This window comes from Rhodamnia argentea, chromosome 3 (assembly GCF_020921035.1).
Source record: "Rhodamnia argentea isolate NSW1041297 chromosome 3, ASM2092103v1, whole genome shotgun sequence".
Taxonomy (NCBI): Eukaryota; Viridiplantae; Streptophyta; class Magnoliopsida; order Myrtales; family Myrtaceae; genus Rhodamnia; species Rhodamnia argentea.
Window position 1 is genome coordinate 13,594,149 of NC_063152.1, and position 70,552 is coordinate 13,664,700.

General features: G+C 40.1%; 4 protein-coding genes, 1 long non-coding RNA gene and 9 other non-coding genes across 19 annotated transcripts; 12 read left to right on the forward strand and 2 right to left on the reverse strand.

The window, feature by feature from the left end:
- Nucleotides 1-15,794: 15,794 nt before the first annotated feature.
- On the forward strand, nt 15,795-18,765 carry LOC115730897 (60S ribosomal protein L32-1-like). Its single transcript, XM_030661518.2, has 4 exons — nt 15,795-15,916; nt 16,141-16,246; nt 18,196-18,377; nt 18,479-18,765. Exons 2-4 carry the CDS (start codon nt 16,157-16,159, stop codon nt 18,606-18,608), a joined length of 402 nt encoding a protein of 133 aa, XP_030517378.1. The 5' UTR covers nt 15,795-15,916; nt 16,141-16,156; the 3' UTR covers nt 18,609-18,765.
- Nucleotides 16,525-16,605, forward strand: LOC115730744. Its single transcript, XR_004014176.1, has one exon. It is a non-coding gene; the product is annotated as a small nucleolar RNA U31b (small nucleolar RNA).
- On the forward strand, nt 16,773-16,855 carry LOC115730902. Its single transcript, XR_004014194.1, has one exon. It is a non-coding gene; the product is annotated as a small nucleolar RNA U31b (small nucleolar RNA).
- On the forward strand, nt 17,074-17,155 carry LOC115730901. The gene has a single exon (XR_004014193.1). It is a non-coding gene; the product is annotated as a small nucleolar RNA U31b (small nucleolar RNA).
- LOC115730742 lies at nt 17,342-17,418 on the forward strand. Its single transcript, XR_004014174.1, has one exon. It is a non-coding gene; the product is annotated as a small nucleolar RNA Z195/SNORD33/SNORD32 family (small nucleolar RNA).
- LOC115730743 lies at nt 17,692-17,776 on the forward strand. The gene has a single exon (XR_004014175.1). It is a non-coding gene; the product is annotated as a small nucleolar RNA Z196/R39/R59 family (small nucleolar RNA).
- A 551-nt stretch (nt 18,766-19,316) lies between the features above and the next one.
- On the reverse strand, nt 19,317-36,395 carry LOC125314201 (LRR receptor-like serine/threonine-protein kinase FLS2). Of its 5 annotated transcripts, XM_048275764.1 has the most exons (3): nt 22,378-23,102; nt 22,159-22,230; nt 20,766-21,973 (listed from the first exon to the last, which is right to left on the reverse strand). In XM_048275764.1, exons 1-3 carry the CDS (start codon nt 22,820-22,822, stop codon nt 20,907-20,909), a joined length of 1,584 nt encoding a protein of 527 aa, XP_048131721.1. In that variant the 5' UTR covers nt 22,823-23,102; the 3' UTR covers nt 20,766-20,906. The 5 variants fall into 5 exon arrangements, with proteins under 5 accessions (XP_048131722.1, XP_048131723.1, XP_048131721.1 ...); XM_048275765.1 differs by lacking the exons at nt 20,766-21,973; nt 22,159-22,230; nt 22,378-23,102 and adding exons at nt 19,317-19,842; nt 35,323-36,395; XM_048275766.1 differs by lacking the exon at nt 20,766-21,973 and adding an exon at nt 19,317-19,842 and having other exon boundaries at nt 22,159-23,102.
- A 2,242-nt stretch (nt 36,396-38,637) lies between these two features.
- Nucleotides 38,638-41,757, forward strand: LOC125314203. 2 transcript variants are annotated; one of them, XR_007197759.1, is made up of 3 exons: nt 38,740-38,894; nt 38,949-39,799; nt 41,703-41,757. It is a non-coding gene; the product is annotated as an uncharacterized LOC125314203 (long non-coding RNA). The 2 variants fall into 2 exon arrangements; XR_007197758.1 differs by lacking the exon at nt 41,703-41,757 and having other exon boundaries at nt 38,638-38,894; nt 38,949-41,080.
- LOC115731431 lies at nt 40,077-40,157 on the forward strand. Its single transcript, XR_004014248.1, has one exon. It is a non-coding gene; the product is annotated as a small nucleolar RNA U31b (small nucleolar RNA).
- Nucleotides 40,326-40,407, forward strand: LOC115731432. Its single transcript, XR_004014249.1, has one exon. It is a non-coding gene; the product is annotated as a small nucleolar RNA U31b (small nucleolar RNA).
- Nucleotides 40,899-40,975, forward strand: LOC115731429. Its single transcript, XR_004014246.1, has one exon. It is a non-coding gene; the product is annotated as a small nucleolar RNA Z195/SNORD33/SNORD32 family (small nucleolar RNA).
- Nucleotides 41,202-41,286, forward strand: LOC115731430. The gene has a single exon (XR_004014247.1). It is a non-coding gene; the product is annotated as a small nucleolar RNA Z196/R39/R59 family (small nucleolar RNA).
- Nucleotides 41,758-53,677: 11,920 nt separating the features above from the next.
- Nucleotides 53,678-57,524, reverse strand: LOC125314202 (receptor kinase-like protein Xa21). Its single transcript, XM_048275767.1, has 3 exons — nt 56,525-57,524; nt 54,287-54,397; nt 53,678-54,158 (listed from the first exon to the last, which is right to left on the reverse strand). The coding sequence occupies exons 1-3, from the start codon at nt 57,456-57,458 to the stop codon at nt 53,818-53,820; spliced, it is 1,386 nt and encodes a 461-aa protein (XP_048131724.1). The 5' UTR covers nt 57,459-57,524; the 3' UTR covers nt 53,678-53,817.
- A 908-nt stretch (nt 57,525-58,432) lies between these two features.
- LOC115732621 (remorin 1.4-like) lies at nt 58,433-60,209 on the forward strand. The gene is made up of 5 exons (XM_048275566.1): nt 58,433-58,469; nt 59,347-59,397; nt 59,527-59,614; nt 59,690-59,771; nt 59,952-60,209. The coding sequence occupies exons 1-5, from the start codon at nt 58,433-58,435 to the stop codon at nt 60,207-60,209; spliced, it is 516 nt and encodes a 171-aa protein (XP_048131523.1).
- The last annotated feature ends 10,343 nt before the right edge of the window (nt 60,210-70,552 follow it).

Below are 70,552 nucleotides of genomic sequence, written 5' to 3' on the forward strand. Positions count from 1 at the left end.
ACTTTCTAAAAGCCTCCTGCCCTCTCTCTCTCCTGCTTGTACAATGTCTTCATCTGCTTGTACGACGTCCTTATCTTCTTCTTCACTTCTGCATCTTCTTCATTTCCTCCTCCTCCTTGTTCTTCCTTTCTTTTTCTTCTTGTTCTTCCTTTCTTCTTCTTGTTCAGCCAAGCGACCCACCTCCACCCGACCACTACAGGCTGCACCACCACCATCCATCCACTCCCGTCGCCGCCCACGCTTCACGGCCATCCGGCCTCGCGCGAGCCGCAACCCGGTGAGAAGGTCCCCCGGTCGTCGTAAACCCGGGACCTTCGCCCACGACCCTCCTCCACCTAAGCTCCGCCGCCACCGATCGCCGTTACCCGACCACCTCCAACCACGTGAGCTGGCCGAGACCCACGAGATCGACGACGAGCCCCCGCGACAATGATTTGAGCTCCCCGCTCGTGAACCCGACACCCACCCAAACCACCGTAGCCACTGCTCGGCTTGGCCGCCACCCGAAACTTGCAACCCGAGACCCTCACCTCGTGGCCCAGCCGCACCTCTCCGGCCGCCATCAACCCGAGACCCTCACCTCGAGAGCTCTAAGATCCGCGAGGCCCAAGTCTCGACCCGCGAGCTAGCGGCCCCGCCGTGCCGCGCCATCTTCCCCAACGGCCTCGGCGCCGTTGTATAGCCACTACCGGATCCCTAGTCGTACGTGGTGCGTTGACCAGCCGCCGCCGATCATGGAATCGTGAGCCTCGCGACCCGAACCCGCTAAGTTGACCCAACCCGAGGAACCCGCCGACTCCTACAGAACCATGATATTATTAAGTGCTTAATCAATGTTAAATATAAATTGCAGAAATTAAATTTTCTTTTAATTAAATTTAGAATCGAAAAGTAAAAGAAATGATTTTATAATATGAAAAAAATAAAATTTCGTCGTTAAATTGGGTTTTGCGACGAATTTTACCACGAAAAAAAATTCGTGGCTAATCCAGCATTGCTAAATTTAGCACGAAACATTGTGTTTTCGTCGCTAAATTTAGCGGCGAAATTTATTTTCGTGGGAAAATTTGTGACTAATTAACGAGGAATAAGTTTTGTTGCTAATTTGCCATTGAAGGTAATTCGTCCCAAAATTCATGGCCAATTAGCGACGAAACTTATTCCTCGCTAATTAGCCATGGATAGGTATTCGTCGCAAAATTCGTCACTAATTAGTCACGAATTTTGTTTTTTGTCGCTAAATTTTGCGACACCGAATTGGCAACGAATATTTTTCCGTCGCTAATTTTCGTCGCAAATCAATTTAGAGATGAATTTTGGTCAATTTTTTGTGGCAAAATCCGTGGCTAAATCCTTATTTTTTTGTAGTGTACAAATCTTTTCTAAGTAATCGAACATTCACTATGCATCTTTGTGAAACAATATCATAACTCATTAGTATATAATGTATGTAAAATGTCAAAAAAATTAGTTACATCATTTCAATAGAACTTTTATATATCAGAATTACATATCAAATCAACAATAACAAGTCAACCATTAATGATCTATTTCATTGATCGATCTTTATCAAACTAAATATTAATGGCCCATTTCATTTATCCGTATAATGCTCAATATCTAACTATAGTCCCGCTTACGGCTAGGCCTCCACATATAAGAGCTAGTGATTTGGTCCAGTATGTATACTAAACCAATTATTGTTTCTAATCAAAGCGACATGACCATTATCCAGTAACATCATCCTCTAATTACCCACAAATCAAATCCAGAATCCCTCTTAAAACTCAAGTTCACTAAGCAAAACATCTAACTTTTCCCGATTCAACTCATCCAATAGAGTACTTTTTATAAACCAAATTTGGAAATCAATGACCTGTTCATAATTCTTTTATATAAAATGTTGCGCAAATCATTCAGAGGCAATCGACTCAAACCATACTCAAAACATACTTTGTAATTTCAAATAGACAAAAAGGATAGTAAATGCCAAATCCGATTTTATGTATCCAATATGCCATAAGCACCACTTTTTTCTTTTAAAAGAATATCAAACCACACAATGCCTCCTTAAATAATAATATATCTCAATATTATCATTTTCGAGATATGGGTTTTACAAAATCAAAGATGAGATAAGCATCACTTATCTGTTTGCAAGACCAAACAACATAAGCTACCCGGGCCGACGACCTTGTAATCTTATCGATTAAAATCATATCGAATTCATGTAAAATACCCCTTTAACTAATGACTCGACTAAACTATACTTATTGAGTGATCAATCAACTCCTACGTGCCATCGAAAAGCTCATCCGTAGTAGACACGTCTTAATGTCTACTTTGTGCAACTTGTATGTTGAATTTGTGTTGGAAATATGGGACAAATTGAAGGGTGGATGAATGAGAAATTGATGCTCAAAGAACACCCTTGAGTTGGAAGTAGGAAGTGGAAAAACACTAGTCCCACATTGAAAAGAAAGAAGGTTTTAGAGTGCTTTATAGATAGTTACCCTCCTTTTGAGTGGTAACTGTCACAACACAAGTACTATGCCTCGCGCACGGGCGCAGGGGAGTGCAAATCCCAGGCCTCGACGGAGGCCAAACGAGCTGAAACTTGGGGGCAAGCGCACGACCTGCGTACACGAATGCAAGACCGAGAGGTGGGCCTCGTGAAAAGCCCAATTTTGCCTTTCGATTTATTTTTCCAACTCAAATTGTTACAATTTTTTGTAACGGTTGCCGAAATCGATATTATAACGGTAGATTTAATCAGCCGTTATAATTCATTAGCGAGTTAATGTTGAAATGGCTGCTGAATTGATTCTGTCGTTACATAATAACGGCCGATTTAATTGGCCGTTATAGTTCAATTTCCGAAACGTCCCCCGCTGACCCTAGAAGTAGGTGGTTTCCCATCCAAAATTTTTTGCTCGTCCGAAAATCCTCTCTCTTTCTACTCTCAGCATTTGCATTATTTTCGATAGTGTTCGGTTCCACTTTGTTCGGGTTCGCCGATAGCCTTGAGGTGCGTGCTTGCTTCTTCGCCGCCAACCGTTGTATCCTGGGAGAGAGACGTTCACGAAACCTCGAACACGTAATAGACGAGACGAATATGTTTTAAGGAAACCGTGTCAAATACAAGCCTCGGTATTATTTGTATCGACACCGTTTCTTTTTAATACTATTATTGTAATTCCATTTATGTTCGGTTACGTGATTGTCTTGTTCTAATTTCAATTTTAATGCATTTATCAATTTGTATACTGTTCACGACATTTATATTATCGCCATATTGAATTTTGTTACAATCTTAAAACAGATTCGTACTTGAAATTCAAATGGCTACTGGAAACGAAGTTGTTGATGTGCCTTCCGACAACATCAACCAAAGCACTGTCTCTGCCTTAGGTGTCCAATTGCCTGGATCATCCTTCGCCCCTGCTGCGGTTTCTGTCCACCATGGTGAGAAACCCGAAAAGTTCAACGGATCGAACTTTACAAGGTGGCAGCAAAAGATGTTGTTTTACTTAACAACCTTGAATCTTGCGAGATTCTTGATCGAGGAAGCTCCTAAGCTATCCGAGGGACAAACGGATAAGCAAGCCTTCAATGCTATTGAGGCATGGAAGCACTCTGACTTCCTATGTAGGAACTATGTCATGAATGGTTTACATGACTCGTTGTACAATATCTATTGTGCAATAAAAACAGCAAAGGAGTTATGGGAATCCTTGGACCGGAAATATAAAACAGAGGATGCCGGAGCAAAGAAATTTGTTGTCGGTCGATTCCTTGATTATAAGATGGTGGATTCTAAGACCGTGGATCGATCAAGTGCAAGAAACTCAAGTGATCTTGCATGAGATTCAGGCTGAAGGCATGATCTTGAGTGAAACCTTCCAAGTAGCTTATATTATTGAGGAGCTACCTCCTGGGTGGAAGGATTTCAAGAACTACCTCAAGCACAAGCGAAAGGAAATGAACCTAGAAGAGGCGATTGTTAGACTTCGAATCGAAGAAGATAACAGAGGTTTTGAATGCAGAGGGTTTAATCCTACTATGGCTAAAGCAAATGTTGTGGAGCATAGGCATGGCCCCAAGAACAAAAAGATTGCCAAGCCAAAGTTGGGACCAAAAGGAGGAGTTTCCAAGAACAAGTTTCAAAGAAAATGCTTCAATCGTGGCAAGATGGGTCATAGATACGTGGATTGCAGATTTCCAAAGAAGAAGAGTTATGAAACAAATATGGTCAATGACATCGCTCAAGACGTGTCAGATATAAACCTCTCTGCAATGGTTTCTGAAGTGAACTTGGTTGGGTCAAATCCGAAGGAACGGTGGATTGATACTGGTGCCACTAGGCACGTATACTCCAACAAGGACCCGTTCACAACTCTCGAACCAATTATTGGGGAGAAAGTTTTCATGGGAAACTCTGCCTCTTTTCTTGTTGAAGGCCAAGGGAAGGTACTGCTGAAGATGACATATGGAAAAGAGCCGACTCTGAATAATGTCCTATATGTGCCGGAAATTCGAAAGAACCCGGTCTCCGGGTCTATGTTGAACATGCATGGATTTCGTATGGTGTTCGAGTCAGACAAAGTTATTTTGTCTAAATCCGGAATGCATGTGGGGAAGGGATATGTATCTAATGGGCTTTTTAAGCTCAATGTAATGACAATTATCAATAAAGATAATAAGTCTTCCGTTTATTTGCTTGAGTCTTCCAATTTATGGCATGGTAGACTAGGACACGTTAATTATGATACATTGCGTAGATTAATTAACTTGGAACATATACCCTCATTCCAAATTGATTCAAAACATAAATGTGAAATTTGTGTTGAGTCAAAATTATCCAGATCATCGTTTCAAACAATTGAAAGAAATACCGAACCCCTTGAATTAATTCATAGTGATGTTTGTGATTTGAAATTCATGCAAACAAGAGGTGGTAATAAATACTTTATTACTTTTATCGATGATAACACGAAATACTGCTATGTGTATTTGCTTAAAAGCAAAGATGAAGCCTTAGAGAAATTTGTTCTCTATAAGAATGAAGTTGAAAATCAACTTAACAAGAAAATTAAAAGATTGAGAAGTGATAGAGGTGGTGAGTACGAAGTACCAATTGGTGAATTTCGTGCACAACACGGAATTATACAAGAAGTAATCGCACCCTACTCACCTCAATCAAATGGTGTTGTTGAACGCAAAAATCGCACATTGAAAGAAATGATGAATGCATTATTACTGAGTTCAAGTTTACCTCAAAATATGTGGGGTGAAGCTATTTTGTCAAGCAATTACCTTTTAAATAAGGTACCTCGAAAGAAAGAGGATAGAACCCCTTATGAGCTATGGAAAGGTAGGAGACCATCCTACAAATACTTACGAGTGTGGGGGTGTCTTGCAAAAGTGGCTGTTCCAATACCAAAGAAAATAAAGATAGGTCCTAAAACGGTGGATCGTATCTTTATAGGCTATGCACATAACTGATAATGCATATCGATTTCTTGTACATGAATCGAAAATTCCGGATATACACAAGAATACGATTATGGAATCTAGGAATGCATCATTCTTTGAAGATGTATTTCCTTGCAAATCCAATGGTGGATCAAGTTCGTCTAAATGAACGAATGAAACTATGAATGGAAAAAGTCATGATTCGGATCATAAACTAGAACCCGGACGTAGCAAAAGAGCAAGAGTGGAAAAATCATTTGGAAATGATTTTCTAACTTATTTGTTAGAAAATGAACCATTAAACTATGCGAAAGCTGTGAATACTTCTGAGGGACCTCTATGGAAAGAAGCAATAAAAAGTGAAGTTGATTCTATTTTGCGGAATCATACTTGGGAGCTAGTGGATCTTCCTCCCGGTTGTAAACCTTTAGGGTCTAAATGGATCTTTAAAAGGAAAATGAAACCAGATGGCTCTATTGATAAGTATAAAGCCAGACTTGTAATCAAAGGGTACAGACAACGAGAAGGCTTAGATTACTTTGATACTTATTCTCCAGTGACGAGAATAAACTCCATCGGGATGATACTTGCAATTGCAGCATTGCAAAATCTAGAAGTACATCAAATGGATGTAAAAACAGCTTTCCTAAATGGTGATTTGGATGAAGAAATCTACATGGAACAACCCGAGGGTTTTACGGTTTCGGGGCAAGAAAGGAAAGTATGTAAATTGGTGAAATCATTGTATGGCCTAAAACAAGCGCCAAAGCGGTGGCATGAAAATTTTGATTATGCAATGATTACCAATGGATTTAAGATCAATGAATGTGATAAATGTGTCTACATTAAAGAGACGGAAAATGGCTATGTCATTTTGTGTCTTTATGTAGATGACATACTCATTGTTGGTAGCGATGACAAAACGATCAAATCTACCAAGAATATGTTGAATTCAAGATTTGACATGAAAGATATGGGACTTCTTGATGTGATTTTAGGAATTAAAATCACAAGAACGTCAGAAGGTCTTATTTTAAACCGGTCACACTATGTGGACAAGATTCTTGAAAAATTCAACATGAATGATTCCGGTATTGCTAGAACACCATTAGACATTAGTCTTCATCCGTCCAAGAATAGAGGAGAGGGTATTTCTCAAGTAGAGTACTCTAGAGTTATTGAAAGTCTAATGTACTTAATGAGTTGTACTAGACCGGATATTGCCTATACGGTTAGTAGATTGAGTAGATATACGAGCAATCGTAGTGCCGATCATTGGAAAGCAATAGTGAGAGTACTTAGGTACTTACGGTATACTCGGAATCATGGCCCGCATTATACCGTATACCCAATTGTTCTAGAAGGATATAGTGATGCGAACTAGATATCCGATATAAAAGATTCAAAATCTACTAGTGGATATATATTCACATTAGCGGATGCTGTTGTATCTTGGAAATCCAGTAAACAAACCGTTATAGCCGGATCCACAATGGAATCTGAATTCATAGCTTTGGATAAATGTGGTGAAGAGGCTGAATGGCTACGCCATTTCTTAGAGGATATTCCAAAATGGCAAAAACCCGTGCCACCAATCCGTATACATTGTGACAGTCAATCTGCGATTGGAAGAGCACAGAATAATATGTATAATGGTAAGTCTAGACATATACGTCGTAGACATAATACCATTAGACAACTACTCTCAACTGGAATTATCTCTATTGACTACGTAAAGTCAAAGGATAATATTGCGGATCCGCTAACCAAAGGGTTAAATAGAGAGTTAATTGAAAAATCGACAAGAGGAATGGGACTGAAGCCCATGAAAGAATAAGTTGATATAAAGGAAACCCAACCTAGTTGATTGGAGATCCCAATATCTAGGTTCAAAGGGACAACCTAATTATATAAACTTAGTGATGTCACTGTAGGGGTTTATCCCTAAAACCATTCCTATAAAATATCGTTGATATTGTAAGGAAAAGGATAGCAATTTTTGCTTTAATGATTCTTAAGTGGAGTAAACAAATTACTCAAAATTAAGTAATCACCTATGTGAGAGAGAAGTGGGGCCGCTTCAAAAGAGAATTATTTAGGGCTAAATTCTTTAGAAACTCTCGCAGAACCAGGTTGATGTTCATGGCCAAAACGAACATAATCATGAGAACCGAACAAACGTTTAGATGATTCCTGTGTGAAGTGTATGGTTCATTTACATGAGAAAGCGGGACAGTTCAAGGACATCATGTCTCTTGGACAGCTAGTAAAGTAAATACATTTTCATAAGGGAAGGTTCAAAGGGTAACACCTACCTATCCTATGCGAGTTTCAATTGTTGAACACTATCACAGAGTCAAAACTAAAACAATTTTTATTCATATGGGGGATTGTTGGAAATATGGGACAAATTGAAGGGTGGATGAATGAGAAATTGATGCTCAAAGAACACCCTTGAGTTGGAAGTAGGAAGTGGAAAAACACTAGTCCCACATTGAAAAGAAAGAAGGTTTTAGAGTGCTTTATAGATAGTTACCCTCCTTTTGAGTGGTAACTGTCACAACACAATTACTATGCCTCGCGCATGGGCGCAGGAGGGATGCAAATCCCAGGCCCCGACAAAGGCCCAACGAGCTAAAACTTGGGCGCAAGCGCACGACCCGCATACACGAATGCAAGAGCGAGAGGTGGGCCTCGCGAAAAGCCCAATTTTGCCTTCCGATTTATTTTTCCAACTCAAATTGTTACAATTTTTTGTAACGATTCTTTAAATCGATATTATAATGGCAGATTAATGGTATTGCCGTTACGAAATCAATATTATAACGGCAGATTTAATCAGCCATTATAATTCATTAGCAGGTTAATGTTGAAACGGCTCTTGAATTGATTCTGTCGTTACATAATAACGGCAGATTTAATTGGCCGTTATAGTTCAATTTCCGAAACGTCCCCCGTTGACCCTAGAAGTAGGTGGCTTCCCATCCAAAATTTTTTGCTCGTCCGAAAATCCTCTCTCTTTCTACTCTCAGCATTTGCATTGTTTTCGATAGTGTTCGGTTCCACTTTGTTCGGGTTCGCCGATAGCCTTGAGGTGCGTGCTTGCTTCTTCGCCGCCAACCGCCGTATCCTGGGAGACAGACGTTCACGAAACCTCGAGCACGTAATAGAGGGGACGAATTTGTTTTAAGGAAGCTGTGTCAAACACGAGCCTCGGTATTATTTGTATCGACACCGTTTCTTTTCAATATTATTATTGCAATTCCATTTATGTTCGGTTACGTGATTGTCTTGTTCTAATTTCAATTTTAATGCATTTATCAATTTGTATACTGTTCACGACATTTATATTATCGCCATATTGAATTTTGTTACAATTTGTTCGTGCAATAACTCTTTCCATCAAACCACAATTCAACTAAGCTTACCGTCAAAAGAAAGCCTTTTTAAAGTACTAAAAGGTCCTAAGTAAAATACCAACTCCCCTGCTTGTGAACCGGCATGCCTTGACCTAACCTTAGAAAATTAACTGCCCGCCCCGACCTAACCTTAGAAAATTAACTTTTTTCCTCTCACCGTCTCTCTTAGGATTTCCCTCCCGCCCCCTCTTTTTCTCCTCATCTTCAAGACTTCTTTATTGATTTTGTGGATGACATGATCAACATCCTTCACAAAAGTGGAGAGTTTTATCATGTGAGCTTGGGAATTTGAAGTGCGAACACCTCGAAAGAATTTGCTCTTTCGAATATGCTCGCTAGTTTTGGCTACAGTACTTGCTTTAGATAGTTGAGCACTCCACAAATATCGGAGACTCCTCTATTGCACTCCTCTATTGTTGCCTTCAACAATCGGCTTATTTGAAAATGATTTTGTGATCAATTAGTATCTCTTTTGCAACCCTTCTCTTTCGATCTAGAGCTAGATCAAGATTTGGATGCCTTTCTATTTCAATCTAGATATAAATCTAATATTTACATGGCGTTTTCAATACTCTTTCAACCTATTGGTGGTGTTGTTGTCTCTATATAGTGATGGTGCCGGGAAGCCGAACTTAGGGGCCCATCGCCTTTTGATAAAGCCACAGAGAGGGAAATCCCGGAGTGTGTTCATCATTGATGATTATGTGAGATTCATTGACCGGTGTTGCAACTTGATCCTCGAAGAGGTGGTCGAGGTAATGGATTGCCAGGGCCTCTTGATTGAAGACGTGGACACTTGGCTCGGGCACTCCTAGGCCGATACCAAATCGCGATGGGATTTTTATCGATCGAGGTAGACCTCAGCATCATCGGGTGACATGTGCAATGTGTACATGCAAAAAAAAGTCGCCACCGGCCATTTTTGGAAGGTTGATTGGATACCTTACCGAGCAATTAGGAAAGATTATTCGGTTTTGCGAGACTGGAGATTCTGGATTCGGAGACTTGGTTACAACGATGTTTCTACCAACACTCTTTCGGTACCTAACGTCGAGTGACTAGCCTAACTAAAATTTCTTGCAAGCGTGATTTCGAGTGAGCCAAGTCTAAATATAGGCTTTCATGCAAGTAGACAAGACTATCGTACCAATCATAATTAATAATGTAAGTGCGCGATCAAGGATCCAAAACATGCGGATAAAATACATCAAGATAAGTCATTGCATCCCTAGTATAGCCCTAAATGCTTAGAGAAAATATGATCAATATTTGGGATTGGTTTGGAGAGATTGGAGACAATTCTCCTAGAGGGGCAAAATCATCATTTTTTGAAAGAATCAAGAGTCAAGAATATCCAAAATAGGTTTGACCAGTTGATTGGGGCCAATACCTTTTTTTTTTTTTTTGGAATTTTTGAAATGTTTGAATTTTTGAATTTTTTTTTAAAACTTTTTTATAATTTTTTTTAATTTTCTATAATTTTTTAGAGGATTTTTTATATTTTTTATATTTTTTTATTTATTTCAGAAAATTATCCGGGCCGGGTTGACCCTACCCACGCCTCGTGGATGCCCGGCCCGAACCATAAGGGTTTTGGGTCGGCCTAAACAACATCGTTTTAGGCAAAACTTTTAAACTTTTGAATTTTTTTTAACTTTTTATTCATTTTTCCATTTTCCCGTAAATTTTAATCCGCCACCCCTAATAGCGCCATGTGTCACCCTACAAACCATTCGATCGGATTTCGTTTTTTTAAAACATTTTCTGATCTAACGGCATGGAAGGTGCCATGTGGCTAATCCACGATCGCGAGATCAATTTTAAATATTTTATTTCTAAAAATCATTTTATTTTTGAAAATTATCGGGTCGTGACACGTGGCCAAATCGTGTTCATCTAATCGGGATTTTTATTTTCATTATTATTTTTCAAAAGAAACTTTATTAACTGCACCTGCTGGCTTGACTGTAAATCGGTTGACAAATTTTAAAAGGATATAGAAATGAACTTCTAGATTTAAATTTTTAGTATTCATCCATGCATAAAACTCTTGCAATATTCTATGCCGTTTGTGATATGGAAGATCATCAAGAGTAAAAGTGATCCTAGAGGCACTAGAAGCACCTAGATTAGACTGCATAAGCTCTCAGTCCACTCTTCTAGGCATATCCTCATATTCTTCTTCCATCATGGAACTGATGGGAGGAACAAGTTCCACTTCTAAATCTGAAGGGATAGAGAGGTTAGGAGAGTGCAATTCATCTGTGTCAGACGGAAGGATTGCATCTGATTCTTCTTGAATTGCGACACTAGCAAATTTTGGTGATGGTGGTCTCTCAAGAAAGTTCCAATCGGATTCGCAATCATAAAGGAAGAAGGTGGAGGAGAGGAAGAAGGAGGGAAGGAGGCTGGGTTTAAGTTGTTTGGTTAGATTTTGCCTTTCTCTTTTCTGCAAGAACTCTATCTCTAATTGCCATAATATCATATTTCTGGGTTCGTGGAGTCTGCATGCTTTTCCCATGAGGGAACAGATAGTGGATCAAAAGAGGATGGTTTTTGGAGAATACCGTTTCTCTTGCAAGTCTTTGATCTTTTAATATCTTGATTTCAACGTTTGATAATCAAGATAATGCTTAGGAGGCAGGTCCCCGATTCAATCTTCTAAAGCCTATCTCGATAGAGCTGCACAACTTAGTCTGTGCTATTGCCATCCGATCTACTCGCTAGCTAACACGATCCAATCGAGTCTTAACTTCAATGACCTTAGTTGTTAATGTTCTGAGGGCCTCATTCTGTCCAAGAGCATTTTCTATTTGCCAATTAAGAGCAAATTTTGTAGTATTGATCTTTTTTGAATTTCCTACTTGATCAGCTCCGTTTGGATTTCTAGTCTTTGGACGATGCTCATACCCAGTTGAGCTTTGTGAATTCTTCTAATGGAGGGATGTTAGAAGGCTTGAACATACTAACGCTAGGTAAGATGGTTGGAGGTTTGGGCTGTGACTCTTGTGTAATAAGCGTGTCAGTCTGGATTCTTTTCTGACCAATTAAGGATAGGATTGTAACAAGGTTTGATGAGAGAATATCAAGCCTTTTTTTTTGGAAAAGATTTATGTTTGGTGAGGGTGGTGATATAGATTCAGGAGAAGAGTTTTGTGATTAGATAGTTTATAAGATACAAAAAAACTGGTAATTTCCACTATCTTCTCCAAGTGGTCCGGCAAACAGATCACCTTCTTCCCATCTTCTATAAAACACTTGCTCGGAGAAAAATTGTTTCTTTCTCCTAGGAAGCTTATCATCTCCGTTTTCTGGGGCCAAACATGCTTGGCACTGGCCATTCATATGCCATGGACTACGACCTGTAACAGGATCTCTAAAGCAGACAAGAGGTTGTCCTGTAAAACTAAAAATTAGAGAGACTGACAGTCCCGATTCCTCAATTCACGAACGAAACTTATGAATATCGGGAACGAAACGCGGAAACGTGGATAGCAAACTATACATACCTCTAGCTATTGATGAAAACAGGTGAATGCGGATGCAAGGCGTTGAACAATCTGTGAAAACGGGATACTATTAAGCCAATTACCCTCTCCAAAGCGATGGTGTGCTTTCTCTAACGTACGCTTTGAAGTACGTTCTGAAAATAGAAATTTTCAACGTGAAAAGACGTCGTAACTGACGTTAGGGTTTGGCTTAGACGACCCGTCTTATAAATACATCGCCATCGCACCTCTTCGGATAACGTCTCCCATCAATATGGTTATTAGGCGAGGCGATTATCACGTAATTAATGTGCATAATATAACGCCAATGAAATTAAATGTCGGTAATTATTAACTAAATGTAGGATCATATTATAAATATTATAACATAATGGCTTCTACCTCAAGTTTTTGCCTTCACCACCTGGGGTTTGTGGGACATATCGCTGCATCATAAGAATGGTAGGAAAGAAAGAAGAGGATGTTTTTGTTTTCTCCTAAGAGGGATCAAATTTCATAACCACTGAGCCATCCTTCTTTTTAAAGCATTTAGAGCAACCCAGGTGTTTAGGAGAAGTTTAATTAACTCAGAGCAATGAGTCTGTCTAGGAATATGAATACAGGATGGAGTTTGGTTATTATCAATAGAAATCAACAGGGCATCCTCTGCTGCTCTAGGGGAAGTGAGGTCCGGGTTTTGGACTCTATATACCATATGGTAATGAAGTGTTGCAACAATAGAATTTGGAGACTAGGGAGCTTCAACAATCTACAGCTACACCTTTAAAGCAGTCAAAAGGCGGGGATCAGAGAGAGCCATGTTGAAATTTGGGAACCAGATGACAAACGCGATTTCAAAATTCAAGGTAGTCTTGACTATCCCAATATAGGCATGTTTTTAATCAAGAATCCATGTCAAGAAGTGCCATGCACACTCCTGGAAGAGCCTTGCGACCATGGAAAGTCAAGGCCAAACGAATTGCTCCAAAATAAAGATGAGTACATGCCTAAGTAAGCCATTCGCGCATAAACTCCGGAGGCATATGCAGATTTACAAAGTGCTCATGCTGGGTAGCTGGAATTGGGTATTGGTTAAACCTAGTGGATTGCATATACTCTTTAACATTTTTCTTCTTTATGAAATGGATTGAGGAAAAAGAAGTTGGTTTAGCAAAATCCGAATATGGATTTACAAGGGGAAGATGAGCATTAGAGATCTTATCATCTTCATTGAGGTATGAGACCTCATAAAGATAATCGATCTTAGAGGCATTGGATTTGCTAAAAGAGGATGGAAGATCAAGGGAGACAGGAGCATCTATGACAATAGGGGTATTATGAGAGGGCTTTGTGTCTGCCATCACGAGAGATGTCTTCTAATTAGGTAAAGATGTATGAATATCCTTAAAACAATATTTTTAGCTTGAGTTGTATGAGCTCTAACTCTGATACTACGAAGGGGCTGTGGAGTAAACCCTAAATATAAAGCTGGTATGCTATCTCACATGACACAACCCCCTTATATGTGTTAAAAAGTGCTACCCAAAATCTTAAGCTGGAGGTGGAGGAAGACCATATGAATATAAAAAGCATTTAAGACTCGTTATCAAGCAATGTAGGACAATATTTCAACACCTCATCTCACATGCATGTGGAATTACGAGTGATACGTGAAATTTTGACTACACAAATTCACATGGAGTTTTGACCACACATATTCACGAAAGGCATAGCATTGGCTTTTGATATTATGTTAGAAAGTCTAACCTAAAAACTTAAATTGATAGGCGGATGGAGACTACATTTCATTTGACAATCAAAGTATTACAAATACCAAAATTTCTTACAATCGTTTGCACCATACAACAAGGCAAAAAAAAAAAAAAAAAAAAGATACTTGGGCAGTTTATCCTTTACATCATGAACCAAAATTTCCCCACCATCCTTTACAACATCCAACCACATGACTAATTTAAATAATTGTTCGAATTATTTTGCTAATAATTTTTTTTTATTTTCTTCCAATTTAATAACATGATAGATATAGATAAATTAGTTGTAGAGATATATCATTTAATCCTTGAGTAGTTTATCTCGTTGTATGATATGATATAATGTAAAGTTATATTGAAATTTATTCAAGTAACATGAATATGTCCACTTTAATTGTGAAAATTGTAATTTTAAGTGGATAACTCTTTCGTAAGTTATATTGCTAATTTATAGAGTTAATACAATATCTACAATTACCATACATATTAGATTTACAAAATATACATAATACTTGCCTATTTGCAAGACCAAACGACATAAGCTACCCGAGCCGACGATCTTGTAATCTTATCAATTAAAATCATATCGAATTCAAGTAAAATACCCCTTTAATTGACAACTCGACTAAACTACAGTTATTGAGTGATCAATCGACTCTTACGTGCCAACAAAAATCTCACCCATAGTGGACACGTATTAATGTCTGCTCTATGCAACTCATATGTTGAATTTGTTTGTGCAATAACTCTTTCCATCGGATCCCAATTCAACTGAGCTTACTGTCAAAAGAAAGCCTTTTTGAAGTACTGAAAGGTCCTAAATAAAATACCCACTCCCCTGCTTGTGAATTGGCCTGCCTAGCCTAACCTTAGAAAATTAACTTTTTTCCCTCTCACCGTCTCCCATGGGATTTCCCCCTGCCCCCTCTTTTCTCCTCATATTCAAGACTTCTTTATTGATTTTGTGGACATGATCAACATCCTTCACAAAAGTGGGGAGTTTTATCATGTGAGTTCAAGGATTTGAAGCACAAGCACCTCGAAAAAATCTACTCTTTCGAATATGCTCACTCAAAAGAATCTACTCTTACTCAACCTCATTCATCTCCACATCACGACATTCCAATTGAAAACAGGACCACCATAAATACGAAAATTAGAGAAAACCATCGTCTTTTACCCTCAAAAGCAATTTTTATTTTTTCTAATGAAAATAAAAAGGATAACTTATTTTTCTTGATGCATAAATCCTTGGCATTTCCCACTTGGATGTTTAAGATCCTTCGATGATTAGACTGAACAAGTAAAAAAATGATTTTACGCAGCACGTTTTTTTTTTCTCTAGGGCATATCGTTCACTTTTGTTACAATTTAGATTTAAAGAAAAACATTTAAATTCGCATCTTCATCTTGAAAAATATAATGTTTCTAATAACATGGCATTTCACTTCATGAAAAATTATATAATTTTTTTGAGAAATGAAAATTAATGAGAAATAAAGTTCACTTTACTTCAAGTGAAGTAGATATTTTTTTTTGGCCAGTATTACAATTGAAATAATTTATAATAAATGGATTAATACAATCTAAAGTAAATCATCACAAGACTTTTGAGACATTTTCTGATCTTGCCAAACGGGCCCGCAAGTCCGAGTTCGCCGAAAACGAAACCCTAGCAGCGGCCGCGAGTGCCTATATATAACCTTCATCTTCCTCGTTCATTCCTCAATTCGTCGGCCCCTCAAACCCTAAATCTCTCGCCGTAATCTCTCTCTCTTTCTCTCTCTCGATCTTGATCGAGCTCATAGCTAGTTTGTGAATAATGGTTTGCTCGGTAGTGTGATTGTTTTAGGCCCTTTGGGGCGCTCCGTCGCTTAATCGGACTCACTGCAGTCAATTATTTACATTTGTGAAGATGGGCTTGTTCTGGGTCTGTGTGTTAGTGATGATTCTAACATGGGTTTTGTTTGTCATGGACGAATGAAGGTGGTGGGAGTCGAAGATGGCGGTGCCTTTGTTGTTGAAGAAGATCGTCAAGAAGCGGGTCAAGCAGTTCAAGAGGCCCCAGAGCGACCGCAAGATCTCTGTCAAGGTATAGACTTCCTCGTGTTTATTGCTTTTGATATCCATTGTCTGTCCTTCTTTTCCCTGCTTTCTCTTGTTGTTCACTTGCTCATTTGTTTGATGCAGCAGATTCAGTTGTTGCAGTTCATGTTCTTACGATTTCCCTGGTTTTGTTTCTTCGAAAATTACTTTTTTTGATTTGGTCCGACGTTGTTAGGGACAGGTGCGTAATTTAACTTTTCTATTTTCTTAGATTTTACGGTGCTGACTCCTCTGTGTCTCCCTCCAACGAGTTGTTTCGCAGAGATAGATGATGATAGTGTTTTGTCGCCCCAGTCTTACTTGCATCTGTTGATGCACGGTGGTGATTGACATTTTATCTGATATCTAAACATCTTTTGCTTAAAATTGTAAAGTGCAGTTTTTTCATTTGAGCTTTGCATCTTTGCAACTTTTATGCTTGTTTTCTAGTCTTCCTTTTCGAGGTGTTTTTCTTGCTGTTAATATTAATTTTGCTTGAATCTGATTTTCTTTTTTAATATTGGATGTTGGGGGAACGTGATGATAGATGTTTTGACACCCAGTCTTACTTGCATCAGCAGATGCATTGGTGGTGATTTTACATTGTATCTGATTCTTGAGTACTCTTTATCCATTTTTTTCATTACTTTTTCGAGTCATGCTCGTCCTTATGAGTAATATTGATTGCTATTCTGGTTTATATCAATGAGAGTCGCCGGAATTTGTTTTTTGTTCTGTCTGACTTCTGAGTAAATTTTATTTTTGGAATCATGGCTCAACTCTAATCTTGGGTCTATTGTAGGGTACTTTGTATTAGTAGAAGAAACAGACAAAGGATTTGATGATAGATCTTGACACCCAGTCTTACATGCTTCTCTTGATGCATGATGGTGATAAGCGATCGACTATCTGATCCCTAGCTTATAGTAGTGAGAAACTGGTTAATGGAGTGCTCACTGTAGAACAGTAATCATTTTCTTGCATGGGCTATTCCACACTACATTAACTCAGTATAGCCAAATTTTTAGATTGCTTTGGGACATCTGCATTGAAAATTCATGTGTATGCTTTATCTTTCCCTTACAAGTTTTTGTGTTCTGCAATGGGATATGATGATTTCTACCCAATAATTCTGCTGTTAGATGATGAATATTAACATGCACTACCATCTGATCCCATTCAGTACTAGAACTTGTCTTGGAAGTGTTTTAATTGTTTTTTTTTTTTACATGAACTGTATCGACGTCCCGGGTCCTTTATATTTCTGCAATGTATGATGCAAACTGCCCATAAAACGATTGTGATCGGTTTCTACCCAATGATTCTATTGTTAGATGATTTTTAACCTGCACTACCAGCCTAGCAAGTTAGTAGTAGAATTTGGTTTGGAAGTGTTATTATCATTTTTCGTTTCAGTCGACCTGTCTGTATGATGTGGGTTCCTTTCTTTTCTGCAATCTATGATGCAAACGTCCCATTATCATGATTTTTCAGTGATTATATCTAAAATTATCACCATCTTTCGGCTGAGATTGCAAATCTTGTTATTTACTCCTTTGTGATTTTCTACTTTTCTTTTTTTGCGTGTCAATTTTCTTATATTCTTGATAGAGTTTCTGCCCATGGTATCTGATGTCCAGATTTTAATTCATTATGTAGCTGGACATTTCGTTTTTCTGGGCAAAAAGAAAACACCTGAACAGGTCTTGCGACACCGTTAGCTTCATATCTACTGGCTAACAGTTACTTTATCCCTGATCACATTTTGTATCCATCTGACATAGCTTTTTCACATGGCCATGCCTAGTTTTTTTCCTTCTTTTTTGTGATTCGAAATGTGAGATTCTCGGCTGTCTTGTTAACCATGTAAGATTTGTGGGGCTGGTTGTTAACCATGTAAGGTTTCTGGTGTTGGTTGTATTGGCTCTCACCATACTGTTTGCGTGTTATTAACAGACAAACTGGCGACGGCCCAAAGGTATTGATTCCCGGGTAAGAAGAAAGTTCAAGGGATGTACTTTGATGCCAAATATTGGTTATGGATCGGACAAAAGAACTCGCCATTATCTTCCCAATGGTTTCAAGAAATTTGTTGTGCACAACGCCAAGGAGCTTGAACTATTAATGATGCATAACAGGTACTAGATGACTTGTGGGTGCATAATTAGCTTGTGAAGCTGCTACTTTACTTTGCCATCTCGACATTAATGATGCTGATCTGTTTGCCCCAATTGTTTAGGACGTACTGTGCGGAGATTGCTCACAATGTCTCCACAAGAAAGAGGAAGGAGATCGTCGAACGAGCTGCACAGCTTGATGTCGTGGTTACAAACAAGTTGGCTAGGTTGCGCAGCCAAGAGGACGAGTAAATTTAGAGTCACGAATATTCAATTTTTGTTTGGGGCTTTTTCCTTGGTCCCCCACTAGACTGCAAAGTGATTTTTATTTCTTTTTGCATGTGACAATGTATCTGGATAACGGATTCCTAATTGATTACCATTGGTATAAGTATGGCTTTCTTGAAAATCAAGCTGCAGGAGTTGTAGTCAGGCATGAATGTGTAAAACTGAGAATTGATTTTTTCTTCACTTGTGCTTGTATGCAAAGAAGATAAATTCAACGCAAGTGGGAAAATGCAGTCATTTGGTCGTTCTTGAGAAGTTGCTTTATTCTTTGTTCAAAGTAGTTTGCTGTTGTGCTTGCTTATTGAGAAACTTGGAATTTAACGTCGAATCCCTCGTCAACTGCCTTTTCTTATTATGACCTTGTTATTCTAGAAAGACTTAATTTTTCGGGGTCAAATTTATCCCAAAATAACAAAAAAAAAATTCGAATTGTTTTATTTGTGTCAAATTTATCCAGACTAAATTTTGGACTATCAATAATTCTAAACTGGTGGACAACATTTTTATCTACAAAAAATTTAAAATTGGTATACATCTGACAAACGTAAATAATAAATTCTGAAATAGATGTAAGAAATCTCAAATTGAAACAAATTTAACAGGACAGATGTAATAAATCTCAAATCGAAATAAATATAGTGGACGGTAGGTTTATCACACTTGTGCCATTAATTCTTTTTGGGATGGCCATCTTTTTGCCACAAGTAATGTACATTACAAATTTCTCGTTGGATAATGTCCTTCCCTTACGGAGCAATGCTTTTGCTTGCATGATTCTCATTGATCACCCAGAAGCAGCAGTAGTTTCGTCTTATCATATTTTGACACCATAGAGCAGGAGGAGGAGCGAATGATCATCACATCTGCCCGAGGACTGTTCTAATCTTCTCGAGTTTTGCAAGCACATCATTCATGCCCTTTCTTTCCCCAGGCAACTCCGTGCAACAATGCGCAGCCAGCTCCAGGATTGTCGACACGCATTCCAGCTTCGCAGCAGTTAGCTCTTCTCTGCTCAATAGCTTCGCATCTAGGACGTCTCCAACTGCATCAGGAAGGGAGTTCTTGACCCAGCGCTTCAAGCTTTCTTCCCCGGAAAACATCTCGTCCGTCGGCCCCTTTCCTGTGAAAGTTTCCATCAGCAGGATTCCATAGCTGTACACATCGCCTCTTGTGGAAACAACTCCGCCCGAACCGTACTCTACACACAGAAAACATAAGGTGTCATAACACGTGAACCAGTTTTCCTAACTCTTTATATGACATTATTTCAGTTCATGCATTATGTCGGCCCACTATATGGCGAATGTAGAAGCAAATGATCATCACCTGGTGCCATGTACCCAATGGTGGCGAGGGTCTTGGTTCGAGTCATCGAATTCTCTTCACCTAGAAGTTTGGCGATGCCAAAGTCACAAATGCAAGCAACCAAGTCTTCACCTAAGAGGACGTTGGTCGGTTTCAGATCGCAGTGAACAATGGGAGTTGAATACCCTTCATGCAAATACTCAAGTCCAGACGCGACATCTATCATGATATTAAGTCTCTGAAGGATGTCTAAATAGTTCTCGTCAGAGTGTAACCACCTCTCTAGGCTTCCGTTCGGCTTGTACTCTAGAATCAATGCTCTGAAATCGAGGTTACAACAGCTGCTGATGATCTTCACGAGATTACGATGGCGAATGTTCCTCAGTACCTCACATTCTGCGTCGAAACTCTTTAGAGCGCCTTCTAGTTCTAAATTGAAGACCTTCACTGCGATGCTTAGGCCATCTGACAATGTTCCTTTGTAAACCGAGCCGAAACTCCCGGTTCCTAACAAGTTGCTTGGACTTAGACCATTTGTCACCCGTAGAACTTCGTAGTAGCTTATCCTTCTTCTCGATGTGAAGGTCGTCGAAGCTTCCTCCGTGGAAAGCTTTCTATTTCTCCTCAAGTACCATGCCAGAACAAGCAGAAGACCCAAAGCAAATATTGCCCCCAAAATAGAAGGTAGAAGAATCCTTAGCAGACGCAATTTCTTAGTCCGTGATCGATCAATGGCCGTGACTGGGCACGGAGGAACTTGTAGACGAGGATCTCCACAAAGGGCTTGATTTCCTACAAATGATTGAGCCCGAAAATTTGCAAAAGGGCCACCTGAAGGAATCTTGCCGGTTAAGTGGTTGAAAGAGAGGTTCAAGTATTGGAGGTATGATAGCTTCTCCAACGAATTGGGGATCGGTCCGGTCAAGTTGTTACTTGATAAATCCAGAGATTCCAAGCTCACCATATTTCCAAATGATTCGGGAATATCACTTGAAATGTGTTATGTGATAAAGAGAAGTTCAACATGTTTTGAAGGTTTTCAATGGAGTTGGGTATTTCTCCCGACAGTTGGTTTCCTGATAAGTCTAAAACGGTCACGGCCTTCAGGTTTCCAACTCCAAGAGAAAGATTGCCGCTCAGAAGATTCGTGGAGATATTTAACATCAATATGTTGTTTATATTCCATAACGAATCGGGTATAATGCCTGTAAACCGGTTAGAGTCCAAGTGGAGTTCTCTTAAGGAAGTAAGGTTACCAATGCAAAACGGTATTGATCCGTCGAGCCTGTTGCTGCTCAAATCTAAGAAAGCCAAGCTCGGGAGGTTACAGATGTCCTCAGGAATCGGCCCTTGCAGTTTGTTGTCCTGAAGATCCAAGGCTTGAACTTCACTTATCCCTGCGATTGTTGTGGGAATACGCCCGGACAACTTGTTATCTCCGACACTGAAGAGGATCAAGCCACTTAAATTGCTGATCTCACTAGGAATGCCACCAACGAGCTTGGAATTCGGCATGTTAAGCTCCTTCAGATTACTAGAGAGATTCCCTATTGACGAAGGAAGGAAAGCGTTCAGCTTGTTCTGCCCCAGGTCGATCCTCCTCAAATATCTACAATTACCTAAAGCTGTGATTATGCTCAATCCATCACTTGAAGGTTCACTGGTCAAATTGTTCGCACCCAGGTGTAACCATTGCAAGTACTCTAACTTGCCCAGTGAGGAAGGAATAGAGCCAGAGAATGAGTTGAAGGTCAAGTCTAGACAGGTTAGTTGGGAACAGTTGGAGAGTGAGCTCGGGATCGGGCCTGTTAAGTTGTTCACGCCGAGAAAAAGTTGCATAAGATTTGGCATGGAGAAGCCGAAGCTTGATGGCAAAGTTCCAGTGAGAAGATTGATAGCCATCGTGATCACTTGAATTGTCGATATGTTGAAGATCGCCAGTGGGATGGGCCCGGACAAGCTGCTGTTTGTTAGGCTCAGGACCTGCAAGTTCTGTAGGTTCCCAATTTCGGATGGTATTTCCCCTGAAAGTGCGAATAAAAGAGGATAAAAATCACGAAATTTCATTGGCTATCATTGTCGCAGATAACTTGATATGTGCAATGCAATTTCCAGATTCTCAATGGGTCGAATTGTAACTTCAAGACTCGAAGCTAGAGCAACCAACAATATATTAAATCTTAAGATGGCAGTTTAGTAGGAGACATACCAGTCAAATTGCCCATGCCGAGATATAATTCCTTGAGCATAGTCAAGTTTCCGAGCTCTCGAGGTATGGTTCCTGAAAAATTATTCAGTGAAAGGTCCAAAACCTGAAGCTGCCTGCATTCAGACAAACTGGATGGTATCTCTCCACTGAACTGATTGGAGGACAAGAATAGTCCTTGTAAGTTCGGAAGATTCCCACAAATGTTCTGGGGAAGGACACCAGATAAGCTGTTGGAGCTGAGATCGATGTCCAGAAGCGGAGATTCACTGAAGACGGAGGACGGCATCGCACCCGAGAGCTGATTGTTGCTGAGGTTGATGATCTTCAGCAGTGGGATGTTGAAGATCAGCGGCAGTATGGTGCCTGCGAGCTGGTTTTTGCTGAGATCGAGCGTCTGCAGCGTGGACACATTGCAAATAGACTCCGGTATCGTGCCGGAGAAGCCATTGGCATTCAAGAACAGGTACTTGAGCCGTGGCAAGGAGGCGAGCCATGGCGGGATCTCCCCTTCGAAGAAGTTGCCCCTGCCACTGAAGTACTGAAGTCGGCGGAGGTGCGAGAGCTCCTCCGGGAGAGGCCCGTGGAACGTGTTGTTGGTGATGTTGAAGTAGGCGAGGAAAGAGAGGTTGCCCAGGTGAGGAGGGAGCGTGCCTGAGAGGCCCATGAAGGCAAGGTTGAGGCTCGTGACCCTGCTAGTGTGGGTGGTGCCACAGGTGATCCCAACCCAGTTGCAGACCGATGTTGTCTCTGTCCAGTTTGTGGACAAGAGATGTTCTGGGTCATCGGTGATGTGCTGTTTCAGGGCAAGAAGGGAGGCCTGGTCTGTGGAGATGCTGGGTTGTTCAGCCACGGCTGCTGGTCCAATGAATCAGTGGAGAGAGAGAAGCAATAGTGCAATGATGTTGTTGATGGAGGGTCTTGGTGTTGCCTCCATTAGTGAACTTTCTTTGATGGTAGAGAACTGGACGAACAGAAGTATGCTGGTGCTGGACGGGACGTTATATACTAGGAAAAGTTGAAGCCTTTTGTTGTTAAAAGAGTGTCCCCAAATCATTATAAAAATAGTTAATTTTCAAGATATATATTATGTATATCACGGAAATAATCGATGCATTGCAAATTGCTATGTTACTGTTATTTTCTTTGATCAAATTATGTTTCCCTTGTAATTCGGCGATTGTCAAAAAGTGCAATCAAATCCTAAGACTTATCAAGTTGGTGCAATCAAGTTATTTCATTAACTCTTTGAGAATGTACCAACTTAGCCGGTTTTCGGATTTGATTATATAGACTTGACAAGTTTTAAAACTTAATTTTTGGACTAAATTATACTTTTGTGATAAACTTTAGAACTTGATTGTACATTTTAAAATTTTTAGGATTCAATCGTATTTTCGTGATAAATTTTAAGACTTTCAAGACACTTATTGTAATTTTTTTTTTGTAAAATGCTATAATAATTGCGACTTTAACAAGCAGAGACTCAAATACAAACAAATCCGAAGATATTAGGGATCATAAAAAGAAGGTGGTAATTATGGCGCCAAGTGAGTATTGCACATAATATTTTACACTTATATGATAGAAAAAAAATTATGATATTCAAGTAAATATCATATGAAAATTATGATACTTATAATGTTTTTTTCTTCTTTTTCCGCTTTCCAAACGTTAGAACTTTTTTTTCCGGACTTGGTTGGTGACTTGTCGGACTGGCCATGTTCCTAGGAATTTGATAGAGATGAACGTTCGGGAGAGTGGTGTCAAGTCAAGGTCATCCCGGAGTGCGATCTGTCAACTTTCCACTCAATCAGACCCTACTTTGTTCCATGGCAAAGTCTTCTCACTCGGCATTCATGAAGCCGAATCTTACCGTGTTGACCGATCCTTGCAGAAATGGTGGCTGATGATCTAGCGGAAAATGGCACTCAGGGTACAGTTAAAAAAAAAAAAAATCGCAGCTCTAATAGCCAGAAAAAAATTACCAAAAATATCATAAATATATTATACGTCTGTCGATTTAGTTATAAACTTTTTAATTTGATCAATTAAGCCTTAAACCCTTTGAGAATTTGCTAATGTAATCTTTCAAGTCAATTTTGGCTAGAAATCGCCGACGTGGACGATAATGGTTTTATGTGATGTGACCGGCGCTAATGTGAACATTTTTTTTAACATTTCTTTTAAATTTTCTTTTTCTTTTAACAAAGTAAAAAAATGGAAAAAAGAAAAACAACTTAGAAATTCTTTAAAACTTTGCAAAAACTATCCATTTGCGAGTCGTATCACATATGATGGCTAACGTTTACGTTAGTGAATTTCAGTAAAAATCAGCAACAGAGCAACATATCATCACAACAAAGGTGGATTAATGAAAGGAGCAGTAAAACTCTAACCCTTGCCGGAGAAATTAAGAGACAAATCGGAGGAGGATTTCAATGTTTAGAATCGTTCACTTGGTAGATCTTGATTTCAACAAAGGTCGCTTTTGCGAATGATGAGGGTAAATAATCTGCTCTTGTTTTGGATTGAAAACAAAAGAATTCGAGGTCGGCTTTGGTATAGTCGGCCCTATGATAGACTTATCATGATATGCGCATTTATCCATCGAACTAAACTTGTCGGATAATCTATTTCAAATTGGTATTAGAATAGGAAATTCAGTATTCGAAATTGACGATGCGTTTTCGAGCCGGTAAGAGACTTTCGATCCGTTGATTAAATAGACTGGTAAGGGTTCCCTGAAATTTTGCAAATCCTGTCATTTGGTTCTCTGCTTTTTACCTTACCCCATTGAATTTCTTGTGGCAGAGATCATAGATGCCGTTGAGAAAGGCTCAGGTTTTGATCAAACGGAGAGAGGTATGACTAACCAGGCGAGTGGGGACCTGTAGTTATTCATCGTTTTCTGATCAAGTATATACTTTTTTGGGCTAAGTCATTGTAAGATCATCAGACTAAGAAATTGACTTGTTGCTATGGTTGTTTAGATGCTGTACTTGCGCAAGTGGAAGCAGAGAAGAGGCTGGCTTTGATCAGAGCTTGGGAAGAGAGTGAGAAATCCAAGGCTGAGAGCAAGTAAGAGACTCTTCACTTGTGATTGCCCTCCTTTTGCATTGAGTCCTGGTTGATTTGAGCGAGATCTTGAGACAGGGCATACAAAAAGCTAGCCATCAATGGGTCCTGGGAAAACACCCAGATAGCTTCTGTCGAGGCTCGGATAAAGGAAATCGAGGTGAGCGAAATTCAAACCGTGTTTGAACATGTTCTTAGGTGTCCCGGTTCTCTCTAGCCCACCATCTGAATTATGCGCGGAGCGAAACTGGAACTCTGATTTTCACAGTGTTGTAATTCGATTCGTTCGGGAGGGTCTAGATTGCTACCGATGTGATTTGTTCTTCTTCACAAATGGTAGGAGGAGATAGAAAAGAAGAAGGCCGAGCAGCAGAGAAAATCAGGAACAGATTAGTTGAAATTCACAAGGAAGCCGAAGTAAAAAGGCGACGATCGAAGTGAAACGAGGCGAAGACATCATCAAGGTACAAGAGGCAGCTGCCAAGTTCCGTGCCGCCGGTTATGTACCGAGGAAGCTACTCGGATGCTTCGGCAGCTGAGTTTCCTCGACCAAAATCGATTCAAGAAAGGCAACAATGACCAAATTTCTCCTCTAGACCGGTGCTTCACTATCGGGCGGCGCTTGTTGGAATGACTAGTGTCGCGACCCTCCGTCGGAAATATTTTTCTCCTTCCCGGCGGGCGTCCCGGGCTAACGAGCCGATCCTCCCTTTTTTATATATATATGTGACCCCGGTTGTCCGCGGGATCTTTCGGGATCGCGGGTCTCTCCCAAGACCCATTACTCGAATCGCGATGTCGGGTAAAATTTATATCGAATATCGACCTTAATGTGGTCGGGTGGCATGTGCAATGTGTACATGCAATTTTGGAGTCGCCACCGATCAATTTATTGGAGGGTATGATCGGAAAACCCTACCGAGCGGTCGGGAGAAACCGTTCGGTTCCGCGAAAACCGGAGATTTTTAGGTCCGGGGACTTGGTTACGCCGAGATTTTCATCGATGTCCTTTCGGTTACCGATGTTGAGTGATTTTCTAACATACGAGTTCATGCCGATGCGATATCGGGTGAGGTAGGCTCTAATAGTTCTAGGATGTTCATGCAGACGGGAATTTTACTATTCCTATCAATCACAAGCAATTAGAAAAATTAAAAGCGCAATCAAGACAATCAAAATCAATCAAATCAATCAATCATATAGACATATCTAAAATGACCCTATCGGCCCACAGAGAAGTCAAATTTGGGTTTCGGGGTTGGTTCGGGAAAATTTGGGGCGGAAGGCCCGGAAGGGTAGAATGGTCATTTTTGGGTGTTCGGGACTCGAAAATCACAAAATTGGGATCGGGCCGGTTGAATGTGGCCATTTCCCATTTTTTGTGATTTTATGGAATTTTTCTAATTTTTCTAATTTTTTGAAATTTTTATTTATTTTCTAAAAAATATTGGGAATTTTCCGGGTCGGCACAGATCGACCCTCGAAGTCTCAAAATTTTCGATCCAAACTTTATGAGTCCCGAATCGATCTAGAAATTTTTAGAAATTTTTTGTGAAAATCTGGGAATTTTTATGAATTTTCTAAGTATTTTTGCAATTTTTTTTGGATTTTTGGAAATTTCTTTTTATTTTTTTATTTTTTTTTATTAATAAACCGGACCGGGTCAACCCAGTCAACGACCGGTCAACCCGGTCCGACCACTCGCAGACCCGCTCGACACTCATACGGTACCGTATCCGTGTTTATCTTATTTTTTTGAATTTTCTAAAACATTTTCCTAATATCCGAATATATCAAAATGAAATGAACGGCCGAGATCGGTCTCAAAATTGATCTCGGCCGTCGACACCCTCTCAGACAAAAACGACGACGCTTCGCCCTTCCCTATAAAAACGACGCCGCATAGCAAAACCGACGGACGGTCACGATTAGATTCAAGAGTTGATCCGGACCGCCGACCTAACTTAAACAAAACGACACCGCTTTGGTTAATATCCTGGACGGCCGCGATCAAACCTATATGTAATCCTAGCCGTCTAATCCTTCTATGACTAAAACGACGACGCACTCGGCCTTAACACATGAAACGACGTCGCACCAATCGAGATTTTCAACGGTCACGATTAAGCGTGAGACTAAATCTGAGCCGTTCGTCCCTAATCAAGCCTAAAACGGCGTCGCTTTCGATTATTTCTATTTTCTATCTAATAACCTAATATCCTAAAATACGAAAATGTAGATCCGACGGTCCCGAATCAAACCTATCTATTAATCTGGACCGTCGGATCGGAGCCGACTCGGCTCGCTCGCGCCAACGGCCGAGCCGAGTCGGCGACGCTCCGCACCAATCAAACGATGACACGTAGGCCGCCGACCCGTTGACCGCGCCCAGTCGGCTTCGTCGTCTTCAACCTTGCGACGACGCAACGGACGGCCGAGGTTTCCCGACGAGATCCAACGGTGAAACCTCGGCCGCTCGACCCCAAACCAACGCCAATCTACTCGTTTTTACATCCGGACTAACATATTCAAAGATCAAACAAGTTCAACGGCTGAATCGTAAGAATCGAACCAAACACAATCGGTGATCGTCGAGTTCAAACAAGTATAATCTCGCCAAATCAAAGCAATTAATCAATATACAAGCATAATAGAGAGTCAAGGAGACTTACCTCGAGCTCAGATTGAGCTCGCGGGGGTTGGAATGGTCTCGCCGGTGTTAGGCCGGACCGGCGTGAATGGAAGGTTCGATTCGAGGTTTTTGAGAGGAATTGATGCAAAACGATGATGCGATGGTGGTTAGAGGTGTGTGAGGATCAAAAGGCACAAAACAATTTCAAAAATCGAACGCGAGAACACGAGATGCCATAGTAGCTCAGCACGAAAGCTCGAAGTTCAACTTACCGATCCGGGCGGTCTCGGAGGGCGATATTGGCGGCGATCGCTTCCTTGAACTTCGGACGAGCTTCTGGAAGTGATTTCGAAGCTCGTGGTGGTCTGGATTGGCCGGCCGGACAATGCACGGTTCAAGCTCCGACGAGCGACGGTGATGATCTCTGGACCTTCTCGCTCTACTCTCTCTCTCTTTCTCTCTCTAGTCCGGTAGTCGAGCGAACAGAATGAGCCTCCCTTTGATCTAGAATCTCTCTCGGCTTTTATACTCGTTTTGAATTTGGGCGCGTTCGGGCGAGAGCTCGCCGAGGCCTCCTCACGTGTTCTCACGTGCAACTAGGGTGCCGGACGGCGACGGAATCGGTTAGGATTCCGTCCGTGTCCGTCAAGCCTCCGTCGATCACCAAATGCGCGCTAATTTGACACGGGATTGAGAACGTTGACTTTTTTGGTACCGGGGACTTGACCGGCGATTGCGACCATCTCCGACGGCCATTGGCCGTGCCGCCGGTGGCAATCGATGCGTGTTCACCTGAGAAACAAAACCCCCATGTTAATTAGATCAATTAGTGTCGAATTGCCCTTCAATTTGATCATTGAAATTCGACATTCAAAGCTGCAAATCGCGCGAGTGAGAGGTTGAAGACGACACTGTTTGGACCGGTTCGATCGGTCCGACCGGTGATCAGACCGGTCCGAACCGGTTCGCACGGTAGAATTTTCCAATTTTCAAAATTAAACAAAATAGAGTGGGAATTTTTGCAATTAAACCTCAAAATTGAACTTAGGGACTTAGATATTATCCAGAAATGCAATTTTGCCCAAAAGTTCTTATCAATTTGCACAAAAGCCCCAAATTTTTCAATTTGCCCAAATTGGGGAAATGTTCAATTGAGTGTCAATTCGACCAAATTGGACCATGAGACCTATATCAATCGATCCAGAATGTGTCAAAACCCTAGGGGTGGTTCAATTTTGCCACGAAAGTCCCTCAATTAAGATTAATTTCAAAAATTGGCAAGTTGAGGGACTAAATTGTAAACATTTTTTGGGGATTTGGCCTAATTCGTGCAATTCGTGCAATTGAGGGTGCAATTGATTAAATTGAAGTTCAAAGGGACTGCAATTGAATGTCTAGACCTAGAAAGTGCAAAAATTGCAAATAGAAAGACTCGATTTGTATTTTTTATGGAAATTCAACCCTAGGCGTTGTGAAGGAACTCCTAAAATTGAACTCAATTTTTGATTTTTCTTGAGGTCAATATGAAAAGAGAATTAAAATAAAAATATTGAACATTTTTGTGTATTTTTGTAACCTCGAAAAGTATTTTTTTATGAATTTTGAAGTATTTTCCTATTTTTCGAAAATATTAAAAAATGTGAAAAATATGAAAAATTATTTTTTGTTCCAAATTGGTTCCCTAAGCTTGGCCAAGGCTTCCAATGTTGATTTTTTTAATTTTTTTGATTTTTTTGTGAATTTTTAGTGAATTTTGCAAAATAAAACTAAATGAAACTTGATTAAAAATCGGTGTCAACAACTAGGGACTGAAAATAGCTAGGGAAGCTAGAAGCTTTATGACTATCTTCAAGCCTTGTGAATCCATGGCCAATTTTCTCTTTTGCTCTGAATTTTTTTTTTCCTCGGGTTCGGGAGGATTCCTCGATCTTATTTTCCTGTGATTTTCGTATTTGACAATGGAAATGCATTAGCAAGCATTAACTAGCTGAACACATGTTTTTTACCACATAATTGCTACGACTTCTAAAAACCTTTTATCTTGAGTGTGATAACTTTTAATCGATTACTTTAAGTAACATAACTTTTTAAAACCACTCACTTAAGTATTAGTAATCCGGCGCGGCAAGGCACATGCGGTGAACATTTTTAAAAAAAGTTATGTTACTCAAATGATCGATTGATAAGTTATATAACACTCGAGTGATTAAAAGAAAATTATGACACCAAGCGAGCATCTTACATAATTTATGACACTTATATGATAAAAAAAATTGTGGTACTAAAATAAATACCATGCAAAAATTATGATACTTATGGTGTCATTTTTTCCTTCTCCCCCTTAAGACGTTAGAATTTTTTCTTCTTGGGCTTCGTTGGTGACTTTTCGGACTCGCCATATCCAGGAATTTGGCCCCAACCAATTTCTGCGAAATCCGGAGAATTTGACGGAGGAAGTTGTTCAGGAGAACGATGTAAAGTCAAGGTCTTTCGTAGTGCGAGTTATCAGTCAACTTTCCACACGGTCGGACCCTAATTTGTGCCACGCAATTTGCAATTCTAAAAGCAAAATAAAAAAAAAAAGAAAAAGAAAAGATAGCTGTATTTGACCCACTCATAAAGCCAAATATTGCCGTGTTTGACTCATTCTTTCAGAAGTGATAGCTGATAATCTAGCGGAAAATGACACTTAGGGTACAGTTAAAAAAAAAATCATACCTCTAATAGGCTGAGAAAAAATTATCAAAAAATTCATAAACTTATTGTAATGATGTTAATTCAGCCTTAAACTTTTTAATTTGACAAATTAAATCTTAAATACGTCCTTCAAGACAATTTTAGTTAGAAATTACTGACACGGATGTCAGTCATCCTATATGGCACGGTCCGTTGACATGGACTGTTTTTTCGTTTTTTCACACTGCTTTTTTAAAAAAATTGAAATAGAAAAAAAGAAAAATGATTCAAAAATTTTAAAAATTTGCAAAAATTGTCCATGTTTGCATAGGCTATGATGGCCAATGTCTATGTTATCGACTTTTCAATCAAAATTGGCCGGAATGATTACATTAACAAATAGTCAGAATGTTTAGGATAAAATTAGTCAAATTAAAAAAATTTAGAATTGAAATGAAATTTTTAGGTTTTTTTTTTTTTTTGTATGAAGATCTTGATAAGCTACTGACCGTGTTCGAGTAAAAGTCGCACAATCACCAGTTTTACTAGGAATTACATGAGATAAACTAAGAAACCAAGAGGGCAGAGAGAACCATAATCAACAATTATAACACAAAAAAATGTGGCAGAATATTCGAGATGATAGTGAATTGAAATCATATATTATATTTGGACATGCAAATTTATTTCTTTGCGATCACAAGATATTATGCTAAGGCCACAACCAATGATGTCACAGAATTTTGTTCCTGTTTTTGTTGTTGCAAAGTAACATAGAATCTTCCGTTGGGTGTTTCCTCAGAATTTTAATTGGTCTTTATTTTTTTTTTCTCAAGATGCAAAATACTTGTTAAATTGAGATATACGTCGCGAACTGAAATCTTGAAATCATGAATCGGGAGTCAAATTGAAATTGGGAGTCGGTCAAGTGCCTAAAATTGATATTTTGTGTGATGGACATTTTATGAGTTTTGCAAATTAATACTATATGAGAAAGAATTTCTTCATTTCTCACATGATGGTTCTATCATATGCATAGACAATTTCTCGCGATGGCTCATGGCAACATGCGCCTAGCACTCCGAATTGGATCTAATTGATTGCCCAATCTGTCATGTTACACGGTGGTGGTTGTTGAAACTCGTAGTCGCGAAGCACGTCTCGATCCTCAAGATGATCAAAGACTATCGAAGGTGAAAGATTCTCTTTATCACACAAGAGAAGTTTTCGGGGGAGGAGATGGATGGACTCTATAATTTACTTTATTTATCTTACTTTCACCCTCATTACACCTTCTTACACAAACGATTACAAGACTCACCTTTATATAGACTTAAAAACATGGCTCTTGACATACCCTAGGTACATGAAAAGACACGTCTAGATACATAGTAAGAATTACACATCGGAATACTAAAAGACTCTCGAGAAACACGACAAATAATAACTCTTGAAAAAACTATAAAACAATAATGACACTAAACACGCACATCGGATAAACGTCTGTCGGAAATCGAAAAGTCTATTGACAACCATAAGAATACGAAGAGTCACGCTATTGAAGATTCTAGAGTAGCAGTGATATCTTCAATACTCCCCCTCACCGACTACTCTCTCTTAGGACAGATCTTGCGATCATACCAAGCTGAGTTCTAAACTCATCAAACTTTGCTGCTCCAAGACCTTTGGTGAAGATATCAGCAACTTGATCACCTATCTTGGTGTATTCCATTTTGATCTCGCCCTGCAAGACCTTCTCTCGCAGAAAATGATAGTGTACTTCCACATGCTTTGTTCTAGCATGAAAAACTGGATTTTTTGCTAAGCTTATAGCAGATAGATTATCACAAAACAATGTTGTCGAATAATCTATCGATTGATGGAGATCCTCCAATGATTGCACTAGCCACGAACTCTCCTAAGCTGCCATTGCTTCTGCTCCGTATTCAGCTTACGTCGTCGATAGAGACACGGCCGATCGTCTTTTATTGCATTAGGATACTACTGCTGATCCAAGATTAAATGAGTATCCGGTAGTCGAGCGCCTTGTGTATTGATCTCCAGCAAAGTTGGCATCGCAATAACCGACCAACTCACCCGATGAGACTTTCTTGTACAAAAGGCCAAAATCAAACGTCTTTTTTACATACCTCGAGAAACGCTTGGCTGCATCCAAGTGAGGCTTCCGTGGCTTCTCCATAAATCGACTTACTACTCCCACCGCAAAAGCGATATCAGGTCGAGTTATGGTAAGGTAAATTACACTACCTACCGGTTGCCCGTACATGGTCGAATCTTCTAACTCTCGACCTTCATCGTAACACGACTTTACATGCCCATCCAACGGAGTAGATATAGGCTTGCAATCAAGCATCCCGAACTTCTCCAAGAGATCTCGTGCACACTTCTGTTGACATAGGAATAATCCTTCCTTTGTCCGATCAATCTCGAGTCCCGGAAATTGTTTCATCTCTCCAAGTGCCTTCATCTAAAAACGGGCAAAGAGGTTGGCTCTAATTCGACATATCTCATCTTCATCATCTCCAGTAATGATGAGATCATCCACATAAACCAACATAGCTGCTATTTTTCCATCTTCCGCCTTCACAAACAAGCTCAAATCTCTTTGGGCTACAGAATAAGCGCTTTTCAATAAGAATTCCGTGATCTTCCCATGCCATGCTCTCGAGGCTTGCTTCAAGCCATACAATACTTTCTTTAGCTTGCAGACATATTCCGGATGATTTTTGCTCTTGAAACCATCCGGTTGCTCCATGTATATTTCTCGATCAAGCTCTCCATTAAGAAAGGCATTCTTTACATCTATTTGCCATAGATTCCACGACTTGCTTGCTGTAAGTGCTAACAGAACTCGAACAGTAGTAACTTTTGCCATTGGGCTAAAGGTTTCTTCATAATCGATGCCATACTTTTGCGAAAAACCTCGAGCGACTAGACGTGCTTTATATCTCTCTATCGACCCATATGCTTAGGCCATCCGACAGTACTCCTTTGTAAACCGAGCCAAAACTCCCCATTCCTAACAAGTTGCTTGGACTTAGACCATTTGTCGCCTGTAGAACTTCGTAGTAGCTTATCCTTCTTCTTGATGCGAAGGTCATTGAAGCTTCCTTTGTGGAAGGCTTTCTATTTCTCCTCAAATACCTTGCCAGAACAAACATAATACCTAAAGCAAGTATTGCCACCAAAATAGAAGGTAGAAGAATCCTTAGCAGACACAATTTCTTAGTCTGGGATCGATGAATGGCAGTGACAGGGCACGGAGGAACTTGTAGACGAGGATCGCCACAAAGAGCTTGATTTCCTACAAATGATTGAGCCCGAAAATTTGCAAAAGAGCCACCTGAAGGAATCTCTCCAGATAAGTGGTTGAAAGAGAGGTTCAAGTATTGGAGGTATGATAGCTTCTCCAATGAATTGGGGATCGGCCCGATCAGGTTGTTACTTGATAAATCCAGAGACTCCAAGCTCACCAGCTTTCCAAATGATTCGGGAATATCACCTCCAAATGTGTTATGTGATAAAGAGAAGTTCAACATGTTTTGAAGGTTTTCAATGGAGTTGGGTATTTTCCCCGACAGTTGGTTTCCTGATAAATCTAAAACAGTCACTGCCTTCAGATTTCCAACTCCAAGAGAAAGATTGGCCCTCAGAAGATTTGTGGAGATATTTAACATCAATGTGTTGTTTGTATTCCATAACGAATTGGGTATAGTGCCTGTAAATCGGTTAGAGCCCAAGTGGAGTTCTCTTAAGGAAGTGAGGTTACCAATGCACGATGGTATTGATCCGTCGAGCTTCTTGCTGCTCAAATATAACAAAGCCAAGCTCGGGAGGTTACACATATTTTCAGGAACCGGCCCTTGCAGTTTGTTGTGATTAAGATACAAGCCTTGAACTTCCCTTATCCCTGCGATTGTCGTGGGAATAGGCCCGGTCAACTGGTTATCTCTGACATTGAAGAGGATCAAGCCACTTAATTGCCGACCTCACTAGGAATGCCACCAACGAGCTTGGAACTCCCTATGGAAAACCACTTCAGATTACTAGAGAGATTCCCTATTGACGAAGGAAGGAAAGTGTTCAGCTTGTTCATCTCCAGGTCGATGCTCCTCAAATGTCTACAATTACCTCAAGCTGTGATTATGCTCAATCCATCACTTGAAGGTTCACTGGTCAAATTGTTCACGGCCAGGTTTAACCATTGCAAGTACTCCGACTTGCCAAGTGAGGAAGGAATAGAGCCAGAGAATGAGTTCAGGGGCAGGTCTAGAGAGGTTAGTTGGGAACAGTTGGAAAGAGAGCTCGGGATCGGGCCTGTTAATTTGTTCATGCCGAGGAAAAGTTGCATAAGATTTGGCATAAACAAGCTCAAGCTCGATGGCAAAGTTCCAGTGAGAAGATTCATAGCCATCGTGAACTCTTGAATTGTCGATATGTTGAAGACCGCCAGTGGGATGGGCCCGGACAAACTATTGTTTGCTAGGCTTAGGAGTTACAAGTTCTGTAGGTTCCCAATTTCAGATGGTATTTTCCCTGAAAGTTTGAATAAAAGAGGGAAAAATCACGAAATTTCATTGGCTATCATTGTCGCAGATTACTTGATATGTGCAAGTTGTTTGACTGGTGATGCTCATAGGACTCAAATGCAATGCAATTTCCAGATTCTCAATGGGTCGAATTGTAACTTCAAGACACGAAGCTAGAGCAACCAACACTACATTAAATCCTTAAAATAGCAGTTTGAAAAGGAGACATACCAATCAAATTGTTCACGCCGAGATATAACCCATTGAGCAGAGTCAAGTTTCCAAGCTCTCTAGGTATGGTTCCTGAAAAATTATTCACTGAAAGGGCCAAAACCTGAAGCTGCCTGCATTCAGACAAACTGGATGGTATCCCTCCACTGAACTGATTGAAGGACAAGAATAGTCCTTGTAAGTTCGGAAGATTCCCACAAATGTTCTGGGGAAGGACACCAGATAAGCTGTTGGAGCTGTGATCGATGTCCAGAAGCGGAGATTCACTGAAGACGGAGGACGGCATCGCACCCGAGAGCTGATTGTTGCTGAGGTCGATCACCTTCAGCAGCGGGATGTTGAAGATCAGCGGCAGTATGGTGCCGGCAAGCTGGTTTTCGCTGAGATCGAGCGTCTGCAGCGTGGACACATTGCAAATAGACTCCGGTATCGTGCCGGAGAAGCCATTGGCATTCAAGAACAGGTACTTGAGCCGTGGCAAGGAGGCGAGCCATGGCGGGATCTCCCCTTCGAAGAAGTTGCCCCTGACACTGAAGTACTGAAGTCGGCGGAGGTGCGAGAGCTCCACCGGGAGAGACCCATGGAACGTGTTGTTGGTGATGTTGAAGTAGGCGAGGAAAGAGAGGTTGCCCAGCTGAGGAGGGAGCGTGCCTGAGAGGCCCATGCAGGCAAGGTTGAGTCTCGTGACCCTGCTAGTGTGGGTGGTGCCACAAGTGATCCCAACCCAGTTGCAGACCGATGTTGTCTCTGTCCAGTTTGTGGACAAGAGATCTTCTGGGTCATCGGTGATGTGCTGTTTCAGGGCAAGAAGGGAGGCCTGGTCTGCGGAGATGCTGGGTTGTTCAGCCATGGCTGCTGGTCCAATGAAGCCGTGGAGAGAGAGAAGCAATAGTGCAGTCATGATGTTGATGGAGGGTCTTGGTGTTGCCTCCATTAGTGAAGTTTCTTTGATGGTAGAGAACTGGATGAAGCAGAAGTATGCTTGCCAGGACGTCGTATACTAGGAAAAGTTGAATCCTTTTCTTGTTAAAAGAGTGCCCCCAAATCATTATGAAAATATTCAATTTTCAAGTTATTTATTATGTATATCACGAAAATAATCGGTGCATTGCAAATTGCTACGTTACCGTTGTTTTCTTTGATCGAACTATGTTTTCCATATCATTCGGCAACTTTTAAATAGTGCAATTAAGTCCTAAAATTTATCAAGTTGGCGCAATCAAGTCATTCCATTAACTATATGCAACTTGGTAAATCGAAAATGCTAACAAATGTTGAGATTTGATTGTACCAACTTGGTCAATTTTTGGACTTAATTGCACAAACTTGACAAGTTTTAGAACTTAAGTTTTAGACTAAATTATATTTTTGTGATAAGTTTTAAAACTTGATTGTATTGTATTTTCATATTTTAAGATTTTTAGTGTATTTATTATAATTTTTTTTAAGATAAAATGCTACAATAATTGTGGCTTTGACAAGCAGAGACCTGCATACGGATAAGTCCGAAGACATTAGGAATCATAAAAAGAAGACACGAAAACGAAAGTCAAGTTTGTTTCATAGGTCGTGTGGCAATTAATGGCAGCGAGATTTTAGTGGCAGAGATGGATGCTTGAACTCCAGCCTCAAGGAGTGTGATAGGGGCACTCTGGGTGTCCGGGTCAGCTTGTGCGCATCTCGACTATTCATCGGAGGAGACTAGTGCAGTAACCTATTGCCATGGCCCCCCACTTAAATCATATGTGCTCGGTTGGGGAATCGAACCCGAGATCGGTGTGCCTAACCACACAATCCCAAGTGCATCCTAACCAACCGAGCTATCCATGCATCGGTAGTTTTGTTTCTCATGTTGTAATTAATAAAGTCATCGTACTTGCTTGTCACCTTACCCACGGGCGGCTCCTTACAACTAGACTTATCAAACGATAAATCAAATTGGGTTTAAGTGGGCTGAAATGGATTTGATCTAAATTGACTTATTTTCATTAATCAGAATGATACTCAAAGATGTGCATAGCATATTGCGAAAAGCTAGCCATTTAGAAATGGATTAAAAATGAACAAAGATTAGCAAATTGTTGACACTTGATTTTTGATCATTTTAATTGTAGAAAAATAATAAAAAATCAAGAACAGTTCATAAAAGATAAGCATTTGTATTTCCCACATAGTTCGTCGGTCAAACCAACGATTCTCTTCTCAAAGGTTCAGCTAGCTCCTCTGCCTTTCACTCGTTTGCGAACAATAGAATGGCATTTAGGAGTTCAGTGAGAGAAGCTTGTCTGTCTTACTTCCCGATTGGTACTCCTTCGAAATTTATTATAGAAAGAGAAAGTGTTCGGCGAGAAATAACAAAAGAGGTGCGCCAAGCCCTTGGGCTCTTGAACCGAATTCAACCCCGACCACATTTGAGGGATATGATATAAATATGTCTCGAAGGTTTGGAAGATCCAAAACAAAAAATAGTAATAATTGCTAGCAACAACATAATGGAGGTAGTGATAGTGGACTTTGAAAAGCCTATGTAGGGAAAGCCCTTCAATTCGGGTTAAGAAACCGATTAATCTAAATCCCTCATTCCTATATGAAAACTTTCCAAGGCTCACCTCATGATGTGCGGAAATGAAATTCATTTCCAACTTTGAAACCGTTGGCCAAGTTTAAAGAATCAATTTTGAACAAAAAATATTTTTTCCGAATTTTTTTAAATTTTTGAAATTTCTTTTCATTTAAAAATAGCCAAAAATAAAGAAACATACCAAATGAGGCCGGAAAAATTTGGAAAAATAGTCATTCATCTTAGTTTGAATGCAATTGCATTTTGGCCACGTTATTTTCGCAAAATTAGATTAAGATCATAGTTTTCCCCAATTAATAGGATTTCGGGCTCTAACTGAGCCAAAAACTCAAATCGGGCCCCTTCTATAGAGACCTTCAATTTCATTTTGGTCAAACCAATTTCACAATTTAGACATATTCGAAATTTGACCTTATTCCTAGGGCGTTTTGGACCTAATTTGGGAATCTCATTCAATTGGTCACTTTTAAGTAGTATTACACACTTATCCAAGCATAATCAACTATGGGTAATGTATTGACGAAGTCAGATTCACCAGAAATGGTCGTTAGGGGTATCCATATGGCCATTTTTGCATGAAATTATCATGAATTTTTTTTTTTTCACTTAATCCAGCCAATTGGTCGAAACTTTCCCATAGCCAAATCCTAAACGTGTCTCGGAGTCCAATTTTAGCTTCACTTTCACGAAAACGGAGCAAATTGACCTTGAATGAAAAAAAACAAAATCGGGTCGGATTGACCCGACCCGGTCAACCCAGTTGACGCAGCGCAGAGCACCAGTACGGTTCTTTCACTTGCGCGCGCAAACGATCCCCCAAAATAAAACGGCTTGAACTCGATCTTTCCAGCAAAAATGAAGCCTCCAACGGCAGCTTCTGGGTAACTTCGGACGGCCTGCTGGCGTAACAAACTCAATTCTTAAAAAAAAAATGTCGGTCAGAGGAGTTTTTAGTATAGGGACCTGTGGATGAACGGGGCGAATTCAGTGGGTTTTCTTCTGGAAAAACACACACCGAGAGAGAGAGAGAGAGAGAGAGAGAGAGGGATTTCTGCGCTTCGAAGCTGTCTCCGCTGCTACGCCACCACAGGTATGCCGCACTTCCCCCTGCATACTGCCTCTGTTGTGCTGTTCTAGTTCGGCTGGGTTTGGCGCCGATCAAACTGAGCTAATCCAAGTGGTAGCGACGATCAATAAAGGTCTAAATAGCGCAAATATAGACCTAGTTGCGATCGATTCAGCCCATCAATGAACTATTTGCAGTTGGAAAAGTCGCAAGACATGTGCTTGGTAAAATGCCGAAGTGAGCCAGAATTTCGAGTGAAGATCGAGAGCTTCCGATCGTGTTTATCTATTTTTTTGCGCTTTGATTTCCCCTAGAATAGTTTCTAAATATGTTTTTCGCCTTATTTGTGGTGAATGATCGGTGATAACTCATGGTTGGCACAAACCAAACCTTGACCGAGCCTCGTTGGCACCTTGGATCTGGTGGTGAATGATCGGTGATAACTCATGGTCTAAGGCTTTCAGGTATGTCATTTGAACCTTTTCTGTGTTTACCGTAGCCGTGAAACTGAGTTTGAATGGAAGAAAGTGAAAATGAGAATGTTCGCTGGAATCTGCATTTTTTCGCCGGACTGTGCGAGGTCTTAGGGAGGCTCCGGCGAAGTTGTTGTGGTGATATTTAGACATAAGATTGTCAGTTGGTTAGTCTAGGTGAGATTGTGTGAAAAAATGGGGAATTTCGGACTCCGTTTAGCAATTTCCAGCGAACATCCCTATAAATGAAGGAGGTGGGAGGCGAAGATGGCGGTGCCTTTGTTGTCGAAAAAGATTGTCTAGAAGTGGGTCAAGCAGCTCAAGAGGTTCCAGAGCGACCGCAAGACCTCTGTCAAGGTATACACTTTGTCGTTTTTATTGGTTTTGATGTCTATTGTCTGTTCTTCTTTCCCCTGCATTCTCTTGTTGTTCACTTGCTCATTTGTTGATGCAGCAGAATCAGTTGTTGCTATCCATTTTCTTACAGGTTCCCTGGTGTTCTTTTTCGAAAATTAATTTTTTCGATTTGGTCCGACGATGTTGGGGACAGATGAGCAATTTAACGTTTCTATTTGTTTGGATTTTACAGTGTTTGCTCCTCTGTGTCTCCCTCCAAGGAGGTTGTTTCGCAGAGATAGATGATGATAGTGTTTTGTCGCCCCAGTCTTACTTGCATCTGCTGATGCACGGTGTTGATTGACATTTTATCTGTTATCTAAACATCTGTTGCTTAAAATTGTAAAGTTCAGTTTTTTCATTTGTGCTTTACATCTTTACAACTTTTATGCTTGTTTTCTAGTCTTCCTTCTTGAGGTGTTTTTCTTGCTGTTAAGATTAATTTTTCTTGAATCTGATTTTCTTTTCTATCTATTGGATGTTGGGGGAACATGATGATAGACGTTTCGACACCCAATCTTACTTGCATCAGCAGATGCATTGGTGGTGATTTACATTGTATTTGATTCTTGATTACTCTTTATCCGTTTTTTCGGGTCACCTGAAAATTTTTGAGTCATGCTTTACCTTGTAAGTAGTTTTGGTTGCAATTCGGGTTTATATAGATAAGAGTTGCAATTTGTTTTTGTTCTGACTTCTGAGTAAAATTTTTGCTTTTGAATCACGGCTCAACTGTAATCTTGGGTCTATCATGAGTTACTTTGTATTTATAGGAGAAACATCAAAGGATTTGATGATAGATCTTGACACCCAGCCTTGCATGCTTCACTTGATGCATGATGGTGATAAGCGATCGACAATCTGAACGCCAGCTTATAGCCGCGAGAAAATGGTTAATGGAGTGCTCACTGTAGAAATATTAATCGTTTTCTTGCATGGGCTATTCCACACTACATTAAATCAGTACACCCAATTTTGTAGATTCCTTTGGGGCATCTGCATTGACAATTCATGTGTATGCTTTATCTTTTCTGGACAAGCTTTTTTAAAAGAGTCTGCAACGGGATATGATGATTTGTACCCAATAATTCTGCTGCTAGATGATGAATATTACCAGGCACTGCCATCTGATCCCATTCAGTGCTGGAACTTGTCTTGGAAGTGTTTTAATTTTTTTTTTTCACAGACTGTTTTGACGTTCCGGGTCCTTTATATTTCTGCAATGTATGATGCAAACTACCCTTTAACCCGCACTACCAGCTGAACGAGTTAGTAGTAGAATTTGGTTTGGAAGTTTTTTTATCTTTTTTTTTTTTTGTTTCAGTTGTTGACCTGTCTGGACATTGTGGGTTCCTTTCTTTTCTGCAATCTATGATGCAAACGTTCCATTATCATGATTTTTCTGTGATTATATCTAAAATTATCACCATCTTTCGGCTGAGATTGCAAATCTTGTTATTTAATTCTCTGCGATTTTCTCCTTCCCTTTTTTTGTGTCGATTTCCTTATATCACTTGATAGAGTTTCTGCCCATGGTATCTGATGTCCAGATTTTAATTCCTCATGTAGCTGGACATTTCGTTTTTCTGGGCAAAAAGAAAACACCTGAACAGGTCTTGCGACACCGTTAGCTTCTTATCTACTGGCTAACAGTTACTTTATCCCTGGTCACATTTTTTAGCCATCTGACATGGCTTTTCCACATGCCCATTCCTAGTTTCGTTCTTTTTTGTGATTTGAAATGTGTGATTTTCTTGGCTATCTTGTTAACCATGTAAGATTTTTGGCAATAGTTGTTAAGCATGTAAGGTTTCTGGGGTTGTTTGTATTGGCTCTCACCATACTGTTTGATTGTTATTAACAGACATGCTGGTGACGGCCCAAAGGTATTGATTCCCGAGTGAGAAGAAAGTTCAAGGCATGTACAAGAAGACTCGCCATTATCTTCCCAATGGTTTCAAGAAATTTGTTGTGCACAAGGCTAAGGAGCTTGTACTATTAATGATGCATAACAGGTACTAGATGACTTCTGGGTGCATAATTACCTTGTGAAGCTGCTACTTTGCCATCTCAGCATTAATAATGCCGGTCCATCTTCTCCAATTGTGTAGGACATACCGTATGGAGGTTTTTTTTTTTCTTGTTTTTTGGGGCCGAAGTACTGTGTGGAGGTTGCAAACAATATCTCTACAGGAAAGAGGAAGGACATCGTTGAACGAGCTGCACAGCTTGATGTTGGGGTTACAAACAAGTTGGCTAGGTTGCGCAGCCAAGAGGATGAGTAAATTTAGAGTCTCGACTGTCTCATAATTATCCAAAGGAGGAGAATAATCAATTTTGTTTGCAGCTTTTCGCTTGGTCCACTAGACTGCAAAGTTACTTTTATTTCTTTTTACATGTAACAATGTATCTGGACAACGGATTCCTAATTGATTGCCATTGTTGTAAGTATGGCTTTCCTGAAAATCAAGTAGCAGGAGTTGTGGTTAGGCATGGATGTGTAGAACTGAGAATTGATTTTTTTCTTCATTTGTGTGTAGTATAGATTCAGCGCCCGGTGCATGCCCTGATTCCTCGGACACCCGAGTGTAAAAAATTCCATGTTTCCGACAACCTTCCGTCTGGAATCAAGCTGGCCATTTCATATGAGCAAAGAATATCTCGTTGCTTCCATTTCTAGGTGCTTGATATGTATAACATATGCACTTGGAGGTGTGTATAGTAGATTCAGTGCCCGATCATTTCTAAAAGGGTTGCTGGATATATGGCAAACTCATCAAATTAGAATCCAGATGACATGCGAGGTTCATTTTCTTCCTTCTCGGCATAAACCTCTCAAAGGTCTTGCAGATCCGCCTAATGTATGGATGTCGATGCTGGACATTTCGTTTTTCGGGGCAAAAAGAAAACACCTGAACAGGTCTTGCGACACCATTAGCTTCATATCTACCGGCTAACAGTTAATTGATAGAGTTTCTGCCCATGGTATCTAATGTCCAGATTTTATTTCCTTATGTAGCTGGACATTTCGTTTTTCTGGGCAAAAAGAAAACACCTACCTATATACTCTGTCTCAAATTGATGTAACTTTAGCCCTGACCACATTTTGTATCCATCCGATCGTTAGAGATATGCCCTAAAGCGACTATGTAATAGTTACATATTAGGGATTTCAGTTGTATTTTCAATTTATTATTTAATTAATGGCAAAGACGTATTTATTCATTTGTCCAATTATTTACTTATATGAATAAATTCCACAAGATCGGTTGTGGCTAGACCTATTCTTGAGACGTTGAGAATATGTGTGACATGTTTACGATTAAACTGAATCTTTAAACTGTTCTCGGTTGATGGATCATTAAATGGATATCAATGATCCTGTTGAGACCGGTGTGTTCTTAACTTCACCATTGAGCATTGGATGCTTAAGGGAATGACGAGTCACAAGTCATTGGGTATTGCGATGCCCGAGTTAGAACACAGGTGCTTATATCAGACAAGTTCATCGAACGTGACACGCATTGAACGATTAGCGACATGGAAGCTTTTAGCGTGGTCAATGTCTAATTGTTCATGCTTTGGTCTTGTGTAAATAATCCTTAGACCTGAGGCATAGTGTTGACTTGTGTGTTGGATGACTATGGTTCACGAGGACGCATATTGATGGTTCGTCGATCCGTCTCTGTTCTTGATGGTCGTAGTTCATGCACATACGAAGTCACACGTGTGCGCAAAATGGAATCTGTCTCCTTATCACATGTAAGGTATGATATCCTATGCAATTTAATTATGACAATGCATTGAAATCCTCGGCCGGGGTTATAACCGAGAATGAAATGTTCATGTCTCGTTTGAATGCATGTCGATTAGATTTGTGCATATGATCGAATCGGTGACTTGACAAATATTCCATGGTCTTTGTTCGATCGGGATATAATAAGACAGAGGGATTGAATTACACTGTAGTCAAAGGCGACGGGTTCATTATGTTCTTAAAGCATTCACACTGTCTAGGTAGCCATGACATATTGCTAGATGTCACTCATGGCTTGTAGGACCTGGAAATTGATCGGGACAATCAATTCTCTTGGATGTTCTAATGTGTTAGTGCATGTCTTACTACTAGCTCATTGATGAACCTAGGAATGTCACACACCATAACCAATTCATGATGACATTGAACGGAAAGATGATATTGCAAATATGTTTGCAATCACGACTATTAAATTAGTCAGACTGAAATTAGATTAAATATGATTTAATTTAATTTTTTATTTTTGGTCATGGGCTATGTGCATATGATGCAAACGCACGTCCTAAATCGACACATATTGATGTGCCCGAAATTGCACACATGCTGGTATATATATTTATATATATATTGTTTTTGTCTTTATATATATATGTATGATATATCATATATATTGTTTTTAATAATAATAAATAAACTAATAAAAATTTTGTGCACGTAACACACACGGCCAGCACATTTGCTGGCCATGTGCCGCGTCTCACACGGTCAACAAATAGTTGTTGACCGTGGGACGTGGTGCACGTTGCACACACGATCGGATCGTGTGTGCCGTGCAAACGGTTTTCCGTTTTTCTCTTCGTGCGCGAGCGTAAAAACAGTTTTTAAGCTCTTAGTGTGTGTGCCATTCTAGTGGGCTGTTTTGAGAAAAAGAGAATTCTCGCGTGTGCGTGTGAAGAGGTAAAAAGAGAGATTAAAATACTCTCTCACTTTTCATACGAAAGACCAGAAATTTTTGAGAGTTGTGAGAATTGATTCCACAATATTGCTAGCACAATTCAAGTGGTGATTCTCGCTAGTTCGTTCTTCCGTTTGACGTTGCGATTGGTGGTGTGTCTGAACTAGAGGCCCGACACTTGTGGAGCTCGGATCGAAGAACATCTAAACCTGTTTTGTTTCAAGCACGCTTCAAGAGGTAATCCGTTAAACCCTCTTTCATTTAATATGATTTTTGATTGAAACACACGAATTACGCCTCCGGAGATACGTGTATAGGTTTTTATTTACTTCCGCTGCGTATTTTATATGTTTTATTTGCCTATGCATGTTACGTGTATCCAAACAGTGGTATCAGAGCCAATCCTTAGGCGTTTTCGTGCGTTTAATTGATTTTAGTTCGTAGTGATTTTTGCGATGCTATGGCCAATTTATTTTTAGAGAATTTTTCTTTTTACGTGGCCGATAGAAGTTGATTACTTTATTCGATAAATTAATCAACGTAGCAAAAATTGAGGCTAAATCAATTTTGAATCGAAAATCTGTAATTATTTTATATTATGTATGAATTCTGCAAAATGATTCGCGACTACGAATCAAGTGGCGAGAATGCTAATGCCGCTTAGAATTACGCACGTGAAATTTGTTTCGCCGGCGTTGATTTCTTAACGTGGCTTGCGTTGCTCTACCATGAATATGATTAAATGCAGAATTTTTTTTGTGCCTTCCGAAGCTTTAAATTACGAATTTATTGCTCACGTGGAAGGGTGGTGATCATGGAAAAACCCCTAATCAATGTGATTGATGTATGAATGAATGTATGGTGATTACAGGTATTTTTGGGGTTGTAATTATTAAATGGAGGCTGCGTCCTTCTTTTATTTTTCATGTAATTTTTAGCGTAGTTTAGTATAGTTAATTATTTATGTAAATGCTATGAGGATTACGTGGAGGAGCCGTTAAGCCGGAGAGCTCTATGGGCCCGGTTCGCGAAAAGTTCAAGGAACCAAGACGAAGCGAAAAGCGGATCTCCAATATTAAAATATTAAAATGGTTAAATGTGGTCTCATTGGCTCGAGATCCATTAAACCATAATTCCATGATCACCACGTAGGATAGATGTTTATGCGTTTGACATCTATTTATTTATTATGTTTTATGAGCATGTTAAACCGGTTAATGTGCAAAGTGAGACCTTTAATAATGACCACAACCTCCTTAAAATAATATTAAGTCGTAACGGGTTTCGAACTCGTGGCCTTCCGTCGTCGTGGTTTGATCCTATATTATAGTGGTTGATTGACTGGCTATGGATACATAGGGGTCAATTGCCATTCATAATAATGGACCACTCCATTAAGCATATGATGTTGTGGGATTGGAGCCAAATGATTTCCAATAACTGTTAGGTGAGGAGATCGTTTGCGTTTTCAATACTTGCATGAGACGATGGGTTAGACTTGACTATGATCATGAGGTCAATAACTGTCAGGTGAGACTTTCATGGTCTAGAGGTCGAAATTATAATTGGGACTCACGTATGATGCGTTGAATAAGTTGATTCACTCACCAAGTTTATAGAGCACCAATAACTGTTAGGTGAGGTGGACTATGAGCTGGTGGGACTCCAATCCCCACTAGTAATCTTTACCCAACAAAGGTTACCGTTTCCCATTTTTAAGGAGTATGGGATCCGAATATAAATTTAGTGGGAGGATCTATTTCATTTAAAAGCCAAAATGAAATAGTTACTTTGAAAGACAACATCTAACAATTTATTTTCTGCACAGATATTTATTACTCTGAAAATGGTGAACACAAATCCGCTTGCTTCGATACTTGACAAGAACTGTTTGATTGGACCCAATTTCACTGATTGGGTGAGGAATCCGAGAATTGTTCTCAATTCAGAAAAACTCGGGTATGTGCTTGATGAAAAAATGCCAACCTCTTTTCTTGAGGGTGGGACCCAAGAGGAACGTGTCACTTATGATAAGTGGCATGATGATGACTTAAAAGTTAGGTCATATATGCTTGCTTCAATGAATAATGAATTTCGGAAGAAGTATGAAGCAATGGAAGATGCTAGGTCGATCATATTGCACCTAAAAGAATTCTTTGATGAGAATGATCGAACCTCTAGATATGAGATATCTAAGGCATTATACCGCATGAGGATGGCTGAAGGATCATCAGTTAATGATCACGTTTTGAAAATGATCCGGCACATAGAAGAATTGGCTAGGCTGAATCTCGTTATGGACAATGACTTAGCTGTGGATTTGATCCTCCAATCCTTACCCGATTCCTTCTCTGGTTTTGTCCAAAACTTCCACATGCATAAGATGGAGAAAACTCTTGCTGAGTTACATAGCATGCTAGTAGTTTATGAGAAGGAAATGCACAATACAAGGCCAAATGTAGTGGCTATGGCTATGGCTTCTTCTTCAAAGAGTAAGACTATTTTGAAGAAAAAGAAATGGAAGAGGCCTGTGAAAGCTGCTGTGCAACCAAAACCCAAGATTGAAAAAGGGAAATGTCATTATTGTGGTGTCATGGGGCACTGGAGGAGGAACTGCAAGAAGTACCTCGCGAGCTTGAAGGTCAAGCCAAAGACCAACCTTGTGAAGGTATGGTGTCCATGCTTATTGAAACTAATCTTATGGTTAGTGCTGAATCCAGCTTATGGATTCTGGATTCTGCTGCAACCTCACATATTTGTATGTCTTTGCGGAATACGGAAATAAGCGGGATGCTGGGGCGAAATGAGATTGTCTTAACATTTGCAAATGGGGCAAGAGTTGCTGCATTAGCTATAGGGACTTTTCGTTTATGTTTGCCTTCCGGACATATTTTGGTTTTAAAGAATTGTTTGCATTATGATAATGCTGTTCGGAACATCATCTCTATACCTCGTTTGCGTAAAGAGAATTATGAATTTTCTTTTGCTGATGATGTATGTTCTATTTATTATAATAGAACATGTGTTGGTTCTGGATTATTAACCAATAATCTCTATACCATTACAATGTCCGGTAATGCGATTACCAATGTCAATAAGCAAAATAGTCACGATGTAAATGCCATAACTAATAAACGCCCTAGAGATAGTCCAAATCCAATGTATGTTTGGCATCTTCGATTAGGTCATATTGGAGAAGACAGGATTAACAAGTTGAGTAATGATGGATATATTAATCCAATTGGTTTTGAACCATACTCGACTTGTCATGCATGTCTTCTAGGAAAAATGACTAAGGCGCCCTTTGTAGGACATAGTGCGCGAGCTGCCGACGTACTAGGATTGATACATACGGATGTATGTGGACCAATTAATGAAACTGCTAGGGGTGGTTATTCTTACTTCATTACCTTTTTCGACGATCATTCACGGTATGGGTATTTGTACTTAATGAAGTATAAATCTGAATCCTTTGAAAAGTTCAAGGAATTTAGGTCCGAAGTTGAGAAACAAACAGGAAAGAGTATTAAGGCTCTTCGATCCGATCGAGGAGGTGAATACCTTAGTACTGAATTCTTGGACTACCTTAAAGATAATGGCATTTTATCACGGTGGACACCTCCCGCAACTCCGTAACATAATGGTGTATCCGAGAGGAGAAATCGCACTTTATTGGATATGGTGTGATCTATGATGAGTTACACCGATTTGCCCGGTATCCCTTTGGGGATATGCCCTTGAGACAGACTGCATATTTATCGAACAAGTGCCATCCAAATCTGTTCCAACTACGCCTTATGAGATATGGCATAGTAGGAAACCAAGTCTTAATCATACTAAGATTTGGGGTTGTCCCGCTTTCATCAATAAGTTGAGGACAGAGAAATTGGAGGCTAGGTTTGAACAAGGTCGCTTCATTGGATATCCAAAAGAGACTCTTGGGTATTATTTCTATTTTCACTCCGACCAAAGAGTTTCGGTCAATAGGCATGCTTCCTTTCCGGAGAATCGGTTCATTCAAGAAGGTGGTGCTGGGCGAAAAATAGTCTTACAAGAAGAAAATAATGAAGTACCAAATAACCAAGTTCGGACACCGATCTCCGATTTAGTGGGAGCTTCTGATACACAACCTCTTAGGAGGAGTGCGAGAACGTCTCGTCCGCCTATTCGTTATAGACATTCGGTTGAAGATATTGAGCCACTATTCATTGTGAATGATAGTGATCAACCGAGTGATCCTAGCACCTATGAGGAGGCGATGTCGGACATCGATTCTGGTAAATGGCTAGAAGCCATGAAATCCGAAATGGATTCAATGTATTCCAACGATGTTTGGACTCTAGTTGATCTGCCTGATGGTATTGTACCAATTGGTTGTAAATGGATCTTTAAGAGGAAGATGAACGCTGATGGTCAAGTTGGAACTTACAAAGCACGGCTGGTGGCGAAAGGATATCGTCAAAAAGAAGGGATCGATTACGACGAAACTTTCTCACCTGTAGCCATGCTAAAATCCATTCGGATTATGTTGGCTATAGCTGTGCACCTTGATTATGAGATATTCCAGATGGATGTCAAAACGGCTTTTCTAAATGGTTTCCTCGAGGAGAACATTTATATGGAACAACCACGGGGTTTTGAATCTAGTGGTGAAAGTCGAAAGGTGTGTAGGCTCAAGAGATCCATTTATGGACTCAAACAAGCCTCCGGAAGTTGGAACATCCGTTTTGATGAGGTAGTCAAATCGTTTGGCTTCATTAAAAACCCGGATGAACCATGTGTATATAAGAAGGTCGGTGGGAGCGCAATTGTGTTTCTAGTTCTTTATGTCGATGATATACTTTTAATCGGGAATGATATTCCAATGATATCATCGATCAAACTATTCTTGTCATAGAAATTCTCCATGAAAGATTTAGGAGAGGCAACTTATATTTTAGGTATCAAGATCTATAGAGATAGATCGAGAAGATTGATTGGCCTCTCCCAATCTACGTACATAGATAAAGTGTTAACACGGTTTAACATGCAATGTTCCAAAAGAGGATTATTGCCTTTTAGGCATGGAATCCGTCTTTCCAAGGAGATGTGTCCCAACACTCCTGAAGAAAGAGAACGGATGGCAAAAATACCTTACGCATCCGCAATTGGAAGCATAATGTATGCTATGCTATGTACACGACCCGATATTGCGCATGCTGTAAGTATTACTAGCGGATATCGATCTGATCTAGGGGAGGAGCACTGGATAGCGATCAAGAATATCCTTAAGTACTTGCGAAGGACTAAGGACTTATTCTTGATATATGGAGAAGGAGAGTTTAAAGTTGAAGCTTATACTCGATTCCGATTTTCAATCGGATCCGAATGACTATAAGTCTACATCCGGGTTTGTCTTTACACTCAATGGTGGTGCGGTTAGTTGGAAGAGTTCCAAACAAAGCACAACCGCTGATTCCACCATTGAGGCGAGTATGTAGCCGCTCAAGCGACAAAGGAAGCCGCTTGGATGAAGAAATTCATTTTCGAACTTGGAGTAGTTCCTTCCATTGAGCGACCGGTTACATTGTTTTGTGACAATAATGGGGCAATCGCTCAAGCTAAGGAACCGAGGTCTCACCAAAAGTCCAAGCACATTGAGAGACGCTTCCATCTCATCAGAGAAATAGTTGGGAGAGGTGATATCGCCTTGCAGAAAATTGCCTCGGCGGAAAACGTGGCAGATCCCTTTACTAAGGCCTTACCTCGGTCTTCTTTTGAAAGACACCTTGACAAAATGGGTTTGAGGTACCGGACTAGTTGGCTTTAGTGCAAGTGGGAGATTGTTAGAGATATGCCCTAAAGCGACTATGTAATAGTTACATGTTAGGGATTTCAGTTGTATTTTCAATTTATTATTTAATTAATGGCAAAGACGTATTTATTCATTTGTCCAATTATTTACTTATATGAATAAATTCCACAAGATCAGTTGTGGCTGGACCTATTCTTGAGACGTTGAGAATATGTGTGACGGGTTCACAGTTAAACCGAATCTTTAAACTGTTCCCGGTTGATGGATTATTGAATGGATATCAATGATCCTGTTGAGACCGGTGTGTTCTTAACTTCACCATTGAGCATTGGATGCTTAAGGGAATGACGAGTCACAAGTCATTGGGTATTGCGATGCCCGAGTTAGAACACAGGTGCTTGTATCAGACAAGTTCATCGAACGTGACACGCATTGAACGATTAGGGACATGGAAGCTTTTAGCGTGGTCAATGTCTAATTGTTCATGCTTTGGTCTTGTGTAAATAATCCTTAGACCCGAGGCATAGTGTTGACTTGTGTGTTGGATGACTATGGTTCACGAGGACGCATATTGATGGTTCGTCGATCCGTCTCTGTTCTTGATGGTCGTAGTTCATGTACATACGAAGTCACACGTGTGCGCAAAATGGAATATGTCTCCTTATCACATGCAAGGTATGATATCCTATGCAATTTAATTATGACAATGCATTAAAATCCTCGGCCGGGGTTATAACCGAGAATGAAATGTTCATGTCTCGTTTGAATGCATGTCGATTAGATTTGTGCATATGATCAAATCGGTGACTTGACAAATATTCCATGGTCTTTGTTCGATCGGGATATAGTAAGACAGAGGGATTGAATTACACTGTAGTCAAAGGCGACGGGTTCATTATGTTCTTAAAGCATTCACACTGTCTAGGTAGCCATGACATATTGCTAGATGTCACTCATGGCTTGTAGGACCTGGAAATTGATCGGGACAATCAATTCTCTTGGATGTTCTAATGTGTTAGTGCATGTCTTACTACTAGCTCGGTGATGAACCTAGGAATGTCACACACCATAACCAATTCATGATGACATTGAACGGAAAGATGATATTGCAAATATGTTTGCAATCACGACTATTAAATTAGTCAGACTGAAATTAGATTAAATATGATTTAATTTAATTTTTTATTTTTGGTCATGGGCTATGTGCATATGATGCAAACGCACGTCCTAAATCGACACATATTGATGTGCCCGAAATTGCACCCATGCTGGTATATATATTTATATATATATTGTTTTTGTCTTTATATATATATGTATGATATATCATATATATTGTTTTTAATAATAATAAATAAACTAATAAAAATTTTGTGCACGTAACACACGGCCAGCACATTTGCTGGCCATGTGCACGTCTCACACGGTCAACAAATAGTTGTTGACCGTGGGACGTGGTGCACGTTGCACACACGATCAGATCGTGTGTGCCGTGCAAACGGTTTTCCGTTTTTCTCTTCGTGCGCGAGCGTAAAAACAGTTTTTACGCTCTTAGTGTGTGTGCCATTCTAGTGGGCTGTTTTGAGAAAAAGAGAATTCTCGCGTGTGCGTGTGAAGAGGTAAAAAGAGAGATTAAAATACTCTCTCACTTTTCATACGAAAGACCAGAAATTTTTGAGAGTTGTGAGAATTGATTCCACAATATTGCTAGCACAATTCAAGTGGTGATTCTCGCTAGTTCGTTCTTCCGTTTGACGTTGCGATTGGTGGTGTGTCTAAACTAGAGGCCCGACACTTGTGGAGCTCGGATCGAAGAACATCTAAACCTGTTTTGTTTCAAGCACGCTTCAAGAGGTAATCCGTTAAACCCTCTTTCATTTAATATGATTTTTGATTGAAACGCACGAACTACGCCTCTAGAGATACGTGTATAGGTTTTTATTTACTTCCGCTGCGTATTTTATATGTTTTATTTGCCTATGCATGTTATGTGTATCCAAACACTGACATGTCTTTTTCACATGGCCATACCTAGTTTTTCACTCTTTTTTGTGATTTGACTCGGCTTTCTTGTTAACCATGTAAGATTTTTGGGGCTGGTTGTTAATCATGTAAGGTTTCTGGGGTTGGTTGTATTGGCTCTTGCCATACTGTTTGTGTGTATTGGTTATGGATCGGACAAGAAGAGTCGCCATTATCTTCCTAATGGTTTCAAGAAATTTTTTTTGCACAACTCTAAGGAGCTTGAACTATTAATGATGCATAAAGGTTACTAAACGACTTCTGGGGTGCATAATTAGCTTGTGAAGCCGCTACTTTACCTTGCCAGCTCGACATTAATAATGCCGATCTGTTTGCCCCAATTGTTTAGGACGTACAGTGCAGAGATTGCTCACAGTGTCTCCACAAGCAAGAGGAAGGAGATCGTCAAATGAACTGCACAGCTTGATGTTGTGGTTACAAACAAGTTGGCTAGGTTGCGCAACCAAGAGGACGAGTAAATTTAGAGTCTCGACCGTCTTGGAATTATCCAAAGGAGAATATTCAATTTTTGTTTGCGGGCTCTTTCTTTGGTCCACACTAGACTGCAAAGTTATTTTTATTTCTTTTTGCATGTAACAATACATCTGGATGACGGATTCCTAATTGACTGCTATTGGTATAAGTCGCACGAGTTGTAATTAGGCATGAACGTGTAAAACTGAGAACTGAGTTTTTTCTTCAGTTTGTGCGTGTATGCAAAGAAGGCAAATTCAACGCACGTGGGAAAATGCAGTCATTTGGTCGTTCTTGAGAAGTTGCTTTATTCTTTGTTTAAAGTAGGTTGCTGTTGTGCTTGACTATTGAGAAACTTGGAATTTAATGTCGAATCCTTTGTCAACTGCCTTTTCTTATCATGACCTTATCATTCTAGAAAATCTTAATTTTTAGGGGACAAATCGATATGTTTGTTATAAATTTATTTCAAAATCATAAAAAATTTCAAATTGTTTTATGTGCAACAAATTTATCCAAACTAAGTTTTGGATTATCAATAATTCCAAATTGGTAATTCTTGACAAATTTATTATTTGTATATCACAAAAAATCTTAAATTTTTATACATGTGACAAATGGAGGTATTAAATTCCAAATTGAGACAAATTTAACGGAACAAATTTAATAAATCCCAAATTGATATAAATATAGCGGATGGTAAGTTTATCACAGGTGTGCCATTAATTCTTTTTGGGAAGGCCATCTTTTTGCCACAAGTAATGTACATTACAATTTGACCAAAAAAAAAAAAAACTGGACATTACAAATTTCTTGTTGGATAATGTCCTTCCCTTACGAAAGCAATGCTTTTGCTTGCATGATTCTCATTGATCACATAGAAGCAGCAATTTCGTCAACCAAGAAATAAACAGAACTTTTATTTTGACACCATAGAGCAGGAGGAGCGATTGGTCATCACATCTGCCCCAGGATCATCACCTCTGCCCCAGGACTGTTCTAATCTTCTTGAGTTTTGCAAGCACATCATTCATGCCCATTCTTTTCTCAGGCAACTCCGTGCAACAATGCGTGGCCAGCTCCAGGATTGTCGACACGCATTCCAGCTTCGCAGCAGTTGGCTCTTCTCTGCTCAATAGCTTCGCATCTAGGACATCTCCAACTGCATCAGGAAGGGAGCTCTTGACCCAGCGCTTCAAGCTTTCTTCCCCGGAAAACATCTCATCTGTCGGCCTCTTTCCTGTGAAAATTTCCATCAGCAGGATTCCATAGCTGTACACATCGCCTCTTGTGGAAACATATCCGCCCGAACCGTACTCTACACACAGAAAACATTAGGTGTCATAACATGTGAACCAGTTTTCCTAACTCTTTGTATGACATTATTTCAGTTCATGCATTATGTCAGCCCACTATATGGCGAACGTAGAAGCAAATGATCATCACCTGGTGCCATGTACCCAATGGTGGCGAGCGTCTTGGTTCGAGTCATCGAATTCTCTTCACCTAGAAGTTTGGCGATGCCAAAGTCACAAATGTAAGCAACCAAGTCTTCACCTAAGAGGACATTGGTCGGTTTCAGATCGCAGTGAACAATGGGAGTCGAATACCCTTCATGCAAATACTCAAGTCCAGAGGCGACATCTATCATGATATTAAGTCTCTGAAGGATGTCTAAATAGTACTCGTCAGAGTGTAACCACCTCTCTAGGCTTCCGTTCGGCTTGTACTCTAGAATCAATGCTCTGAAATCGAGGTTACAACAGCTGCTGATGATCTTCACGAGATTACGGTGGCGAATGTTCCTTAGTACCTCACATTCTGCGTCGAAACTCTTTAGAGCGCCTTCTAGTTCTAAATTGAAGACCTTCACTGCGATGCTTAGGCCATCTGACAATGTTCCTTTGTAAACCGAGCCGAAACTCCCGGTTCCTAACAAGTTGCTTGGACTTAGACCATTTGTCACCCGTAGAACTTCGTAGTAGCTTATCCTTCTTCTCGATGTGAAGGTCGTTGAAGCTTCCTTCGTGGAAAGCTTTCTATTTCTCCTCAAGTACCGTGCCAGAACAAGCAGAAGACCTAAAGCAAGTATTGCCGCCAAAATAGAAGGTAGAAGAATCCTTAGCAGACGCAATTTCTTAGTCCGTGATCGTTGAATGGGAGTGACAGGGCAGGGAGGAACTTGTAGACGAGGATCGCCACAAAGAGCTTGATTTCCTACAAATGATTGAGCCCGAAAATTTGCAAAAGGGCCACCTGAAGGAATCTTGCCGGATAAGTGGTTGAAAGAGAGGTTCAAGTATTGGAGGTATGATAGCTTCTCCAACGAATTGGGGATCCGTCCGGTCAAGTTGTTACCTGATAAATCCAGAGACTCCAAGCTCACCAGCTTTCCAAATGATTTAGGAATATCACCTCGAAACGTGTTATGTGATAAAGAGAAGTTCAACATGTTTTGAAGGTTTTCAATGGAGTTAGGTATTTCCCCCGACAGTTGGTTTCCTGATAAATCTAAAACGATTAGTGCCTTCAGGTTTCCAACTCCGAGAGAAAGATTGCCACTCAGAAGATTTGTGGACATATTTAACTTCAATATGTTGTTTATACTCCATAGCGAATCGGGCATAGTGCCAACAAACCGGTTAGAGCCCAAGTGGAGTTCTCTTAAGGAAGTAAGGTTACCAATGCACGACGGTATCGATCGGTCGAGCTCGTTGCTGCTCAAATTTAAGAAAGCCAAGCTTGGGAGGTTACAGATGTCTTCAGGAACCGGCCCTCGTAGTTTGTTGTCATCAAGATACAAGCCTTGAATTTCCCCCATCCTCGCGATTGTTGTGGGAATAGGCCCGGTCAAGTCGTTATCTCTGACGTTGAAGAGGGTCAAGCCACTCAAATTGCCGACCTCGCTAGGAATGCCACCAACGAGCTTGGAACTCTCTAGGGAAAGCCACTTCAGATTTCTGGAGAGATTCCCTATCGACGAAGGAAGGAAAGTGTTGAAATTGTTCACCTGCAGGCCGATGGCCCTCAAATATCTACAATTACCTAAAGCTGTGATTATGCTCAATCCATCACTTGAAGGTTCACTGGTCAAATTGTTCCCGCCCAGGTTGAACATTTGCAAGTACTTCAATTTGCCTAGCGAGGAAGGAATAGAGCCAGAGAATGAGTTCATCGGCAGGTCCTAGATCGGTTAATTGGGAACAGTTGGAGAGAGAGCTCGGGATCGGGCCTGTTAAGTAGTTCATGCCGAGGAAAAGTTGCATGAGATTTGGCATAGATAAGCCGACGCTCGATGGCAAAGTTCCAGTGAGAAGATTCCAAGGCGCCGTGATCATTTGAATTGTCGATATGTTGAAGATCGCCAGTGGGATGGGCCCGGACAAGCTGTTGTTTGTTAGGCCCAGACGCTGCAAGTTCCGTAGGTTCCCAATTTCGGACGGTATTTCCCCTGAAAGTTCGAATCAAAGATGATAAAAATCACGAAATCTCATTGGCTCTCGTTGTCGCGGATAACTTGATATGTGCAAGTTGGCTTGACCGGTGATGCTGATAGGAGTAGGACTCAAGTGCAATGCAATTTCCAGATTCTCAATGGGTCGAATTGTAACTTCAAGACACGAAGCTAGAGCAGCCAACACTACATTAAATCCTTAAAATAGCAAGTTTGATAAGGAGACATACCAATCAAATTGTTGTAGCCGAGATATAACCGGTTAAGCGTAGTCAAGTTTCCGAGCTCTCTAGGTATGGCTCCTGAAAAATTATTCACTGAAAGGGACAGAAACTGAAGTTGCCTGCATTCAGATAAACTGGATGGTATCTCCCCACTGAACTGGTTGCCGGTCAAGAGCAGTCCTTGTAAGTTCGGAAGATTCCCGCAAATGTTCCGGGGAAGGTCGCCAGATAAGTTGTTGTATTTGAGATCGATTTCCAAAAGTGGAGATTCACTGCAAAAGGAGGACGGCATCGCACCCGAGAGCTGATTGCTGCTGAGGTTGATCGCCTTCAGCATCGGCATATTGAAAATCAGCGACGGGATCGAGCGCGCCAGCTGGTTTTCGCTGAGATCGAGCTTCTGCAGCGTGGACACGTTGCAAATAGACTCCGGTATCGCACCGGAGAAGCCGTTGCTGTTCAAGAACAGGTACTCGAGCCGGGGCAACGAGGCGAGCCATGGCGGGATCTCCCCTTCGAAGGAGTTGCCGCTGACGCTGAAGTACTGAAGCCGGCGGAGGCGCGAGAGCTCCACCGGGAGAGATCCGTGGAACGTGTTGTTGGAGATGTCGAAGTAGGCGAGGAAAGAGAGGTTGCCCAGGTGAGGAGGGAGCGTGCCTGAGAGGCCCATGAAGGCAAGGTTGAGGCTCGTGACCCTGCTAGTGTGGGTGGTGCCACAGGTGATCCCCACCCAGTTGCAGACCGATGTTGTCTCTGTCCAGTTTGTGGACAAGAGATCTTCTGGGTCATCGGTTATGTGCTGTTTCAGGGCAAGAAGGGAGGCCTGGTCTGTGGAGCTGCTGGGTTGTTCAGCCATGGCTGCTGGTCCAATGAAGCAGTGGAGAGAGAGAAGCAATAGTGCAGTCATGATGTTGATGGAGGCTCTTGGTGTTGTCTCCATTAGTGAAGTTTTTTTATGGTAGAGAACTGGATGAAGCAGAAGTATGCTGGTGCTGGCCGGGACGTTATATGCTAGGAAAAGTTGAAGCCTTTTGTCGTTAAAAGAGTGTCCCCAAATCATTATAAAAATAGTTAATTTTCAAGATATATATTATGTATATCACGGAAATAATCGATGCATTGCAAATTATATTTTCTTTGGTCAAATTATGTTTCTCATGTAATTTGGTAACTGTCAAAAAGTACAATCAAATCTCAAGACTTATCAAGTTGGTGCAATCAAGTGATTTCATTAACTTTTTGAGAATGTACTAACTTGGTGAGTTTTTGGACTTGATTGTATAGACTTAACAAGTTTTAAAACTTAATTTTTGGACTAAATTATACTTTTATAATAAGCTTTATAGCTTGATTGTATTTGTTAAAATATTTAGGACTCAATCATATTTTCGTGATAAATTTTAGGACTTTCAGTATACTTATTATAATTTTTATGTAAAATGCTATAATAATTGCAACTTTAACAAGCAGAGACTCAGACATAGACAAATCCAAAGATATTAGGAATCATAAAAAGAAGGCGGTAATTATGGCGCCAAGTGAGTATTGTATATAATATTTTACAATTATATAATTTGAAAAAAATTTATAATATTCAACTAAATGTCATTTGAAAATTATGACATTGGCGATGTTAATTTTTTTTTTCCGCTTTTCAAACGTTAGAACTTTTTCTTCTCGGACTTGGTTGGTGACTTGTCGGACTTGCCACGTTCCTAGGAATTTGGTCCCAACTACTCTGTACGAAATCCGGATAATTTGATAGAGATGGAACGTTCGGGGAGAGTGGTGTCAAGTCAAGGTCTTCGCGGAGTGCGATCTGTCAACTTTCCACTCAATAAAGTGCCTTGGCAAAGTCTTCTCACTCGGCATTCGTGAAGCCGAATCTTACCGTGTTGACCGATGCTTGCAGAAATGGTTGCTGATGATCTAGCGGAAAATGGCACTCAGGGTACATTTAAACAAAAAAAAAGGTTCACAGCTATAACAGGCCGAGACAAAATTATCAAAAATGTCCTAAACATATTACACGTATGTCAATTCAATTATAAATTTTCAATTTGGTCAATTAAGCCTTAAATCCTTTGAGGATTTGCTAACGTAGTCTTTCAAGTCAATTTTGGTTAGAAATCGCTGATATGGACGACGGTCATCCTACGTGGTACGACCGGCGTTGATGTGAACTATTTTTTTTGTACATTTCTTTTAAATTTTATTTTTCTTTTAACAAAGTAAAAGATGGAAAAAAGAAAAACAACTTAGAAATTCTTTAAAACTTTGCAAAAACTATCCATTGGCGAGTTGTATCCCATATGATGGGTGATGTTTACGTGACTTTCAGAAAAAATCAGCAACAAAGCAATATATCATCACAACAAAGGTGGATTAACGAAAGGAGCATTAAAACTCTAATCCCTGCCGGAGAAATTAAGAGACAAATCGGAGGAGGATTTTAATTTTTAGAATCGTTCACTTGGTAGATCTTGATTTCAACAAAGGTTGCTTTTGCGACTGATGAGGGTAAGTAATCTGCTCTTGTTTTGGATTGAAAACAAAAGAATTCGAGGTCGGGTTTGGTATGGTCGGCCCTGTGACAAACTTATCATGATATGCGCATTTATCCATCGAACTAAACTTGTTGGATAATCTATTTCAAATTGGTATTAGAATAGGAAATCCAATATTCGAAATTGACGGTGTGTTTTCGAGCCGGCAAGAGACTTTCGATCCATTGATTAAATAGACTGGTCAGGGTTCCCTGCAATTTTGCAAATCCTGTCATTTGGTTCTCTGCTTTTTACCTTACCCCATTGAATTTCTTGTGGCAGAGATCACAGATGCCTTTGAGAAAGGCTCGGGTTTTGATCAAACGGAGAGAGGTATGACTAACCAGGCGAGTGGGGACCCTGTAGTTATTCATTGTTTTCTGATCAAGTACATATTTTTTTGGGCTAAGTCATTGTAAGATCATCAGACTAAGAATTTGACCTGTTGCTATGGTTGGTTAGGTGCGGTACTTGCGCAAGTGGAAGCAGAGAAGAGGCCGGCTTTGATCAGAGCTTGGGAAGAGAGTGAGAAATCCAAGGCTGAGATCAAGTAAGAGACTCTTCACTTGTGATTGCCCTCCCCTTGCATTGAGTCCTGGTTGATTTGAGCGAGATCTTGAGACAGGGCATACAAAAAGCTAGCCATCACTGGGTCTTGGGAAAACACCCAGATAGCTTCTGTCGAGGCTAGGATAAAGGAAATCGAGGTGAGCGAAATTCAAACCGTGTTTGAAAATGTTCTCAGGCGTCCCGGTTCTCTCTAGCCCACCATCTGAATTATGCGCGGAGCGAAACTGGAACTCTGATTTTCACGGTGTTGTAATTCGATTCGTTCGGGAGGGTCTAGATTGCTACCGATGTGATTTGTTCTTCTTCACAAATGGTAGGAGGAGATAGAAAAGAAGAAGGCCGAGCAGGCAGAGAAAATCAGGAGCAGATTAGTTGAAATTCACAAGGAAACCGATGAAAAGAAGGCGACGATGGAAGCGAAACGAGGCGAAGACATCATCAAGGTACAAGAGGCAGCTGCCAAGTTCCCTGCCACCGGTTATGTACCGAGGAAGCTCCTCGGATGCTTCGGCAGCCGAGTTTCCTTGGCCAAAATCGATTCAAGAAGGGCAACAACGACCAAATTTCTCCTCTAAACTGGTGCTTCACTATCGTTAACGTTCGACCCTCTTTGTTTTCTTACCATCAGGCGGATCCGGATTGCCTAACATTGGGATTTTCGTGACATGCGTGACATTACTTAAATTAGATCATCCAAATGAAAATGAACGGCTTGATTTGAGCCATGTTTGAGATTCAAAATTTTTCAAATTCCAAAAAAATTCCCTCCCACATTTTTTCCCTTCCTTTCAACACATAACGTGGGTCAAATCAAGCCATCCATTTTCATTTGGATGGCTTGATTTGAGTAATGTCACGCATGTCATAGAAATCTCAATGTTAGGCGATCCAAATTCCCATCAAGCGGCACTTGTTGGAATGACTAGGACTGAAAATAGCTAGGGAAGCTAGAAGCTTTATGACTATCTTCAAGCCTTGTGAATCCATGGCCATTTTTCTCTTTTGCTCTGAAATTTGTTTTTTTTTTTCCTCAGGTTTCGGAGGATTCCTCGATCTTATTTTCCTGTGATTTTCGTATTTGACAATGGAAATGCATTAGCAAGCATTAACTAGCTAAACACATGTTTTTTACCACATAACTCCTACGACTTCTAAAAACGTTTATCTTGCGTGTGATAACTTTTAATCGATCACTTTAAGATCATAACCTTTTAAAACCGCTCACTTAAGTGTTACTAATCCTGTGCGGCAAGGCACATGTGGTGACCATTTTTAAAAAAGTTATGTTACTCAAATAATCGATTGACAAGTTATATAGCACTTGAGTGATTAAAAGAAAATTATGACACCAAACGAGCATCGTACATAATTTATAACACTTATATGATAAAAAAGTTGTGGCACTCTGTTGCGCGTTTAAAATCCTTCGACTAAGCCCAAACGGGTTCTTGGGCTTTGGCCCAAATATGGTTGGGGCCCAAAAGGATTATCCACGCGGGAATCTTTTATCGAACTTAATTCGTTCGTTTTCCAATAAAGAGTTCCGGATTAATTTTGGACAGAGAGTGTCAAATGCGAAAGATACTGATATTTACGCAAAAGGCATGATCTGGACTCTTGGTAATTCGACAACCCACTTGTTCGACAATGAGATAAACTTCGACGTACTAAGACTCAAGGTGCGACTTCGGAATTTAATCGACGAGACCGAACCAGATTTTAGGACACAATGTTGGAATCTAATCGACGACACTAAACGGTGGATGTAGGACACAATACCGGAATTTAATCGATTGTATTGAACAGGGGGTGTGATGAGTACAGCTCCGGAATTGAATCGACGATGCTGGACTTAATGAGCGGGTGCCGGAATTTAATCAACGACACCTATCTCTGGGTATGACCCTCACCGGAATTGAATCAACCATGGGAATCTGAAAGCTATAGCTAAACTAAAGACTAGGTAAAAGAGTAAAGATTGGTTTGTTGAGTTGTTCGGAGCCTTTGCCCGTTGAATGACCTGCGATATTTATAGGGAGCTTCTTTTTAACTGCCTCTGGTTCTCCACTCCTGCATGTTCTTTCACTCTTCGACGATTTTCATCGACGGTTCCTGGATTTGCGCACCACTTCTTTTTCCACCTTTTGGGATTACCGCCTTTTTGTGTAACCGCTTTGGTCATGGTTTCTTCGTGCGTTTTTTCGCTATGCTTTTGGGAATTGCCGCCTTTAACTCGTGGCATCCTCTTGATCTATCAAAGCCCGATTCCATGACGCTAAGCTGTAGGTAATCATACCTTCCTCAGGCACTTATCACGTAACACCCTAGGCGATTCTAGGTGTCAACACACTCAAATAAATATCATGCAAAAATTATGATACTTTTGGTGTCATTTTTTCCTTCTCCCCTTTAAGACGTTAGAATTTTTTCTTCTTGGGCTTCGTTGGTGACTTTTCGGACTCGCTATGTCCGGGAATTTGGCCCCAACCATTTTCTGCGAAATCCGGAGAATTTGATGGAGGAAGTTGTTCAGGAGAATGATGAATAGTCAAGGTCTTTCGTAGTGCGAGTTATCAGTCAACTTTCCACACGGTCAGACCCTAATTTGCGTCACACAATTTGCAATTCTAAAAGCAAAATCGAAAAAAAAAAAAAATAGCTGCATTTGACCCATTCATAAAAAGCCAAATCTTGCCGTGTTTAACTCATCCTTTCAGAAGTGATAGCTGATAATCGCGGGAAATGGCACTCAGGGTACAGTTGAAAAAAAAAAAATCATACCTCTAATAGGCTGAGAAAAAAATATCAAAAAATTCATAAACTTATTGTAATGATATTAATTCAGTCTTAAATTTTTTAATTTGACTAATTAAATCTTAAATCCATTAAAGATTTGTCAATGTAGTCCTTTATGACGATTTTAGCTAGAAATTACTAACACGGATGACAGTTATCCTATATGGCACGGTCCGTTGACATGGACTGTTTTTTTTTTTTTTTTTCACATTTTTTTCTTCTTTAAAAAGATTGAAATAGAAAAAAAGAAAAATGATTCAAAAATTTTAAAAATTTGCAAAAACTGTCCACGTTAGCATAGGCTATGATGGCCAATGTCTATGTTATCGACTTTTCAGTCAAAATTAGCCGGAATGATTACATTAACAAATAGTCAGAATGTTTAGGATAAAATTAGTCAAATTTAAAAAAATTTAGAATTGAAATGAAATTTTTAGGTTTTTTTTTTTTTGTGTGTGTGTGTGAATATCTTGATAAGCTACCGACCGTGTTCAAGTAAAGTTCGCACAATCACCCGTTTTACTAGGAATAACATGAGATAAACTAAGAAACCAAGAGGGCAGAGAGAACCATAATCAACAATTGTAACACAATAAAATGTCGCAGAATATTCGAGATGATAGTGAATTGAAATCATATATTATATTTGGACATGCAAATTAATTTATTTCTTCGAGATCACAAGATATTATGCTAAGGCCACAACCAATGATGTCACAGAATTTTGTTCCTGTTTTTGTTGTTGCAAAGTAACATAGAATCTTCCGTTGGGTGTTTCCTCAGAATTTTAATTGTTCAAGATGCAAAATACTTGTTAAATTGAGATATCTATTGCGAACCGAAATCTTGAAATCATGAATCGGGAATAAAATTGAAATTGGGAGTCGGTCAAGTGCCTAAAATTGATATTTTGTGTGATGGACATTTTATGAGTTTTGCAAATTAATACTATATGAGAAAGAATTTCTTCATTTCTCACATGATGGTTCTATCATATGCATAGACAATTTCTCGCGATGGCTCATGGCAACATGCGCCTAGCACTCCGAATTGGAACTAATTGATTGCCCAATCTGTCATGTTACACGGTGGTGGTTGTTGAAACTCGTAGTCGCGAAGCACGTCTCGATCCTCAAGATGATCAAAGACTATTGAAGGTGAAAGATTCTCTTTATAATACTCACACAAGAAAAGTTTTTCGGGGAGGAGATGGATGGACTCTATAATTTACTTTATTTATCTTACTTTTACCCTCATTATACCTTCTTACACAAACGATTACAAGACTCATCTTTATATAGGCTTAAAAACATGTCTCTTAACATACCCTAGGTACATGAAAAGACACGTCTAGATACATAGCAAGAATTACACATCGGAATACTAAAAGACTCTCGAGAAACACGACAAATAATAACTCTTGAAAAAACTACAAAACAATAATGACACTAAACACGCACATTGGATAGACGTCTGTTGGAAATCGAAAAGTCTATTGACAACCATAAGAATACGAAGAGTCACACTATTGAAGATTTTAGAGTAGGCGGTGATATCTTTAATACTCCCCCTCATCGACTACTCTCTCTTAGGACAGATCTTGCGATCATACCAAGCTGAGTTCTAAACTCATCAAACTTTGCCGCTCCAAGACCTTGGTGAAGATATCAGCAACTTGATCACCTATCTTGGTGTATTCCATTTTGATCTCGCCCTACAAGACCTTCTCTCGCAGAAAATGATAGTGTATTTCCACATGCTTTGTTCTAGCATGAAAAACTGGATTTTTTGCCAAGCTTATAGCTGATAGATTATCACAAAACAATGTTGTCGAATAATCTATCAATTGATGGAGATCCTCCAATGATTGCACTAGCCACGAACTCTCCCGAGCTGCTATTGCTATTGCTCGTATTCAGCTTCCGTCGTCGATAGAGACACAGTCGGTTGTCTTTTATTGCATTAGGATACTCCTGCTGATCCAAGATTAAATGAGTATCCAATAGTCGAGCGCCTTGTGTATTGATCTCTAGCAAAGTTGGTATCACAATAACCGACCAACTCACCCGATGAGACTTTCTTGTACAAAAGGCCAAAATCAAACGTCTTTTTTACATACCTCGGGAAGCACTTGGCTGCATCCAAGTGAGGCTTCCGTGGCTTCTCCATAAATTGACTTACCACTCCCACTGCAAAAGCGATATCGGGTCGAGTTATGGTAAGGTAAATTACACTACCTACCGGTTGCCCGTACATGGTCGAATCTTCTAACTCTCGACCTTCATCAGCACACCGCTTTGCATTCCCATCCAACGGAGTAGATATAGGCTTGCAATCAAGCATCCCGAACTTCTCCAAGAGATCTCGTGCACACTTTTGTTGACATAAGAATAATCCTTCCTTTGTCCGATCAATCTCGAGTCCTAGAAAGTGTTTCATCTCTCCAAGCTCCTTCATCCGAAAACGGGCAGAGAGGTTGGCTCTAATTCGACATATCTCATCTTCATCATCTCCAGTAATGATGAGATCATCCACATAAACCAACATAGCTGCTATCTTTCCATCTTCTGCCTTCATGAAGAAGCCCAAATCTGCTAGGGCCACAGAATAACTACTTTTCAATAAGAATTCCGTGATCTTCCCATACCATGCTCTCGGGGCTTGCTTCAAGCCATACAATGCTTTCTTTAGCTTGCGAGACATATTCGGATGATTTTTGCTTTTGAAACCATATGGTTGCTCAATGTATATTTCTCGATCAAGCTCTTCATGAAGAAAGGCATTCTTTACATCCATTTGCCATAGATTCCACGACTTGCTTGCTGTAAGTGCTAATAGAACTCGAACAGTAGTAACTTTTGCCATTGGGCTAAAGGTTTCTTCATAATCGACCCCATACTTTTGCGAAAAACCTTGAGTGACTAGATGTGCTTTATATCTCTCTATCGATCCATATGGTCGAGTTTTCAATTTATAAACCCATTTGCAAGATATTGGACGTATCTCTTTAGGTTTCGGCACAAAGTCCCACGTCTCATTCTTCTTTAGTGCGAGGATCTCTTCTTCTATGGCCTTCCTCCACTCTACATCCTTTGATGCTTCCTCATATGTCGACGACTCCCTTGTGCCAACATCTTCGCTCAACGCTGCATTGGCATACTTGGGGTTTGGTCTCCTCTACCTCCGTGATCTCCGAAGTTGAAGCTCCTCTTCTTCATGTTTCTCTACCTGACTTGGTCGAAATTCTTCTATTACTATTCGATACTCATCGGATGAACTTATCGAACCTTGTGACTATGCTTTGATATCCTTTTTGACATCTTTTTCGATAGGCTAATCCTCATCGAATTCTTTCAGCCTTTCTTGAAACTCTTCTTCGATATGCTGTGAATCTGGCAATTCGACAGCTTGAGGTGACCACCATGACGATAATTCATCGAACACCACATTCCTCGAAATATAGCACCTCCCTGTTGTAGGATCACAGTACTTCCATCTTTTTCGTTGATCATCATAGCCCACGAAAATACATCGAATCACTTTCTTGTCAAATTTGCTGCAAAGGTGTTCTGGCACAAATGCTTAACATACACATCCAAAAACTCTGAAATGACTTACCACAGACTTGTAATTCCATAACCTCTCGTATGGTGAAACGAAGCCGAGCCTTGTTTGAGGTAATATGTTACGCTGTTGTCTTCATACACTCAGCCCAAAATTTAGGTGGAACATTCTTCGCATGTAGCATGCTCCCGCATGTCTCTGCTAGATGCCGATTCTTCCTTTCGGCAACTCCATTTTGCTGTGGCGTATACGGACAAGTAAACCGTCAACGTATCTAGCACTCTCGAAAATACTTCATGAATTCATTAGAAGTATATTCTCCCCCATTATCAGCACGAAGGCAAAGAATCTTCTTGCCCACTTCACTTTCTACCTTCTCCTTAAACTCCTTAAATTTGATAAATGCCTCAAATTTATCGTTCATAAAATCAACCCAAACATACCTGGAGAAGTCATTGATAAATGTGATCATATACTTTGATCCACCAATAGACGATTGCTTTCTTGGACCAAACACATCCGAGTGAATGAGCTCAAGAGGCGTACGAGCTTTGAATGATGATTCCTCGTAAGGAAGCTAATGTGCCTTTCCATACCGGCATCCAGCACAAACCACATCTTCTTGAACTTCCAACTCGGGGAGGCCCTTCAGCATATTCTTCTGCATTATCACTTTCAACTTGTGATAACTTACATGCCCAAGCCGTGCATGCCACAAGTCGGGTGTATCATTTTTTCAAGTTTTGTTTACATATGCCATTTGTGCAGACATCACGTAAACGGACTCTAGTCAACGTCCCTCCATGATTGGTTGACTAGTGGGCTTCACACTTCGATATACCTTAACATCTCGTGGACCGAATACAACATAATTACTCGAGTCCGTGAGCTGAGACATAGACAATAAATTTTTTTCATCCCTCGGCACGTGATACACATTTTTCAATTCAACATGCTGTGAATTGAATCGAGGAGTTATCACCGTCTCACCAATATGAGAAATTAGAAATCTCGAGCCGTCTACGGTAATAACTACACGTCCACCGATATAATCAAGCGTATTCGATAGCTTGCTTTGATCTCCGGTCATGTGATTTGAACACCCCGAATCAACAATCCAGTCAACATCATAATTAATCGACTTATCACTTACAGTGATTAAAGCCATCGAATGGTTTAACTCGGCAATGGACGAGGTAACGAGCTTGTCTTGACACCTCGGTTGCAATAGGCGCATGAAAATCCCATTCCACATTGTCATCGAAATCACTCATCTTCGATGATGTTGCGACATTTCCTTCAACTCTCTTTGCTCGACAATCTCTGGCGAAATGACCTTCTTTGCCACAGGTGTAACATCGTTCACTATGTCTTTTGTCATTGCCATAGCGATTCCGCCAAGCTGCCCTTGATCGAAGGCTCGTCTCTCTTAGAAGCTTTTTCCATTCTCCATGAGTTGGCTGCTTTTGCCTTTTGACATGACTTTTTCCCGGCTTGTCATCTCTATTGTCGGCATCGATTCTCCTCTAGCCCTTGAACCCTCTTTTATCACCGAAGAGGGCACTTTCATCTCCCTTAATCGAAAGCTTAGACATTTGATTATCTAAAGTTTCTTGGTTGGTCAAAATATTCTCCAGTTCAATCAACGTCGGTTGAGATCCCATCCACGAGTAGCCGTAACAATACCATTATACTCCGGCTTTAACCCGTGAATAATAATCCTTCTCATTCTCGTTTCGGAGATGGCATTATTTGGATCTAGCTTCGAAATTTCGTCACAAATAGACTTGACTTTGGAGGAATACTAACCCACCGTCATATTTTACTGTGACGTCGACAACGGCTCGTTCTCCAACCTTTGCAACTTGGCTTCATTCAACCTTGTGAACAACGCTGCCAAGTTATCCCATGCCTTCTTGGGAGTCTACACACTCTTTATATGCTGTAATAGGTCATCTTCAACAGTCACAGCAAGAGCGTAGATATCCTTACCCGCTTTGATGTTCCATCTCCTCGCCTTACCATCGTTTGTGGGTGCCGTGGTGTTGCTGCCACCAACAATATCCCCTAAATCTTGACCCAGCAAATAAAATTGCATGCGAGTACTCCAATTATTATAATTGGAATTGTTGAGCTTCTCAATACCATTCGTCGAATTTGATATTTCTGCCATTTGACTGGAAAATAATACTTACTAATGACCAAGTAAGGCTGGTCCCAAGCCAATCGCCGACAATCCCAAGCGTGCTCCGGCAAAACTTCGACATACTCCAGTCCTCGACCACCTATACACGAACAATGGTCACCGACTACCGTCTTCACGAACCATGCTCCGGAAGACTTGATTCACGATCCACGATAACCGTGCTTCGATACCAAAAGTTGAAACTCAGAGTCGTGAAGCACATCTCGATCCTCAAGATGATCAAAGACTATCGAAGGTGAAAGATGCTCTTTATAATACTCACATAAGAGAAGTTTTCAAGGGAGGAGATGGATGAACTCTATAATTTACTTTATTCACCTTACTTTCACCCTCATTACACCTTCTTACACAAACGATTACAAGACTTACCTTTATATATGCTTAAAAACATGACTCTTAACATACCCTAGGTACATGAAAAGACACGTCTAGATACATAGCAAGAATTACACATCGGAATACTAAAATACTCTCGAGACACACGACAAATAATGACTCTTGAAAAAACTACAAAACAATAATGACACTAAACACGCACGTCGGATAGACGTTTGTCGGAAACCGAAAAGTCTATCGACAACTATAAGAATACAAAGAGTCACGCTATTGAAGATTCTAGAGTAGGCGGTGATATCTTCAATAGTGGTAAGTTGCAGCCTTGCAGGAAACACAAGATTATGGTGGATGGCCGTGAGTATAAACAATTAGTTGCTGATATAATGCACTCTGAAAAGATCCATGATTGAAACTTTTCTGCATGCAAAACGATTTTGCGTCTACATGAATCCGAAATAAAAGGGGAAGTGTCAAAAAAGTCCTAAACCTATACAATTCAATCTTAAACCTTTTTTTGAGGCGGAATGTGGCCCCAGAGATTATTTACGCTCGGGTCCTAGGGAAAAGGATACTTTTGGTGCCAAAAGTTGTGTATAGAGATAACTTTGGTGTGAAGAGTTTCAATCGGATCACTTTAGTAACAAGTCGGAGACAAAAGGATCACTTTGGTCCTTCCGATGAAAATTTTCGATCAAAATCACCACGTGTCATTAGTAAATAATTTTTTGATATAAAATGACATTTAAAAAAAATAAGTCCATGTGGGCTGCCATGTAGACTTCTACACTTTAAAATAAATGAAAATAAATCAAATTCAAATTTAAAAAGTTAGCTAAAATTCAAATTAGCTTAAAATAAATATTTTATTAAAAATAAAATTAAAAATAACGTTAAAATTTTAACAAAATACCTTAAAATTTTTTAAAAAAGGAAAAACAATTGCGGAACCGGGGGATGAGGGTTTTTAAACTCTCGTAGTCGCCGAGCCCCGGCCGGGGACGACCACCCCTATCGGCTATAGTGGAGGGCTTGTAGGCCTCGCTTGAGGCCAGCGGGGATGGCCGACCCCCGGGTCGGGGCTAGGCGACCCCCGTTGGCCATGCTCTACCCTCGTCGACCATTGTCGAGGATGGTGGGGAGGCGGCGAGGGCCCTCGCCGCCTATTTTGCACTTTCATGTTCACTTTTTTTTTTTTTAGTTTTTAGTTTTTTCTTGTTAATTTTTAACCTAATTTTTCAATTTATTTTAAATAAACTTTGTATCTTTTGATTTTTTTCCCAATTTTTAGATTTTTTTTATTTTTGTAAAAAGATGAGGTTTTTATTCTTATTTTTAGTATTGTTTTTTTTAATTTTTTTACTTTTTAAATTGCTAATTGGACCTCATCGGAGCAAATCACTCCAAATATTAATGAAATGATGCCATATCAAAATTCGGGCAGAGCAAATCGGACTTGGCACCAAAGTGATAGTTTTTCAAAAAACTTGGCACTTAAGTGATATGATTGAAACTTTTGGAACCAAAGTGACTTCCGTACACAACTTTTGACACAAAAAGTGTCCTTTTCCCTAGGTCCATGTGCGTGAGATGAGACAAAGATGAGAATGGGAATTTGTCAAGCGTACCTTCGATATCGACGCTAGTGAGATTAATCCGGATCATGCTTCTAGCCCGATTGTAGGAAATGCCATACCAAGCGCATGGACTCGCGGTCGAACCGGAACCGATGGCATTGCGAGGAGAGGGAGTCCAAGAAGATAGGGAAGAAACCAAATGGTTGCCAAGATTGGACTTCCAATGGAGAAGGGCTTGTGTGACACCCTAAAAATGTGACTTTTGTTAAGTGCCCGAATTCAATAAAAGGATTAATGTTGAATTTTAGTTTGTATAATACTTTGGATTGTAAGGAATTAAGAGATGAATTTTAGACGGTTCTTGAAATGTCGGTCGGTTTAGATTAGGCCTCGTAAATCTTAATCGCCGTGAATTAGGATCATAATCCTCGCGCCCGAGGCT

Bases quoted from the DNA above. Each gene is read 5' to 3' on its own strand.
- LOC115730897 (XM_030661518.2), top strand. From the start codon at position 16,157: ATGGCGGTGCCTTTGTTGTTGAAGAAGATCGTCAAGAAGCGGGTCAAG. The intron at 16,247-18,195 runs GTATAGACTTCC...TGTTATTAACAG, and splicing joins ACCGCAAGATCTCTGTCAAG to ACAAACTGGCGACGGCCCAA. The intron at 18,378-18,478 runs GTACTAGATGAC...CCAATTGTTTAG, and splicing joins CTATTAATGATGCATAACAG to GACGTACTGTGCGGAGATTG.
- LOC125314201 (XM_048275762.1), bottom strand. From the start codon at position 36,256: ATGGAGGCAACACCAAGACCCTCCATCAACATCATGACTGCACTATTG. The intron at 21,974-35,322 runs GTATGTCTCCTT...TCGCACTTTCAG, and splicing joins CGGCGTGAACAATTTGATTG to GGGAAATACCATCCGAAATT.
- LOC125314202 (XM_048275767.1), bottom strand. From the start codon at position 57,458: ATGGAGACAACACCAAGAGCCTCCATCAACATCATGACTGCACTATTG. The intron at 54,398-56,524 runs GTATGTCTCCTT...ATGTCCTCTTAG, and splicing joins CGGCTACAACAATTTGATTG to GTGAAGACTTGGTTGCTTAC. The intron at 54,159-54,286 runs GTGATGATCATT...TTCTGTGTGTAG, and splicing joins CATTGGGTACATGGCACCAG to AGTACGGTTCGGGCGGATAT.
- LOC115732621 (XM_048275566.1), top strand. From the start codon at position 58,433: ATGGTTGCTGATGATCTAGCGGAAAATGGCACTCAGG. The intron at 59,398-59,526 runs GTATGACTAACC...ATGGTTGGTTAG, and splicing joins TTTTGATCAAACGGAGAGAG to GTGCGGTACTTGCGCAAGTG. The intron at 59,615-59,689 runs GTAAGAGACTCT...ATCTTGAGACAG, and splicing joins AAATCCAAGGCTGAGATCAA to GGCATACAAAAAGCTAGCCA.